We start from the raw sequence: 60948 nt of genomic DNA on the forward strand, positions 1-60948 counted from the left end.
CCTGCAGGACAACGATCCAAAACTGGAACGAGTGTTAATGACGCAGCACGTTTTTCACTTTTTAGAAACAAAATAACAGAAAATGGAGACAGTCGTGGATGAAGGGCTCTCCTTTCAGCATAGGAGGCTTAAACAAAGTGTTAAGGAGTGACTGTTGCTGTGATTTGACTTTAAAAACAAGGACTTCTTCACATTTTGTCAACTAAATAAAAGGTTTCCCCCCATTTTACAGTGTTATTATTATAAAGCCAGTATGTATGGAGGTGTCTGGATTTTGTCGGATAATCAATAACCTTGTGGTGATGCAACAGCCTCTAGAGCAGGGGTGTCAAACATACGGCCCGCGGGCCGAATCCGGCCCGCCGAACAATTTAGTCCGGCCCTGTGGCTAAATGCATTATCATTATTAAAAAAAATATATATATTTTTTTCAGTGTCCTGTCTGCCAATGTGGCAATAAGAATTGTTTTCTTAATGCCAAAAAGAGCTCATCAGATTTGACTTTCACAAGTGGAGCAGTACTGCTTTTGCCATAGTGCTCTGCTTGATTTATGAATGTGAATAGTTTTATTATGATTCATGTGGTGAATATCTCAAATGATATGGACACTACAATGGGAAAGTAGGAGAGGAAAGGAAGATCAAGAAGAAAAAAGAAAAGGTGCAAGAAAGAGGAGATAAAAGGAAGAGAATGATAAAAACAATTATTGAAAAAAACATGTACCTCGTTTAATTGACAATATGCAGTTCCTATATTGTCCACGAGGGGCGCTGTGTTTTAATCAGCAGATGGTAGCACTGAGCTTGAGATGTGGAAAACTGATTTTAAATTATTTCTTAATTTTTATTTGTTTGATGTATTTTGTCATGCAGGACAGTGTTTTTAAGTTCCAAAAAATGTGAATAAATGTTTTTCAACATTGTACAATCACTGTGATCAGTTCTTATGCATAATGCACAAGTAAATGTTTAACTGAGTAAAAGTATTGTTGAAATTGCACATACTTTTCTTAAAAACGCTGAGGTTATATATAATATATTGTGTAAAAGTGAAATTCATTTAATATAAAAATCAACAACAAGTCCACATTTATTAGTTCTATTTAATCTTGCAATGAGTTTACTCGTGTGGCCCTCTTGAGATCAGATTAAGCTGAATGCGGCCCCTAAACCAAAATTAGTTTGACACCCCTGCTCTAGAGGTAATAAAGACACGCAGCGTAAGAAAGGTTGCAAACACAACCTTTCTAGATGTGACATTTGTTCTCATTTTCTCTCTCTCTTTGGTGCTCGCTGCGTTGCGTTGAGATTGTCTCCGTCTTTGTGAATTAAGCGGGGATGTGTCACAGAAACGGGGCGCAGGAAGAGACACCTACTGTTGATGAGGATGTCCAGATGGCCAAACTCTCGGAGCGTCTCATCTACAGCCGCCATGATGCTCGCTGGCTGCCGGACGTCGATAGGCAGCGGGAGGCAGCGTCGCCCCGACGCAGACGACAGCTTCAGCGCCGCCTGCAGAGACGTTTTCATACGTTTGACACAACGCTTTGCCACATGGGTGATACTCAGGCAGAACTGCGTGAGTAAAAAAGAAAAAAAGACCTCTTTGAGCTTCTCCAAATTCCTGCTGGCTATCACAGTATCACAGCCGTGTCTGTGAGAAGAAAGAAAATAACACATTAACGAGACAATGAAGCATTAGTTAAAATTCTCCTTCTAACGAATAAAGCCCTTAATAATCAAGCTCCATCATATATCAGAGCTCTGATTACCCCGTATGTTCCTAACAGAGCACTTCGCTCTCAGACTGCAGGTCTGCTGGTGGTTCCTAGAGTCTCTAAAAGTAGAATGGGAGGCAGATCCTTTAGCTATCAGGCTCCTCTCCTGTGGAACCAACTCCCAGTTTTGGTCCGTGAGGCAGACACCCCGTCTACTTTTAAGACTAATCTTAAAACTTTCCTTTGTGACAAAGCTTCTAGTCAGAGTGGCTCATGTTACCCTGAGCTACCTCTATAGTTATGCTGCTATAGGCTTAGGCTGCTGGAGGACATCAGGGTCTATTTCTCTCACTCTGCTGAGTTCTCCTACTGCTTCTCAATTATGCATTATGTGTTGTCATTTCTGCTTTAACTTTCTGCTTCTCTCTCTTTTTCTTCATAGTAGGTACACCTGGTCTGGCGTTCTGTTAACTGTGACATCATCCAGAGAAGACGGCTCACCCGCTACTACCATCTAACGTAGAACAGATTACTGGATCAATGTGAGCTTCTGTGCTTTTTTGTCTCTCTTGTTGTGTCTCTGTTCTGTCTTCTGTAACCCCAGTCGGTCGAGGCAGATGACCGTTCATACTGAGCCCGGTTCTGCCGGAGGTTATCCTTCCTGTTAATGGAGAGTTTTTCTTCCCACTGTCGCTTCATGCTTGCTCAGTATGAGGGATTGCAGCAAAGCCATGTACAATGCAGACGACTCTCCCTGTGGCTCTACGGTTCCCCAGGAGTGAATGCTGCTTGTTGGGACTTTGATGCAATCAACTGGTTTCCTTATATAGGACATTTTTTACCAATATGTATAATCTGACCCAATCTGTATAATATGATTGAACTTGACTTTGTAAAGTGCCTTGAGATGACATGTTTCATGATTTGGCGCTATATAAATAAAATTTAATTGAATTTAATTGAATTGAAGCAACAAATAGGAGAAGATGACGTACTGGGGGAGTTGGGGGGGTTATGCAGCAATAAGGTCCTGGGTTCTAATCCTGGCTCTGGGGTCTTTCTGCATGGAGTATGCATGTTCTCCCTGTGCATGTATGGGTTCTCTCAGGGTACGCCAGCGGTCCAAAAACACGACTGTTAGGTTAATTGGTCTCCCTAAACTCTCCTTAGGTATGAATGTGATAGACTGGCGTCCTCCCCCATGTAAGGACGAGCTGGAGTAGACGATGGATGGATGTACTGTGAGTTTAAGAATGCAGTAAAACAAAAACGTTGGCATTTGTCAAAGCGTTCAGCGTGTCGCCAGCAGACGTTCACCTCATGAAGATCTCGGCTATACGAAGTCCAATTCCAGACCCGCCTCCTGTGATGAAAGCCACTTGATCTCTGAAACAAAAAGCAACGTCCCGTCTCCTTTAGGCAGGGTGATGGAAACACAGAGTCGGTCTGAGTGACGCGAGGGAAATCTCGACTAAAGATCCGAACGTCACGTTCCTGACGCCCACCTCAGTAAGTCTGGACTGTAGATGTGTGTGTATGAAGCCAGGCAGTCGTCTGAGCCGACATCCTCAGGCAGCTCCTCTCTTTTCCTGACCTCCGCCATCCTGATGGAAACGAGCGAAAACAATCACATTCACCTCGTTAGATGCTAAATCCAGGCGATTCAGTGGCTTTCAAAGTATTCACACCCCTCTGAACCACAAACTCTGCATCATGATGCAGCAACACATCGTAGCACACAATTTTTTAGCAGAAATCAAACTACGTAGTTTAAATGATCTCCATGGTGAAGCACGGTGGTGGCACCATCATGCTGTGGGGGATCAGAGGTGTCCAGGTCCAGTCCAGGGAGCTACCGTCCTGCAACACTTCCACGCATCCCTGCTCCATCACACCTGCACCCAGTGGCTGAAATCCCTCATCAGCGTTCAGCTCTGCAGAGTCAATCATCTGATTCAGGTGAAGCATCCAAATGTTGCAGGGCAGTGGTTCTCCGGGACTGGACCTGAGGGACCCACAAAGTACCAGCAGCCAGAAAATGTGCTGATTAAGCACGCTGACCTTTGATTTAGACACTTATCAAAAGTGCAACAGTGAAAAGTTGAAGAACTCCCAGTTTTATCTACAGAGACATGTTAATATGTTTCATTTGTCTCTGCAGGCAGAGCTTTAACCTGGAAATATTTTAATGAGAAACATTGTATTTCTCAGCCACAGGATAACAAGAAAAACACTGATTTTCCATGAAATTCCAGCTTTAAGTTACATTTCAGCTAAACAGACTTTAAACTAGAAATGTCCGTCTTCACACCTTGTACAAATATAAAAAAGCATTACTACAGTGCATTATTCTAGCAATCATAAAGTCTTATGAATAAGGATTTTATTTTTTATGGTGTAATAAAAACAAAACTGGAGATTCTGGTGTTTGCTAAGGTGGTAACTTGTTTAAAAAGGTTTAGGAAGCTCTGGTTTGAAACGGCCCAGTCAAAGTCCAGACCTAAACTAGGGCCGGACGATATGTCCAAAACTTATATCACCATATCTTTCTAAGTTTCTGTCAATATGATATTATTATGATATCGATATAAACAAAATAAAAGCCTCAGAAAGATGGCAAAGAATGCCCACAACAGATGCCTGTAAAAAAGTATGACAATTATTTTTTCCATGTTTCTAAAACTCCTACACTATAACCTTTTAGAAATATTTGCTTAAAAAAACCCCGCATAAAATTACATAAAACCCGGAACATCAGTCAGTGACAAATGCTGTAATCATAGACTGTGATTGAGTAAAGTTATACCGCGATATATATTGATATTGAATTATTACCACCCCTAACCTAAACCCAGCTGGGAATCTGTGCTAAGATTTGAAAACTGAAAATTGGGGGAAAGGAATCAGGAAGAAAAGATTTGAAAGCTAAAAATGATTAATCCTTTTCCTTCCACAAACATAACTTTGTGTTGGTGAATCACATAAAATCAGCATAAAATCCAGGTTTCTGTGACAAAATGTGAAAAAAAGGGTGTCAATCCTTTTTCCAAAGGCCTGTCAGTGTTTGGACATGCCTGCTATAAATTAGTGAAACTTAAGCACAGCAGCAAAATGCCATCTGTGCCCCCCCCCCCCCCCAGCACAGGTGATGCAGATGGAAGATTTGAGTTTTTAATTATTGCTAAATTATTACAGGAAAGTAAAAATCCTACAATTGAAAATGTTAAGTACAATACAAAGTATTAATCTTTTACCACTTCTAACACTTTTAACATCATCTTTAATTTCATACTAACATTATCCTTTGGTGCATTAAAATCTGCTTTGAATTCAATTATTAAACCGACCCAAATACTGTTCTTATCTTATACTGCTAGACCAAAAAGAGTAAAGTTTATTATTCTGAAAGAGTCAAATAAAATTATTTAAATAATATGCAAACTGGATGACCACCTTTTAATACAACAAATGAGCAAAACCCTTTTTTTAAATTTTGGATCTACAATGATTTACACATTAATTTCCTACAGAAAATCTGACAAATTTATTTAAAATGATCATATTTTGTAGAGCAGGTGAAAAAATTACATAAATTGTTTTGGCTTATGTTAATTTTTTTGGTCCTCGAGTTCCTTTGACTATTGACAATTTTGGCCCATAAACAAAAAAGTTTGGACACCCCTGATCTTAAAGTAAAGCTGGGAAACCCAGATTAGTCACTATAAACCCATTTCTGGCACCGATCTGCTGTCAGAGGATTAAAAACAGGCTGACGTCACCAAAAATCTGAGTTTATTTCTGCTAAAGTTCATCAGAATAAATCTAAAAGTTTAAAACTCACTCTAGGTCCAGTCGCTTCTGTTGGTTTAGTTGCTGAAGGAAAAAAAAGAAAAAGCTCGTTTCGGTTCCTCAGCTTCCTAACAAACTCGGTTCCGCTTCACCGAACCGAACCAAAAAACCCAACCGGGTCACACAGAACCGGCTCCGAGCTTCTCCAGGCCAGTCCCCTGGTTCTGCAGGAGCTCCTGCAACAACATGGACCTTTGGACGTTGAATGCTGTCGCCGTCTTTTCCACTGGTGCATTCTGGGTAATGTAGTTTTCCGAGCCTTCGCCGCTCAGGGAGATCCAGGGGAGAAAAAAAGCCGAACGTGCAGTGAATAAAAAGCAGCAATGCTATAAGAAAAGCCCCTAAAACTCGTTAGTGAGACATTATACAACAACCCAGCAGAGATTTATTCATGTTTAGCTGCGTCTCAGTGAATTAGAATATTATTAAGATAAGATAGTCTTTATTGATCTCACATTGGAGAAATTCACTCGTCACATCGGCTCAATAGTAAGGAGTAGGAAAGGGTGCATCAATTATATACAGTAGATCAAAAAGAAAATGAGAAAAACATAAGAATATATCAAAAACCTTATTTCAGTAATCCAATTTAAAAGCCAAATTTAATATATTATGACTATTATCTTAAGAAAACTAAATCAGCTTCTCAGAAATTTGGAATGCTATATATGACCAATATTTTTTTTATTACCCGCCGTTTGGTCTGGGCTCCTTGTGCATGAATTACTGCATTAATGCAGCTTGGCATGGATGCAGTCCACCCTTGGTTCTGTTGAGGTGTTCAGGAAGGCCAGGCTGCTTTGACAGGGACCTTCAGCTCGTCTGCACCGTTGGTTCTGGTGTCTCAGTTTCCTCTTTACAACATCCCATAGATTTTTCTGCGGGGTTTCGGACAGGGCCGTTCGCTAGTGGTGATTAAAGCTCTAATTGGCACCTTTGGCAATTTAGGCCAGTGCCTTGTCCTGCTGGAAAATGAAAACCAGCTTCTCCATAAAGTTTGCCAGCAGATGGAAGCATGAAGTACTCAGAGTTTTCTTGAAGGGCTGCTGTGCTGACTTTGGACTTGATAAGATGCATCTGAGGACTAAAGATCCTCACAAGTCTTCACTGACTGTGGAAACATCCCACCGGACCTGAGGCAGTTGTTGATCATGTCTCGGATCAGTCTGCGTGTTCTGGCTCTTGAAGCGCCGGTTCCAACTCTATTCAACTCCTTAGGAATCTCCCTGAAGCTCTTGGATGGGATTTGCTTCTCAAACCTCTCAATGATGCAGGTATGTTTTTTCTTCCTTCCACTCAACTTTCCATTGATATGCTTTAATACATCATTTTATCAACAAGCAGCAAAGTAGAAAGCTAAAAATTAATAGTTTTGTCTTTAAGCATCAACGGTGCGTTCTGCATACGTCTAATTGAACCAGACAGCAGCTTTATTGGAGGAAAATAAGTTAAGAAATGTAAAAAAAAAAATGAGTCTGACAGAAACAAATGTGTGCAGAGGACGGCTGACAATGGGAATCATTTTGAGAAAAGCTTCAAGCTAAAACGGGGAAAACACGTCAACATGTGGGATCCTAGCAAAGAAAGCAGAGGGGCGCAAAACCACTTTTGGACAGTCAAGTTTCTCAGTGATAGGGATCCGTCTTTGGAATGATTTACCAACGGAAATAAAAATAGAAACTGACCTGAAAACAAATATGTGAACATTGAGTCATTATGATTATGTTGGATGTGAGGTGTTGTTTTGTGTGATGTTGTTAGGATTGTGTAAAATATTAATGGTTGTCTTTTATAATGTATTTTATATATGATTGTGCAATGTGAGCTATGTTTTAGGAAATGTATTTTATAAAGGCCTGACTGGGGTTGCAAATTAGCCTATAGGCTAGAAACCTTTTATGCAACACATCTACACATTTTGTTATGGCTCTGCCTATTACAATTATGAATGTAATAATGTGCGCTGCATTGTCCCTGACAAATAAACTAAAAAAAAAAAAAAAAAAAAAAAAAACTAGAACTAGAGCTGAAAATGAATCAAGTATTAGTTTAAGGGTGTGCACTTATTTAGCCAGGTCGTTTAAAAAGTTTCCTGTTTGTCGTTTGAATTACACAGGATCAATTTAAAGGTGTGTAATTTATTTAAAACGGTCTCATCTTTTAAAAATCACTTTATCCTCTTATTTGAAGAGGCCTGTGAGCACCTGAGATCCTCATCACATCACAGCAGCTTTTCTCTTCTGCTGAGGTTCGTAGACAAAACTGAAACGAGTTAATTGTTAAAGATGTTGGGAATGAAAATGCATCTTGATGATCAGGCGCTACGTCACCCGACTCTGGGCCGACAGAGGAAAGTAAAGTTGGTGTCCACCGTCTCCGGTAACAATCAGGCTCCATCACGGCACCAGAGAGGGTCTCCGCCTGTAAGCCGACACCGAACCGAACGATCCGGGGCGTCCGGTTACAGACCCGACGCTCATCAGTCTGCATTACTGCAGAGCGACCCGCATTGATCCCAGCTCTGGGAGTTACCACTGGGAGAGGGAGAAAAAAAAATAGCTCCATGCAATGGATATGTGGGATAAATGGTTCTCGGATGTGTGCAGCGGCACGTCTGAGAAGATGAGGGATGGAAGAGGAGTGCTTCTCTAACTGGATTTGTGCTTTTGAATTTCATCCAGAGCAGAAGCGCTCGTCCACTCCTGCACTTTAAAGGCCTTAAACCCAGACAGACTTATTGGTCGGGCTCTCTCTCCTCCTTTTCTCTGGACCTTTTAAGCCTCCTTTGGCTTCCTGTTTGCCAGGATGGAGCCAAACACCAGCAGTTAAAGTTTAAAATTAACTGAAATAAAGATTAATACAAGTATGCGTTCACTTGTAAAGAAAATGCTGCTGCAGTCCAGGGTTTCATGCCATTATTTCCCAGGACGTGTGTTTAAATGTTTGGCAGACAGGTGGCGCTGTAAGTCAACGTTATTTCACAGAATCTGTCCAGAAACTCATTTTGTAAACACAAGTAGGGCAGCATGAGTCTGTTAAAGTGGTTGGAACACATTTTCACTCTTTTTAAGCTTTTCCTAGCTGTTGCACTGCAACACTTATTTAAAGACTTATTTAACCTTTGCACTTATTTAAATTACCCAAACGGAATGGTTAATTGCATTATGGCAATAAAAAAGTTTAAAACTATAATTGATTAAATGTAGTACAGGCTTTGAAATATCAATCAGTGAAGTGATTTGATTGAATTTGACTTTGTAAAGTGCCTTATTTCTTGTTCCTGTGTTGTGAATTGGCGCTATATAAATACAATTGAAGCCAACTACCTGCAGAAAAGGACTAACTGCGTTCAATGAAGCCCACCTGTGTGCAGTTAAGGCAACATAAAAAAAGGAAAAACCTCTTAGCAAGTAGAAAAATATATAACCAGGGTCTCTACTGGTCTCTGCTGTATAACCCAATACATAATGTATATAATAAGATATAATGAGCCCAGAAATACCAGTAAACAGAACCACCTGAAGCATTTTCTACTCCTGAGGTTAGATTAGATTCTTTTAGAGCCCAGTAAAGACCAGGGGTCTCATTTATAACGCTTGCGTAGGCACAAAATGGGGCATGAAACGTGCGTACGCCACTTTCAACACGAAAGTTGGGATCTATAAAAAAAAAAAAGAAAACCTTGATGGGAAAATGTTGGGTCCTCACGGCAGCTCTGACCCAGCCGTACGCTCATTTTAGAGACGACGTTAAAGTTAAAGTGTTAAAGTGGTGAATTACATCCAGACTGCATGAGGATTCCTCTCAGGCGTCCAATTTCCCTCCATATCACAAGCATTCAAAACTGCAGAGGTATTAATTCTTGTGCTGGTGACACATAACTATACATAAGGACCTTTTCATAAAATAAAAAAGTCCCCTAAACCAACTTAATTCCTAAATAAAAGTCTCTCACTCCCTTCTCTGAATGCACAGCCTCAGAGGAATCCGGCCATCTTCCGACATTTAAAACTGCGATCAGCTTTAATTCCTAACGACTTATTTTCATGTGGGTAATATCTGTGCTTTTACCTCTGATTTACAGATTTGCTAAAGGCCTCTGTGTGAACTTTTTTTTTTCAGAGGTTCTCTGCTTTTTCTCCCTGGTTGCCACTTCATCATGATGAAAAAAAAAAAACATGAGCTGACCCATTTTTAACACACATTAACATTCATGAGGTGCATCGACCATTTATGGTTGAGTCTGGGCGTGCAGAGGGCAGAACCTGAGGAAGAACCTGAGACAGAACCTGGTACCAGGTACGCAGAGGTTCAGGTACAGCTGTGATCTATAAAAGGGAAAAAAGTCCAGATCACTGATACGTTTTAACCCTGGAGCTGACAGAAGGTGTACTTTCTACTTTCTGCACGTGTCATCAGCTCTTAGCACAAACTTTCACCAGCCTCATGATTTTATCCAAACTGATCGTTTACTGGTCAACTGTCTGCGACAAATCAGAGTTACACGTAGGGCTGGGCGATATGGATTAAAAAATAAACCTCCGATTTTATCATACCAAATCCGATTAATCGATTTTTCCCTCCTTTTTGTTTCATAAAAAAAAAATTTAAGAAAATATTTTAAAACATTGCTTTTGTGTCAAGCATTTCGTCAGGGAGTTGACCTGAATTCAAAGTGCAACTAAAAACAAGCTGTGAAACATGCTTGTAAAACAAGATGGCAGCCGTGCCATTATAAACAATGAAAATATAACAAAACATTTGCTGCTAGTGGTATTACACATTGAGCTAAGAACAGGCTTCACTGCACTTGTGAACTTCAAACTAAGTTTAAAAAAGTAAATAAGTAAATAAAGCACCTCGTATTATGGTAAAAAAAAAAAGTTTCCACTTAACAATATTTTGACAATATATTTGCCTAAACATATATTCAGCATCACATGCTGTTCTCTTCATGGAAACCCAATGAGTGTATTGGCAAAATAAAATCCAGATTTTCCAAAAATGAAATCTTAAAGAATTGTAAATTCGAATTAATCGATGAAATCGATTTATCGCCCAGCCCTAGTTACACGTGTAGATTTGAATCCCAGAGTGCACGGCTGCAGTCAGTGGTGCTTTGGCTCTAAACATTTAATGAGTTCAGGGACAGAAAACGTTCCAATCCTGAAACCAGGACGCAGCAAAAGGCAGCGATCGTACAGACGTCCATATCTTCAGACATTAAGTCGGGAACATCTCCAGATCAGTGGCTCCCTGTGGCCCCAGCAGCTGAAGCAGAACTAAGCTCCAACAGCACCGGCGCCCTGTTCTGGGTTTGGCACCGGCGTCTCTGCACGATCTGTCGGTCCTGCTTTGCTTCGCCCGTCCGCCACCGCCGTTGGCTGGCCTCCTTCCTCCAGACCCACCAGCCTGCTGCTGGCCTCCCACAACCTGCGGGCTGCCTCGTCATCCAGGGCCTGCGGCGCCGGCTCCTTTTCAGTCATGACATCATAGTAGCGCCCCGTCACGCCCTCCATTTCCTCCGCCACGGCCAGGAAGACGCTGGGCTGGGCGCCCAGCTTCGGACTCTTTACCAGCAGGGAGAAGAAGGGACCTGTGAAGGAGGAGGAGGTTTACACGGCTTCCAATTAGGGCTGAACAATTTTGGAAAATAATCTAATTGCAATTTTTTATGTTAATATTGCAATTTATTGCAATTTTTTAACTTATGTCTTTTTAAACATATACAAACAACAAATCAATCTGTTTCGTCGCTGTGCAGACTAGGTGCTAAAAGAGCCGCTGCGTCTCGACTCGGAGCAGAAATGATTGCGTTCTGACTACGATATATTTCAACCAAAAATGCGATTTGATTTTGACTTTTCTCTCTATTAACCACAAGCAACAAATATGGCTTCTAGATAAAGATGTTTGTAAACATGGACTATTTAAATCAAGAACTAAATTTCTTTTATAATTAATCAGAAAATTATTCAGTAGAACAGCTTTTAATTGAGTTGGACATCAATCCTTGTTGAACATAAAGTGCAACCAACAAACCGGTCTATGTAGTAAACTAATTGAGAAGAACTTAATGCTCTGGTGAGATTCCTGAAAGTTTCTGGTAAAAACTATGATTATACAAACTCTAAAACAAGTAATAAAATTAGATTATCTCACTGCTGCAGCTCTCTTCCCTTCCATGTGTAGCAAACCCACTTTAGACATAATTACTGACACTAAAGGACGTTTCTGATCCACTAATTGTTGCATAGGCAAAAATTGCAGATCTCTGCCATTTGGAAAATACATTTTTTTTAAATTATGATTATATTGAAAATGCGATTAATTGTGCAGCCCTACTTCCAACGGTGCCGACTTTTGACGGTTTCAGCTGGTAACCACAAATGTCAGCAGTTTTTATCTGGGTTTCAGACGACAGCACCTCAGAGGTTTTAGTTTCACAAATCCGATTCTGAAAAGTGTGGCATGCTTTTTTCTAATCTGCTCCCATCACTCAGATACACAAACATCAAACCGGGTGAAACAAACAGCCTCGCAATCACAAAGCAGAACAAGAGACCCTCAGTAACTCTGGAGGAGCTGCAGACATCCCCAGCTCGGGTGGGACGATTAACTGACAGGAAAACTTAGAGATGCACGAATGCGGTCTTTAAGGAGGAGTGTCAAGAAGAAAGCCAGAAGAAATCCCTTTTTTTATTTAGTTTACTGTAGCCGTGTAGGGAGCGCAGCAGACATGTGGTCTCACCAAAACTGAAGCTTTAGGTCTGAAGCTAAGGTGGAAAACTAACACTGCACCATAGTGGTGGCAGCATCATGCTGTGGGAAACTGCTCAGAGCTGATGGAGGATGGATGGAGCTGAACCAGGACCATCCTGGAGGAGAACCTGAGACAGAACCAGCCTGAACATGCAGCCTGAGATGTTATGGGATGGTTTAGATCAGAACATAGTTGCATGCTAGAATGGCCTAGTCAAAGTCCAGAACTAAATCAAATTGAGAAGTTGTGGCACGACTTGAAAATGTTCTGCTTACAGATCTCTGTCCATCTAATCTGAGTGAGCTGGAGTTACTTTTGGTAAGAAAAGTCAAATATTTTCTGTCTACATGCGCAAAACAGAGAAGAGACATCCCAACAGACTGAGGAAGAGGTCTCTAATTACTCAGAGGGGCTGAATAAAAAGCACACCACACTTTTCAGATCTTTTTCTTATAATTTCTGAGGTTTCTAAATTAATTATGATTGGAGGCAGAATACAGAGGTCTTAAAACAAATGCATGGCACACTTAGATAAAGATAAACTATATATATATATATATATATATATATATATATATATATATATATATATATATATATATATATATATATATATATATATATAGCTTGTTTTCCTTTACCAAAATGTTTTTTTCACTAAAGAACAGGAGATTTGTTAGTTGTAAATGTGTGTTTTTTTTACATTTATGCTTTTGCATTCCCAAACATTAACAGAAAATATCTGTCAGACCTGCATCTGAGAGTCTGCGCAGCTCCAGGCAGCTGATAAATATGCATAAGGTGAACATTTACCAGCTCGTCCAGATAAATAGTTCACTAGTGACTCACTGAGCACTGAGCTGGAGAACTGGGACTGGTGCAGACCGGTGTGTCTCCCCAGCTCCGTGGCCACGACCCCCGGGTGCACGGCGTTCACCGTCACGCCGCTGCCTGTTACAGAGACACGTGTAGAAGGTAAACCACTGCTGGAAACGACGCATTCAGCTGATCGCAGGCGGGCCGAGCTCCCTCCCACACGCGCTCACATGAAGGCAGCAGCCAGCGGACTCGCCTTCTAAGCGCTTGGCGAGCTCCCTGGTGAACAGAACATTGGCCAGCTTGCTCTGACAGTACGCCTGCTTCGTGTCGAACTTCCTCCTCTCCCAGTTCAGGTCCTCGAAGTCGATCTGTCCGATGATGTGGGCGAGGGAGGCCAGGTTGATCACCCTGCTGGGCGCCGACTCCTTCAGCTTCTCCAGCAGGAGGTTAGTCAACAAGAAGTGGCCTGGAGGAAAGATTAGAGTTTAAGAGTAGAAGTGAAGTTTCTCTGGCTCTGGTTCAGCTAACCAGGCCTGCAGCCGTTTGCAGAACTATTCGTACCACATACACACACTTCTGTTAGTTTTATGGGGATTTTATGTAACAAACCAACAAGCTATAGTATAAATCTGCACAGGGTGGCACGCTTTTATAGTCGATCCGCTTTACAACGATAGCCATCAATAAAATTAATACGAATTTCTGCCTTCAGACGTCACCGACAGGAGAACCTGGTATGTCTGCAGGTGGAGGTTCACCTTCACAGCCAGAATGTGGGATCATTCGTTCTCAGACGTTTTATAACAAGTACAGCCTCACGAAACTTTAACTTCCTAAATACCAACATTTTGTCCCGATACGTCAGAACAAAGCTAAAACAGGAGTTTGGCTTTTTCTGTTGTTGTTTTTAATAATGGAAAACAAGAAGACACCCCACCTGAGGTCAGAAATCCAGGTTCCTGAAATATTCTCCGGTGCAATTCCCCTTTGAGTCGTTTGAAGCAAAGATCTGGACTGTTTGGGCTTAACGGCTGAATGTTAAAGCTAATTTAATTAATATTTACCTAGTAAGTACTTGATATACTAACATTTCCTCTGCGTACCACTAGAAGTACTCCGGGGACAAAAGGTGGTGCTTGCACCAGCGGGTTGAGAACCTTTAAATTTAGATAAAAGCATGTCCATGCAGTAGAACGGCCTAGTCAAAGTCCAGACCTACATCCAACTGAGAATTTCTGGTAAATTTGAACATTAACTGTCTGGAGCTCCTCTCTATTCACACCTGCAGGATGGAGAAAAACTCCAGACTTCTAATGTGTGAACAAAAAAGGCAGAGTTCGATTCTACTGCGGGGAGGCTCAGTTCAAATGCATGCCGCACTTTTCAGATTTCTATTTGGGGGGGGGGAAAAAACAACATTTCTCCTTTTCTAACCACTTAAGAATCACATTTTATGTGACAGAATTGGTCTGTCTCATAAAACACGGTGATCTACGTGCCTTTAGCGTACCTAAATGATTAACCCCAAACTGCATGTCGAAGCCGTCCTCCGTCCTCCACGCTGGACACCTCATCACTCCGGCGTTGTTTATCAGTATGTCCACACGCTTCTCCTCTGCCATCAAAAGAGACATTTCAGAATTTGTTGCAAAGCTTATATTTCCAGCCCTGAACGCGGGGAAAAACTCGACGGCGTGGCGCCGGCACCTCGATTGATCCGCTCTGCAAACTCTCGGATAGATCTGGTGGAGGCCAGGTCCAGGCGGCAGGCGTAAACCTGAGGGTTCAGCGTTTCTCCGCGTATCTCCTTCGCCGCTGTTTCACACTTCTCCATGTCGCGGCATCCCATAATGATCCGACCCCCTAGAGACGCAGGATACAGTGTGTCACAGAGAGCGGGAGGAAGCCACAATAAGCACAGGAGAACCGGCACGGCCTGCAGACCTCTTGTGGCGAGTTCTCGAGCCGTCTCCTTCCCGATGCCTGTGTTAGCGCCTGTTATCACTACGGTTTTCCCTTTGATCGTGGCCTTACTGGGACACCGGCCTCCAGTCACATGGTTTCTGTAAAAGGAATCAAAATTCACACAAAAATCCATGGTTTTCCAAATATTTTTACTATTAAAAATCTCAAAAGTTTGTGGTGTTTCTCTACTCAGACCCTTCTACTCAAATAAAATCCAGTGCAACCAGTTGCCTTCAGTTGTCAACTACTTAGGGACTCTGGAGGAGCTGCAGACACCCACAGCTCAGGTAGGTAAATCATTTGACAAGGAAACTATCAATAAATCAGTTTTTTATGGAAGGGCGGAAAGAAAGAAGCCGCTGTGGTAACTACCAATCCCAGCAGATTTATATGGTGGTGGCAGCATCATGCTGTGGGAATGCTGTTTCCTCAGTAGTCATAGTGAAGCTGGTCAGAGCTGATGGAAGATGGATGGAACTAAATCCAGAACCTTCCTGGAAGAAAACCTGCTAGAGGCTGCAGGAGAACCTGAGACTGAGGTGGAGGTTCTCCTTCCAGCATGAGAACCAGCCTAAACATGCAGCCTGATATATTATGGGATGGTTCAGATCAAATCACATTAGTCTTTATTGTTATGATGCATCCACAGGAGCATAAACATAAGGACACATATGTTTGATGCTTCCACAGCACCAATCATATGCATGTGTTAGAATGGCCTAGTCAAAGTTCAAACACGAATTTCAGTAAGAATTTGTGGCCAGACGTAGCGATTTTCCAGCTGCTCTAACTGAACTGGAGCTACATTTCATCGCAGCGCTGTGTGTCTCGAGCCCGTAACATCATCAGGGACCCCTCACACCCCCACCATAGACTGTTCTCCCTGCTTCCCTCTGGGAAGAGGTTCAACAGCATCCGCTGCAGGTCCACCAGGTTCTGCAAAAGCTTTTTCCCTGCTGCCATCAGACTGTTGAACTGCTAAACTGCTGAAGTATAAAGACGGACTGTGTACCACACTCGACTCGCTGATTTGCACATTTGTATCGTATCCTGCAAAATTGCTGCTGCACCTTACCCAGAAACGTACTGCAAAACTGTTTACAACGCAACTGTCTACTTTTAAATCACTGCTGCACCTTACTGCATATTTGTTTACATTTGTTTTACATTGTTTACATTTTCATCTGCCTACTGTTCACTGCTGCACTTTATCCGGAAGTCAATTGAAACTTATCCTGTAAGCGACTGCGATTTATCACTGCACTTTATCCTGTACTGTAATTCACTGTCAGGTATCCTGTAGAGTTACTGCAATATTTCTGAGCTGTGTGAAAACGAAATTTCGTTCTGTATGCACTCTGTGTATACAAAATGACAATAAAGAAAGTCTAAGTCTAAGTCTAAGTCTATTTTGGGAAAGGAAAAATGGGCAAATGAAATAAATAAAAAAATCTGATCTGGGAAATTTAAAACAGGCAGAGCCAAAAACAGCTGCAGATGAAAGGTGGGAAAGTGGCAGCGAAACCAAACCTGAATACATCATTTATTTTCCTTCCTAACTTCCCTTTTGCTCTGCTATGTGTTGTTCTGTCACATTCAGTCCAAATAAACTACCTTCCTCTGTCTGTAATGTGGAAAAATGTTTATCGCTGGTGCAGAAATGACTTTTCAAACTTAGTTTCTCCACTGTTCTTTAATTTCTTCCATCATGTGTAGCTTTCTGAGCTGTTTTAGTCCCCAGGCTGTCAGAAAGGTGCTATTAAAATATTTATCACAGGACAGCAGCTTTAAAACATTTTAACGCTGTTAATCTCTGGTGTTCTTAATTAAAATGTGCATTCCAAAGTTGCGGCTACCTATTATTGGAGGATGTGGAGCTGATGTTCAAAACTAGGGAGACCGGAATAGAACAGAAATAAGTTTTTTGTCCCACAGGGTGGTGTGACAGTGGCTAAAATCAGAATAATTACTATGAAAAATAACACTCACTTGATTAAAACAGCGCATCCTGCCACGGTTCCGAACACAGAAACCGGTAAAATGTATCTGCTCATCGCTGCGGGGGAAAAAACGCCGAAAATTAAAATAAATATACGCCGGAATCACATCTTACAACAGCAGACACACAGCAAGGTTACAGCCGCACCATTTCCGCGTCACCGCCCAGCCTCGCCTGTGGCATTATGGGAAACGTAGTCCCGATGATCCTGAAAAACTGAAGCTGCTTCTCTCTACTGCTGTGACTTTAGATTAGAGGTGTTACGGGAAGGAGATGAGACAGAGGATTACTGCGTAAAACTTTTAGAAACCAGGAAGTTCTTCCCTGGTTTCCAGAAACATCTCTGTGTCAGAAAAAAACAGGAATATCGGAAGCAGACGACGGCGGGCATGGCTGAATGGTGCCACGCTGCCAAAGGAAGCAGCACGACGCAGTCAACAACAGGATAAACTGTACGCTTCGGTTAAATCATGGAATAATAAATGTATCGCACACTTAATAGTAAACACCTTTTTATTGTTTTGGCAACAGGAGGACTGCTGCTTCAGCAGCTGCTTGGAGCGAGGATCTGTGATAACGCTCCTGTGTGCACCTTGGATGCAGTCGGTCCCTGAAGGAGCTTTCCAGCTCTGCAACAGCTCCTTGCGTTGGGACGGAGACACGTTCTCTCCAACAGCGGTGTTGTTTTTTGCTCCATCTGAATACCCTTAGTAAAAAGCTTCTAGGTCGAGTTCCTTGAACTTTTCAGTCAGAACTCTATTGTGAAGAGGAAAGGAGCTCCGGGCTGCTGTGCCGATTCCGGACAGGCTTTGACTCTGATGTCATTACGCTACGCACATGGATGATTCTAGTCAAATCCGGGCCTTCAGCCTTCTGAAAACAAACGACAAAGTGTGCGTTCTCTTCTGACATTTCCGTTGATTTCCGTGCTGATACGTCATGTCCCGCAATGGATTATGGGATACCTAAAGGATTTATACTCATAAAGAGACTTTATGAGTATAAATCCTCCCTTGATGATTTATGTTGTTGCTATTTAGGTATTATGTGCAAATTGATTCCCAACCAGATGGGTGGAAAGGGCACAACAAGGACGGAGGAAAATAAAAAAGAAGGCAGAGACACAGAGAAAATATATAGGAAATAAAATTAAACGACAAAACTCGACAACCAGCTGCTACAAATAAGGAAACCGTGGAAAAACAACCACGAACACCTGCAAAAGACAAACCTAACGGGGAAGCGAAACCAAAAAAAACAACAAGAACACCAGCAGCAGCGGCACGGATATGAAACAAAACTGTTGATACTGATGGAGAGAACTACAGAGCAGCACAGTTACTGCACTATATGTGCATAAGAGGATCCAAAGACCCAGGAAAGCAGCAGCATCAGGCATCCACCCAGAAAACCCAGGACAGAGCACCACAGCTGGGCAGAGGCCCCCAGGAACCACCAACCCCGGCAGGCCCCGGTCACTCCAGGGCCCTGCACTCTTTGCCATGTCATTATTTCACAATATAAATTCTTCTTTCTGATTCTGCTTGTAATTACATAATTTTTCGCTACAGAGTTTTCTCAGAACAAAGCAGAAATTCAAATTGAAATGAAATTACAACATAAAACCCTGAGCAGTTTCATGGTGCACAGAAAAACAAACGTGTGTAAATCCTTAAGTCTTAATAGTTTCCGATGCAACCAGGACACAAACAACCTGGAGATAATGCAGCTAAAACGAGACTGAAATGAGACCATCCGTTACATGCAAGAGGTGGAGGAAGTTGAAAAAAGTAAAAACTGGGACATGGAGGGTTGGCTGCCTGAGAAAAAGGAGAAGAGGAAAGTAAAGCGTCACTTTCTGCAGCTCATGCAGGTGTGTTTGTGCTCGACCCTTTGAGTTAAAGCACAGAGCTCAGCCTTCAGAATGATTTATGACTCTCCTGTTTGCACCGTAACCTGCAGGAAACTATTCTGCCATCGTCACACGTTGGTGCCCCACCATGGAGGACCTGAAGGCAGCGGAACAAAGTCCACCAACCCATTATGTCTCACGAGGATAGAAACACCAGCAGAAATAATTTGGTTTCAGGAACCGAGCGATCACGTTCCTCCTGTTCTCATTCTTTCTGTCCCCCTAACCTTGAGCCGCTCTTTATTAGGCTTTAGGAAATGGACTTGACCCGGTTCTGTTCCGACGCTTTCTTGGTCCAGATCAGGGGTCACCAAGTCCAGTCCTCCAAAGCTGGTCATGATTCTAAAAGTGCTTTTTGCTCAACCAAAAATAAACTTTGTCCAAGTGTTGTCCCAAGAGTAAACAAATATAATAATTTATCAAAGTTTTTCCCACTCTTACCTCTTGTTTTTCAGCCCAGTTAATCTCAGTGAGACAAATCGTGTTATTTCCTCGACAGATCTGTTTTAAATAAATTGTCCCAAACAGATCAGGTGAAACAGAAGAAATCCTCTGGGTTATATGTGATATTCAGGAAAGTCGAACATAAGACTAAAAGTTCTGCTGGAATTATATTACAATTAATGTAGATTTAAAAAAAAAAAAAAAAAAAAAACATTTGAAGCCCAAGCAGTCAGTCACAAATACAATTTTATAAATTATGTAAACAACTGCATGGCAAGCTTTATTTACATTTGATCGTAGATTGTTTTATGAAAGAACAATTATTGCTTCTTTATTAGTGAAAAGGAAAAATAATACATTTATTTTTCATCTTGACACAAAAGACAACATAAAACAAAAAACGGGAAAGTAAAATTCACATTTTGTACTTAATTCAAATAAATTCCATTTTATTTATATCCACAATATTTCAAGGCACTTTAAAAAGTAAATTCAATCAAATCATAAATTGATCTGTCAAATGCATTTTTTTTAAATGACTGTTGACAAAAAGTCAGTACATGAAAAGGAAAGAAATATGCAAAAAAGAGGAGCAGCTTGAGTCTAGAACCCAAAATCTGGACGGACGGACAGACGGACGGACGCGTCTCGGCGCTAGGACCCAGGACACGTGAGCGCATGCGAGCCAGAGGGTGGAGACGGTGAACAATGAGGGAGCTGACTGGTAGGACCAGCAGAGGTAGAACATCCGAATCACTCCGCTCCCCTCCTCTGGAGTCCTGCCGGACGGACGAACCGAACCGGGCGGACCGACGGTGCCAGATGAGCTGGGCTCGGTCCGAGCAGGAAAGCATGAGGATTTGTTTACGCACGCTGCAGAGATCCGAGCTGCGCCGCTGTCTCCGCGTCTCTGCGCGTTGGTGCTGCTGAAGTGGAAGTGGGTCATGCGGACCCGCTGGAGGAGCGGAAGATAAACACGCAGCGTCCCCCCGGTGCTGCCTGGCAGGTTGAAGCGGTGGGCGCCGCTCACAGAACCGGCTCCCCGTCCCGCGTCTCTGCGTCAGGCTCCACGCGTGGCTTTGATTCATCCCGAGAAAGTGCCAAACGGAAGGGACGCAAGTGGGCAAGACAGTGACTGCAACCTCTAGCCTCTTTCTTTTTTCTTTTTTTTATTCCTAAGAAATAAATCGCTGTTTGAAAGCGAAGGTCCAACTGTCGGTTCGGAGCAGGAGCGCGTTTATCCAAGCGCAGCGGCTCTGCTCACCGAGCGGATGCAGGACCATGGAGGAGAGCGACAGGTCGCCAGCAGGTGAGCAACACCCCGATGCGCCCTCAGGTGCCTTAAAACTGGGTCAGAGGAAAAGAAAAGGTGGCTCACCTCACATTTAACACACCACAGAGCCTCCTGTTAGGGATTCAGAGCCGCTGAACTCTGACCCACCAACAACGGCTTTAAATGTGAACCTGCGAGAAATGCAGCGATCAGGCTTCTTCTGGCCGATACCGATTTTAATGGGTTCAGATTTTCTTGTTCTTCACTAGAATGATGATAATAAAAACTATTCAGCATTGTAAGATAAAGTTTAATAAAATGTGTTCTGTGTATTTAACCTTTTGGACTAAGGGTCTTGCTCAGGAACCCAATAACAGCCTGTGGGATTCAAACCAGGGAACTTGTCTCCTTCCCAGGAGGCCAGATCCCTGCTCTGACTACCAGACCACCAGTCTTATAAGAGTCATAATGCATCAAACCATATCCCCCGACTCTTATCAGACTTGTGTTAAACTAACAGAAATGCATCAAAATGCCCAGAATTATGAGAAATCATAATTTTGATGCTTTCTAAGAACAGAAAAGCCAAAATCAGTTTTTTTGAGGATCACTGGACATTTGGTCGGTTCTGGGTGCATCTCTACAAATTCAGCACAGACATGATTCTGGCCTCAGCAACTGCCCCTGTTTGCTCCCCGTTCTTTTATTCCTCACGTCTGTTCTTAACTGATGAGGATGAATGGACTCGAAGAATAATGGACCTGTGATACTTCAATCCGGGCCAGAAAGGGGGCAATCTCACGTCTAATGCATTTAAATGACTTGCAAATCCCTTAAAAGCGAAACCTGGAGGCCGGTAATGGGTCGGCACACTCGCAAACATGGCGGAGGGAGCAGATGCATAATGTCTCATGTTTGCTTTGCTTCTGCAGACCTGCTTTTATTAAATGAAAGAAAAAAAGTTCTGTCAAATACATCTGAAAGTAAAAGTTTCTCTCGCTGAGCAGCGTCTGCCTAATGCTGCATAAATAACTCACATTTATGAATGCGTTTGATTTCCCAGTAACAATCGACACATTACTGTTGACGAGCAGCGAGTAAATCTCCCGTTGCTCGTAAAGACACGGGCACATATTACCTGAAATTGTCCTCGCTGAATGTAGCGGGAGCAAATGTTCCAGACAGACGGTAAATATAGCAACAAAAATGACTTTTCTGACTAATAAAGAGGAAACGATATCGACCCGCTCCAGCTGGAATAAACGAACCCTTTCCCTCTAAACCAAATGGCCCGAGGAAATGAACATGCATAGTTAAAATGTTCATGATTATTGCTTAAAAATAAAAGGTAATGGTTGCATTTTTTTGTTGGAGAGAGAGAGGAAGTGAGGATTTTGGCTGTAGGTTGTTTTATTGCAGTGTCTGACTCACGTTGCAGGGTGGAAATAAACAAACCCTGGAAACAAATGGGAATAAGTTCTAATCAGTGAGAACAAGTGTTTCTGCTCTACATCAGCGAGGGTCGCCCTCTTCCTCCCCATAAATATGGAACTTTCTTAGCATTTCTTTTGCTTTTACATTATCAGGGCTGTTTTTTAAAAGCTAAACTTCTGTCGTCTTTCTGTAAATTCTGCGATGCGATGCGACTGGCCGGGCTTGTTGGGATAGAAGTGGCATTATGGGATTAGGCTTGGACCGCTAGGAGATCATTATGGTATGAAAACCTCAAGTTAAAAATACCAGATTTTAACGTTATTGCTGTATTTGTGCAGCGATTTGAACAAGACCTTCTGTCATCGTCTGTGAGCTTTTAAAACAGCGCTGCCTTAGGACAGGGCTTCTCAAATGTTTTCTGTTGTGTCCCCTCTTTGAAGAAGTATACATTAAGTTTTTGTACTTTTTTAGGAGTTTATTAATAGTATTTATTATACTACTGACCGCGGGTACAGACCAAACAGCAGGGGGTTGTCACATTTAGAAAGCCTGGACTTTCTGGACAGAAGGCAAGGCTTTTCTGCGGCCCCTCCTGCAGTACCTCATACCTCCATAGGGGGCGCCCCACTTTTTAAGAAGCGCTGCCTAGGAGTGGTTTCCACACCATGGGTGGGGATGGTTACCTCAGGGATTCCCAAACTTTACCATGCCAAGGCCCCCCTACACCAGTACATTTTCAGCTGAGGCCCCCCCTCATACGAAACATGCGTAAACACTCATGTGTAGGCTACCTTTAATTTATTAATTTAATGAATAACATATAACAATAACATGCAGGTCCACCATTTTAATTTTAATAACCTTTTTTTAAACGATGAACCTCTTTAAACCTTGCAAAAACAGAAACATTTGTGAACAAAATAAAAGTTTGTCCCAAATGAAACATGCAGGCATTTTATATAATGCAGGCCTAACAACAAATGTAGGCTACATGAGAAAGAGAGACAGAGACATAACATGCTAATGGGAGCAGTGGGCCTGATGGCTTCTACACAGTTTGTCCAGTCTGGGCTTGATGTTTGTCAGAGCAACACGCATGTCATTCTCCACATTCAAACGTGATCTGTGTTTAGTTTTCAGTACTTTTAAAGTTGAAAAGCCAGACTCACACAAGTAAGTGGTTGCAAATGGAAGGAGACATTTCAGAGCCCTTTCAGCTAGGGTGGGAAACTCTTGTCTTACATACAGCCAGAAGTTTGGGAGAGAAAAGGTTTCAAATTTGACTTTTAAGTCCCATGAGGTAGACATCTCAATCAGTTCCTCCTGGGCTTTTAAGTCCAGAGAAAAGCCAACATCATTGGCAAAGGGGGTCCTGACCCAGTTTAGCTGAGAGTTGTCAAGGTCAGGGAAATAGTCTCTGAAATATCCCTGGAGGTGTTCCAAGTGTGACTGTATCAAAGGGGAAATGGTGTCCAAATCACCACCAGATGACAACTCTTGGTGTAGTTGTGGGAACATTTCTGTAGTCCCCTCTTGCACCTTGCTTGCCCATAGGGCGACTTTCATGGAAAACGCACGTACTTTGTCTTGCAGATGCAGTGTGTATGTTTCACGTCCTTGCATGCTTTGGTTCAGTACATTTAGATGGTGAAATATGTCTGCCAAATATGCAAGCTTGAGAAGCCATGGTGCATCTGTGAAACAGCTTGCCAGCTGATGTTTTTCAGACGCAAGGAATTCAGCGATCTCTGTCCGCATCTCGTATACACGGTTCAAAACTGCCCCTCGAGAAAGCCAACGTACATTTGAATGAAGCAGCAATCCTTTAAACGGAGCTCCCATTTCGTCACACAGAATGCCAAAGAGTCGGTTCTTCACGGGGCGACTTTTAATAAAGTTAACCACCTGCACGGTCTCCTGCAGTACTTGGTTAAGCTGGTCATCGATGCGTTTAGCCACAAGGGCTTCGCGATGGAGCATACAGTGTGTAAAAATGACGTGTGGGGCTTTCTGTTTTATCAGCGCAGTCACTCCGCTGTGTCTCCCTGTCATAGCTGCAGCCCCATCCGAACATACTCCAACACAACGGGACCAATCAAGTCTATTTGTCCTCATATAGTCGTCCAAGACACCAAAAATCTCCCTTCCCGTGGCCCTACATTCAAGCGCTTTGCAGAACAGTATTTCCTCTGCAAACTTTTCTCCTTGAAGGTACCTAACATAGACGAGCAGTTGCGCGGCATTGGCCACATCAGTGCTTTCGTCCAGTTGCAATGCGAAATAGTCACTTGCTCTTACCTGGTCCAAAAGTTGATTAGAAACGTCCCCTGCCATGTCACTTATTCGCCGACACACCGTGTTGTCCGAAAGTGGTATAGCATCCATTTTCTTTGCCGCGTCCTCACCAAGCATTTCCCGAACCATGTCTTTGCTTGCTGGAAGTAAGAAACCTTCTCCGTCGGTGTGGGGCTTCTTTGCCCGCGCTATGTGGTACGATGCCGCATAGGATGCTCTCAGTGCTCTGTCGGGGACGTTAGCTTGCTGCACAAATGTTGTCGTCTGCTTCGTTATTTGTTCCTCCTTGCGTTTGAAATATTCCACTGACTTTTTAGCCTCCGCTGGATGTTTCTGTTGCAAATGCCGTTTAAGTTTGGATGGTTTTAAGCACTCGTTTGAAAGAATTTCGAGGCATAGCACACATGTAGGGCACTCCTGTCCATTTTTGTTTGTGACTGTAAATCCATAGTTAATATAGTCCTTTTCATACTTCCTCAGCTTTTTTGGCCAGTTGCAGCTCCTCTGTGTTTGATCAGATGTTTGTGGATTGGTAGGGTCTTCGCCAGGTCCTTTTCTTTTCAAAAACTTGTCCATGTTAACACGTTTGCCTGCTATCTGTTTAGCACTATTATTTTCAAGAAGGTAATGTCGGCGCAAGGCTAGTCAAGTTTGTTTACGAGTGCGTCATGGTCATGGCTACGCCAACCAATTAGAAAGAGATGCGTTATTTAAAAATATTATTTGTAAGCTTTATGTGAATTATTGTCATAATGCAGTTATACCCAGACAGGAATGTTTTAATTATTTTTATTCAATAAAATTATTTCATGTATAATTTTTATTTTTTTTATTTTTCTGCATCTTCCCGCGGCCCCCCTGGCGCCCCCTTGCGGCCCCCCGGGGGGCCGCGGCCCCCACTTTGAAAAATGCTGGGTTACCTTTCACATTTGAGCCGGTGTAGGTACCAGATCATCTCGGGCTGCCAGATCAACTCGGGGCGGGGTCTGCGCTTCTCGAAGACGTCAACATATCATATGGCAACTCATCTCAAACACACTACATTGCGCCCGCAGTCTCCATTTACAAATCAATTTTATTTTGTTAATTTATGGTTATTTATTTTCCCGTAAATTAGTCAAGGCATGAAAACTTTTAACATCATTTTGCAATGTAATTTTGCAGGATCAAAGTTACAACCTTAGAGAGATTTCATTCCTCCAATTTTTTTTAAGTTGTGAAGGGAAACTAAACCATAAACTCATTTCATTTTTAATAAAAGTCAGCAGCCAAATTAAATTTTATCACGGCATTCATCACTTTAAAATCAAAACGTTCATTCCTCCTTTTTGTACTGATGTTGTTCTTTCTGATCACGTTTTTTTTTATTATTCCAGATGAGATTGTGATGAATTTGATTATTTTTTTATTGTGGTATTTGGTACATTGTTCAAGCTTTTGAGAAAAAAGAAACCGCTAAATTAACTTAACAAAACTGATTTGTTACAAATGCAGACCGCGGGCTCTATGTAGTTTGTTTGACTGGCGTTGCCATAATGTGACATCATCAGGAGGCGCAGGGACCATGGAGAATTTCTTCGTAAAATTGTCCGTTTACAAACGCAATCCCGCTCTCGAATAAAACCTACACCCCGCTATAATTACTTTAGTAAGTTGTCCAGACCAATTTCAATATTTTGCGCAATTGAGCAAATGTTAAACCAACTATGTATAGTGACGTCATCAGAAGGGGCAGAACCCGAGTCGATCTGGTACCTACACCGGTACCTGGGAATCGATACCGGTACTTAACGTTACCTGTTTTTGGTTCTTTTGTGTGTTTATGTAGTAATACATGTTAGTTTAATTATAAAATAATGTCTGTTTAACACATTAATTTCTCAATATATAAACATTTTTAGAACTACAAATCAACCTTGTGAAATAATGTATGAATTTTGATAGTGAATCCACGGCATTTAAATCTTTTTTTAAATTTAATCAGAGACACAGAGAGTGAACGAGGTGAACACGGGATTGAAGCTGTGTGTGAATGAAATTCAGGGAATTGTTTTAGTGCAACAGTTTCAGAGAAGAAAACAAACTGTATTAAAAACATTATATTTTATCCCGCTTTGTAGTCCAGGGTGGGATGCTCTCTTTGCTGTGACTGCAGGTGAGTTTCAGGACGAGGCAGCAGCTGCTGTCTGTCTGGGATTCAGCGCTAAGAGAAGCTTGGAGAACAGCTTAACTCTCTAAAGACAATAACTGCAGAACGATTGTTACTTTCACAGGAAGTCACCAATAACAGAAGAAAGCCGCTAGATGTTTCGTTAGTCACTTTTTTGAAAAAAGGTCTCTGGTTGGGTGTTAAAAGTGGTTAATTATAGCGAGAAATCAGCTAAATTAGCAGCAGTGACCAGATGCTTCCTCAGGTTAGACGTATTCCTGCCGCTGGTCTTCAACTTCGCCTCACAAACATTAAAGCGAGACGAATCTATAATCTATTTTCTATCAGCCGGGCTTTGACTGGACCAGTAGCTGCTGTTGTGTGTTAGATGATGTGTTCATGTTCATCATGGAAAATTGGCCACTCTTCCACTCCCTCAGTGTCACAGTGATGCGTTCAGGTACCGAAACATTGTACCGTTTGATTGTAAGTGAATCGGTACCCGGTAGTACCGACGGGATTCGATCGGTACCGATAAAAGTACAGAATTCTGTTCCCATCCTTAACTGTGGCTGTCCTCGTTTTCCACCACCGACCAGAAACGTTTCCAAGGAAAGCGTAGCAGCTGTCGTTAAGCCAGCTGACTGGCAATGCACAGCCACAAAGTGGGGGGTGGAGAGGGGGGGGGGGGGCAGCACTGTGGAGTTGACCGTAGCATGTTCTGTTATTAGAAGTAGTTTGAATCAGAGGTTGAATTCAGATGTTTTGACAGAAATGTGCAGAAAAGTCTGCAACAAAATTACAGTTTGACCGTCTTTATTTAAAACAGGCGAACAGCTGTCATTGCTACTGATGCCTAAATAATATAATAAAACCTTTTTCAGGTTAAACACCTGCTAAAGAGCCAAATGTTGTTGCTACAGAGGGAACAGTCCAGCAGCCCTGTTTCAGCCAGCTTACAGGCTGTGCACAGCCGTAGGTAGTCGCTCTGTGCAGCTGGAGAGCCTCATGTAAAGGACTCAGAATCGACGTCCAGATGTTAGCCGTATGTAAATCTTTACATATGGCGTCTAAACGGGCACAAACTTTAGTTTCTTACCGTCTGAGATGATAATCAGGAGAAATGGGGTTCCTTCCTTAAGCGTTTCCCAAACGTAGGAGCCGTCCTCCGGACAGAGCCGCTGTAACTGGGTCAGGTTCCGTCACCGCCTTGCCTCAGCTCTGGCCAGAATTGGTTTCCTGTTTCTGAGTTCAGAGTTTTGTGGTTAAACCTTTGACCTTTTTCCTTTAAGCCACCGTGCAGCTAAGTTGGAGGTATGCTTGGAGTCTTTTGGACGACCCGTTTGGGCCTGAACTTCAACTTCCAGGCTGTTGCCTCAGCATTTCCCCACAATGTTCATTCATTCCTCATGTTGTCGTCTATTTCGTGAAGAGCACCAGTCCCGTCATGCCTAAAAACACCAAACAGCTGACCACTGGACGTGTCTTTAGAAAGAAAACCGGCTGCTTCATGCTTGCTCAGTATGAGGGATTGCTGCAAAGCCATCAACAATGCAGACGACTGTCCACTGTGGCTCTACGCTCTTTCAGGAGGAGTGAATGCTGCTTGTCGGGACTTTGAAGCAATAAACTGGTTCCCTTATATTGGACATTTTTGACCAATCTGTATAATATGATTGATTCTGACTTTGTAAAGTGCCTCGAGATGAAATGATGCATGTTTCATGAATTGGCGCTATATAAATAAAACTGAATTGAATTGAATTGAATTAAATTCTCCAGCCTTCGGGTGGATTCTTCCTCTCTGAGTGGCTGTTTGGACCACGTCCGCTCTGGACTCTTTCCACCGTAGATAGCAACGCTCTCTCGCCAGCATCAACCATCACAAGGTTTCTCCTGGGGCGGATTCATCTCAGATGCTGAGAATTAACCAATCAGAAGCCTGCAAAGCCGCGGCGTCATTCAAACTCCGCAAAGGCATGAAAATCGTCTCTTATTGTTGCCGTTTTTAGCAAACCGACCTAAGAAGCTGGGTGGGAAATTGTCCCTTTTTCATACAGTGTGTGTAAATATCTGGTTTAAAGCACCTGGATTTGACCGTACTGTCAAATATGAATATTAACCTAATTAAATCTGGATCTGTCCATGTGTAGTCGGACGGTATCACTATGAACTGATGGATGGCGATAAGATCAGAACTGGTGATTTGTTATTATTGTTATTATTTTTCTTTTTGTGAGCTGGTGCTGCGTGAATAGATTGTCTTGGATTGTTGTGAGCCTACAGAGCGCCACAGCTGAGACAGTTTCAGAGTTAATCCATATCTGGTTTTCAGTTTCAAAGAGAAGGAGAGAGCAGCTTTACTAATCAACATTAGCCACTTTATCTCTGGAGCCCACTGTGTACGAGCAGCATAGCTAATCACCTTATACTGCCCTTGCATCATTTAGCGACACCCCCATATTACTGAGCTCATATTAGCATCAGGACCCCCCCCCCCCACACATGCATTCAACATCAAAGGGACCAACTCCATGTGCTATAAGGACTGAAAGCTTCTCTTCTCGTCTCGCTGGATTTCCACACTTCCTTGCCTTCGTCTCATCTTCCTCGGACGAAGGTTCCCTATTATAAGCGGAGGTTGCTGGTGTGTGTGAATATAAGGGTTGTGATGGTGGGGGGGGGGGGGGGAGTGTGTTCTGCAGATAGCTGATGTCAGTGCAGCACAACAAACTGAAGATGATTGGCGTCGGTAATCAGGTGCCTAAGGGGGAACTTTTGCAGCCGAAGCTTTAATCTTTAAATCTGACGACGATAGAAGCTGCCAGAGGAAATACGTTCGGATGCAAATCACTGAAAACCGCTTTCATGATGTCTCCTAATCACAACGGATCAGATTGTTAAAGATGACCTAATTTCCAAAAAGCAGGAAGTTGAGTTGTTGCAGTTTTGTGGATTTTTGCACCACTTCTCTGGCAAAGTCCTTCCTGCTGTTTGATTTTTTTGTCTTTTAGAGAAATTCTACCCAACACCGTGTTTTGTCATAATTTATTGTATTTTATTGGGTTTCGGGCTGTTAAAGGAAAATAAAATTATACATGGCTTATCAAAATGCTTTACTAACAAAAATCAGGAAAACTGAATCACCTTGACTGTGATGCATCTAATTAAAGTCCTCAGTATAAATACAGATGTTCTGTTTCTGACTGCTGAGGTTCTTCAGAACCGTGATTCTTAACCCAGGTCCTCGGGGTGCTGCATGTTTTAGGCGTTTCTCTGCTGACTCGATTTAAATTAAAGATTAGCCGACCTCTCCAGTCCAGATAGAGTTACCTGAATCAGGTGGAGGACAGGGGGTCCACAGGACCAGGGTTAATAAACATCGATGTTAGGAAACGGAGAATCTCCAGCATCATGGAGACCAGAGAACCCACCAGACTGGTCAGGGAGGAGGTTCTGGTCCAGTTTCCAGCAGGATCAGGTTCTATAGAACCTCCCAGAGTTCTGATCATCATGTGGACCTGGAGAGAGGATGGACCACCTGCAGACCTACCAGGACATGGACGTCCACCTGGACTGACAGGCTGGACCAGGAGAGCATTGATCAGAGAAGCAGGAGGACCATGGTGGCTCTGGAGGAGCTGCAGAGATCCACAGCTCAGGAGGGAGAGTCTGATGACGGGACAACGGCACAAACCCGGCCCATTTGGAAGAAACGCAACACCAGATCATCTTTAAAACACGGTGGTGGCAGCATTATGCTGTGGGGATGTTTCTCATCATTAGGGACGGTAGAAGCTTGTTAAAGCTCCAGAAAGACGACATTAACGGTTTCGGGGCGGAGGTTCACCGTCGGGCAGGACAACGACCCAAAGCATCTTAACGGGAAAGAACGTGTGAAATCCTGTCAGAATCTGTGGCTTTGCTGTTAATGGATGCTCTCCGTCCAGCCTGACTGAGCTGGAAACATTTTAGACTGCAGTGTGCAGAGCTGGCAGACGCAGGCGGAGGTCTGTCTCCAGCTGCTTGTTTCACACTTTTCATCGTTCTATCACGTAAAATCCCGACAAAACACCAGGAAATCTGTCCTATTTAAATGTGACTATATGTCAGTAAAAGTCCAAGGAATACTTTTACAAGGCGCTACATGTTAAGGTCGGCCCGTCGTTCTCAAACTCAGATGCTTCCTGCGGGATCGGAGCGACACAAACCAAAAGCGGTTACCACTTTTACGTCTTAAATCTCCGTTTTTTCCGACGGCTCTCCTGCAAAGGTCCCGTTAATGCAAATGTAGCTGCACAACATAATGACGCACAACCGCTGCAGATCCCCGTCGTTCTGCGGGGCCGGTCGGCTCCAGGCTGATTGCACTTCTTGAGACGTCACCTCAGAAAGTTTTCTGCCAAATCTCAGCTTGACCTTTGCGGTTTCCGGTGAAGGCCGTTGACTAATTGCTTTGCAAACGGAGGGAATAGCACCGTGGCCAATTAAAGCGCCGCGGTAACCACCGGGAAAGCGCAGATGCTCGTAGTTTAAGACTGCGGACACGTCTGTGCATCACAAACGCCTGCCTCGCACCCTGGACGTTGGACAGGAGGACATGGTTGGTCTCTTGGTGCGTCGGGTACCCAGTGTCCTTCGTAGGGAACCTGTCAGCTCTGGCATTCATTCACTGGATTCACAGATTTGCAAATCCTGCTGGAGCAAAGAGCCGCTTACAGGACTGTCTCAGAAAATTACAATATTGTGATAAAGTTCTTTATTTTCTGTAATGCAATTAAAAAACATGAAATGTCATACATTCTGGATTCATTACAAATCAACTGAAATATGGCAAGCCTTTTATTGTTTTAATATCGCTGATTATGGCGTACAGCTTAAGAAACCCAAATATCCTATCTCAAAATATTAGAATATGGTGAAAAAGTATACTAGTAGGCTATTCAACTAATCACTTGAATCGTCTAATTAACTGGAAACACTGCAGGGTTTCCTGAGCCTTGAAAAACACTCAGCTTGGTTCAGTAAACTAAATCACAAGTATGGTAGTGGTTAAGAGACGACATCAGATTCTCACAGTAACTGGTGTACTGACCATGGCATTACTGTCCTTGATTGGCCTGCCAATTCCCCTGACCTGAACCCCATAGAGAATTTGTGGGCTATTGTGAAGAAGAAGCTGAAAGACACCAGAGCCAACAATGCAAATGAGCTAAAGGCCGCTATTGAAGCATCCTGGGCATCCATAACACCTCAGCAATGCCACAGGCTGATTGCCTCCATGCCACGCCGCATTGATGCACTAATCTGTGCAAAACGATTCCCAACCAAGTACTGAGTGCATTAATGCACATTTTCAAATGTTATAAAAATTTTTTTACTTGGTCTGAGGAAATATTCTAATATTTTGAGATAGGATTTTTGAGTTTTCTTCATCTGTACGCCATAATCAGCGATATTAAAACAATAAAAGGCTTGCGATATTTCAGTTGATTTGTAATGAATCCAGAATGTATGACATTTCATGTTTTTTTAATTGCATTACAGAAAATAAAGAATTTTCTGAGACAGTCCTGTATATAGTGAAAGTAAAGACAAACACGCTGTCCAGTCAGAGTCACCTGGGTCTTTTTTTACAGTTTGTCCTCCAGCTGTCCCTGCACGCTTTCACTGTTTGGGAACGTTTCACCTTGAGTGCCGTCCTTCCCGGATCATCGGTCATCCCAGCAGGAGGCGCGCAGCAGAGAGGGGGGGGGGGGGTGAATCTGGGGCGCTCCGTACCAGCAGGGGTCCATCTGGAAGCCGGGCAGAGCTACGAACAGCTGATTTGTCAAAGTGAGCGTCTGCGGCTCGTCCAGAGACAGGAGAACCGCCAGAGTTTGACGTTCTCTGCAGAAAACCTTTGATTTTTTTATTAAAAGGGAGAAACGGATTGTTTTGGTTCCAGCCGGCTGCTTCAGGGAAGCCCATTTATTTGTGACTGACGTGCTTTTATTCTAACCAAACGCGTAAAAAACGAGCTGGCAGAAAATAGCATCCAGTTATTTTATTTACAGACAGACGGGGGAGAGAGAGAAACGGCTTTAGTCACGTCGGGTTTTTCTCTTTGACCCCGAGGCAAAGCATGTTGGCCGTTTTGACAGCAAATTGAGAAATGGGTCCTCATCCATAATGACTCTGCTGCCGAGAGCAAAGCGGCTAGTCTATTAGCGAGGAGGGGCTCTGCAGTCTGTTTATTTCTTTCATTAGCCCCGTGTTTGTGTTTGCAGAAGCAGACAGAAGAGCGAAGGGAGGGAGAGAGAGAGAGCCGAGGGAGTGGACAGTAGCTGCTGATTTCTGCTCTGCCCCACATTAAAATGCATTTTTCTCAAGCTTTATTCTTCCTAACCTTGAGATTTTAATTTATTTTCATGGATCTCGGTCTCAGCGCGTCTGAAGCTGCATCATTTCCAGTTCTTTTTCATTTTTCATTTTTTTTTTTTGGCCAACATCAAACTGGCTCTAGACTTCTCTGAGCAGTTTGGAGATTTTAAGCTAAAATTAAACTTGCTGGGAGACGGAGACGGTGGTTTTCAGGGCTTAGTGAGCAACTGCAGCGGTTCCTCTGGAAATAAAAAGTTACTTTATGAAAGTTGGAGCGCTTTCAATTTCTTTAAAGCTGTGGCTTTAAAGAAATGTTACTTTAAATAAAGCGAACCACTTGACTCCAGCGGACAGATCCTTCTTATTCTTCTTTGTGAATCTCAGCTGCACCATTTACTCTCTTCTCTTGGGGGGGTTAGCAGTTTGGGTTTTTTTTCCAGCTAAGAATAAACTTGGTGGGAAACAGGAATGATGGTTTCTAGCAGTCGCCATGAATACTATAAGTTCCAGCTGTGGCTATAACAGTTCCTTTAAAATGTAAACTTTAATAAAATACCCAACCAGTGCTACTTTAGGAAGAAAGAGCTGATCTGGACGTCGACACATTTTTACCTCTGATCATCTTTGAGATGTGGATTTATCATCACGCTCCCCGGCCACCATCACAGCTCCCAGCATGCTTTGCTCTGTGAGAACAGCATGTAGGCCAGGGGTCTGCAACCTGTGGCTCTTTGGACCTTCCACAGCGGCTCTTAATGACTTTGACTACAAATTATGTTTTTATTATGGTGTTTAAATGTAATAAATTTCTTGGAATAATTGCTTTCAGCATAACAGAATTATGCTAAAAGTGCCAGTAATATTTAATTTTAAATCAATAATTTTTCATTATGTTAGAAACTATGATTTTTGTTTTTTTTATATTATTATCCACAAATATCAACATCCTGTCCATCCTCTTTTTTAAACCTCAAAGTAGACAGAAAAGGGCGTTTCTTTAATGATGACAGTAGATCTTTATCACAAATAAGGAGGATGTTGCTGGGGAGAGGGATGTCTGGGCTTCCCTTTCTGGACAACAATGAATGTCTGGAAGCTCGTTAATGGCTAATTGTTTTTGGTTGCTTCATTAAATGAGCTGTCAGTGTTTATTACAGTTGGTCTTTCCGAAGAGTTTCTGGACATGCTAGCATCCCTGTGTAGTTTGAAACAGGCACCAAGCTGCTTTTAACCCTTCGACTCCAGGGGACACATTTTTAAATGTTTAAATGATGTAATTTAAGCACCCCTGTAACCCCATCCTGGGCGCTTATCTTTTCTATGTGTTCACAGAGACACTAGAATGACCAAATGCTTGATTCAAATCATCTTTATAGTAGAGACAAAGGTCTGTGAAAAAAATATTTCTGTTATTTTATCATATTTTTTGGCAGATTCAATGTTTTATCTGGCAAAAATAAACCAGTAACCACATCTTTTGCTGAATTTGACTGACCAAACAGGCTGGATTATTGTCCGAACCGTAAAATCGGGAGAGATCACTTAAACGGAACCGGACTGACAACACAAAGTCAGCTAAAGGATGTCAAAAAGCAACAATCTACAGAAGTCCTTTGTGATTGTGACGTTGCACACTATAAAGATTTTTGTTCCAATATATCGCGCAGCTCTAATGAAGATTTTGGAGTGGCCTAGTCAAAGTCTGGGCCTAAATCTGATGGAGATGCTGAGACATGACCCTAAAAAGGCTGCTCATTATTGATCTGGTTCAATTAAAACAATTCAGCAAAGCAGAGTGGGTCTAAATGTCTCCACAGTGATGGGAACCATTCAGGATCAGTTGTTGCTCAAAGGGTGGATCTCCGTTAGCTTTAGGGGGGTTAAAGCTCTGTTAGGCGGGTCCATGTTGGTTTTTCCTCTGCTGCTACACATTAAAACTGTCGGTTGAAAATTGAAAGTTTTTATCCAGATACGCTTTGTCAGATATAAGAAATAGTTATACTGTGTGCAAAAAACCTTCCCCGTTTTAACCTGAATGATTTAAAAAAAATTGTATTTGGCCAGATTTTTATAATCGGTTTATGTTTAATAATTTCTTTTGGCCTTTCATCCTGAGGGGAACCTTGAAACTAAACAGCAGACTGATTTTTTTTTCTGGAGTCCTGGATAATTGCTAAATTGGAGTTAGGGCTGAACAATTAATCGCATTTTCAATATAATCGCGATTTAAAACAACACAATTTCCAAATCGCAGAGTCTGCAATTTTTGGCTATGTAACAATCAGGGAATTAGACGCGTCCATTAGGTGTTGGTAAAATGTTTAAAGTGGGTTTGCCTCCACATGGAAGGGAAGACAGTTGCAGCAGTGAGATAATCTAACTGTTTTTTACTTGTTTTAGAGTTTATATAATCATACATAGCATTAAGTACAGGTCAATCAGTTTAATACATAAACTTGATTGTTGGTTGCACTTTATGTTCAACAAGGATTGATGTCCAAATCAACTAAAAGCTGTTCTCTTGAATAATATTCTGATTAATAGAAACATTAAAAGTTCTTGTTTTAAATAGCCCTTGTTTACAAACATCTTTATTTAGAGGCCATTTTTGTTGCTTGGTTGATGCAGAGAAAAGTCAAAATTGCAATTTTGGTTGAAATATATTGTAGGCAGAACGCAATCATTTCTGCTCTGAGTTTAGATGCTGTGGGTCTTTTAGCAACTAATCTGCACAGCGAGGGAACAAAATGATTTGTTGTTTGTATATGTTTAAAAAGACATGATAAATTAAACTGGGGAAAAAAATCGCATTAAATCGCAATATTAAGAAAAAAAAATCGCAATTAGATTATTTTCCAAAATCGTTCAGCCCTAATTGGAGTGAAAATTTCCGCCTGTATTTCTAGGAAAATTCCTGCCTGATTGTCGGTTTGACTGAAAACATTTTCTCTTCCCTCTTAATCAGGAATTAAGAGAACAAACATTTTTTCCCTCCTCTGCCTATCAAAGGCAGCTTTGTTGGTATTGTCAGGTTATGCTGCAGCACAAACGGTCCCGGTGCGAGGAGGGGGGGCGGTCCAGATCATAAACGGCGAGCGAGACGGACGCACGGCCCCAGGTATTTAACGAGGCGGGGACCCGTGCGTATGTGGAGCGTGAGATCGCTTCCTTTGCTGCGGCGCCTGGGAGGACAGCGTTGCAGAGCGGCGGGGCGTGAAGCAGCAGCAGCTTTAGGCACAAATGCTGCAGTTGTGCTGCAGCCCACAGCTGCTTCCCCTGAGAGGTGGCAGCACAAAGGGCCTTCGATAGAGCGTCTCTGTGCGGCTAATACTCCAGACCCCCCCACCCCCCCACCCCGCCCCGGCTCTCCTGCCAAGTGCTTCCACACAATCATCCCTTAGATCCCACGTAACTTCGTTGGCACGCCTCGCAGGCACTGTGCTCTGTTTTCTGGGCCACCAACCTTCTCATCGCATTTTAGGACTCCTAATCCAGTTTTTCTGAGGAAACAGAGGATGGTTGGGGGGGTGGGGGGGTTGTCTTTGTCAGAGCCCGGTAATGTGATTACGCTGCACAAAGTGGAGGCTGCCAGTAACAAAGCAGTCCCTCGGGTCCCTATGATGGAGGCTACGGGGCCACGGCGGGCGAACATGCCTCCACTCTGCCTGTTTTAAATGTTTGATCGCCCGGCAGCGATCACGTTTTGGTGACTGGCAGAAGGCCCCGAATCCTGGGAGAAACTGAAATATTCATTACATAATCACCTTAAAGCTATTTTTACAGATTCCTCCTTTCAGACCAGAACACAGGGTGAAGAACACAAAGCTGCGAAGGACTGGATCTGCTTTTAGATTTGGTCCGATCACTATATTTATTCCAAAAAAAAAGGTAAAAAAAAAACAAAGCAACTGGACTTGTTTTCCGTAGTTGAAGACGTTTCGCTTCCTCTCCCTTTTTGAATTGAGAAAGCTTCCTGCACTGCAAAAACAAAACTTAAAATAAGTAAAATGTTCTCAACATTTGTGTATTTGTCCTTGATTTGAGCAGGTAAATAAGATGATTTGCCAATGGAATGTTTGCACTTAAAATAGGAACAACTCATCTCCATCATCTTATTTCAAGTGCAGGATGTCTAATTATCTTATTTTAGGGGTCAAATCAAATCAAGGACAAATACACTAACTTTAAGAACATTTTACTTATTTCTAGATCAGTTTTTGCAGTGTGGAGAGGAAGCGAAACGTCTTCAACTACGGAAAACAAGTCCAGTTGCTTTGTTTTTTACCTTTTTTTTTGAATGACCATGACCTGGATGACTGAGAATCTTCACCAGCACTATATTTATCTCCCACCACATCCTTAGTCTGCAGATACCTCAATCAAACCTTAACGTCCGTGTTTTATCGTCAACGTTCCCCTCCAAAGCGCGTCGTTAAGTCAACTTTTTCCACCAGAGGTACCCGGTGAGTGGCAGACACATTTTTTTTTTTTTTAGGAGCTTTGAACCTGGTTTAAAGCGGCGCTGCTGAGAAATTGGCTGCAGGGAAAGTGGAGGAACAAAGGCGAAGCTTTCAGCTTTGAATGATGGATGAAAAAAAGGCCATCAGCGGAATGGCTTGTGTTGATTTGGGGCCTATTAGTGTTGTATGAGCGGACGCTGCGTCTGATTGGATGATTGAATTTGACTGGGTGTGCGGGGAGGTCGTTAGTGGGACGTGTGCCACTTTGTTTTTAGTTGAGTTATTCTAGCCGTCGTTCAAACAGTAACTGAGACAGAAGCAATTACACGTCTGACTTGGTGTGACGGAGGCCGATTTTATTTCTCTGCTTCGGTAATTTCAGGTAAAAAAACAAAAATGAAGAGACCAAGAAGTCCAGAGCAGCTAACCGGCTCCTCCGTTTCTACGGTTATGACAGGAAATGCATGTGAAGGTGTTGCTCTTGCAGGCATGCACCAAGCGGTTATTTGTTCGACTTTCTGCCTATTGATTTTTCCACAGCCGCCTGCCAGTAAGTGCTGTCTGAGGTCTGGGCCCATCTGAAAGCCGAGCCGAGACATCTGGACGCAGCAGGAAGTCGTTTTACTGAAAGTCCTCCTCATGTTGACGCTCAGCCCCGATCGATGGCATGAAAGCTGAAGTCCGTCATGTCGGACTTAAATTGTTATTTTCTCTCTTTGCAGCGTGCCGCAGACGGTCAAGGCGAGCCTGTCCCTTTCTCCGTCCGGGCCGGGGCGGGCGGGCAGCGGCGGGGGGTCCCCCACGTCCAAAACGGCCTTCTGCGGGGGGGTGCCGGTGGAGGACATGCAGGCGCTGGCCATCACCTCGCTGTCCGCAGCAGATGTAGCCAAACAGTACGAGCACATCCGGGAGCTGGGGAAGGGCACGTACGGCAAGGTGGACCTGGTGGCGCACAGGAGCCAGGGTGAGTCGGGTCAACGCGCAGAAGGCGGGAGATCTAACCGCGGCTTCCCAGACAGCGCCCTATGACAGATAAATGTCCCAAAGAGCATCTGTTGGTGTTTCTGAGGGCAGAAGTATTCACGTCTGTTGTTACAACCACAAACCTTCATGCATCTTCCTGGGATTTTTAGTGACACACGAACACAAAGTGATTTCCAGCTTGCTGTGTTTCCTTTAGAAAGTGTGGCCCGGGCGCCATTTGTGCTAGCCTGGTGAGACCATCCTGATCTCGCGAGCCTTCAAGGTTTCACTCGCAGATCAGTCTGGCTACTCTCCGTTAAAGAAAATTTGGAGCCGTTCACCAAACGAACGTCCAATCAGCGTTGGCTTTGAGGCGGGTTGAGGTGTGACGCAACGGGAAGCGCGACAGTTTAGTCTAAAGAACATGGCGGCTTCAGCCGATGAAACTAGCGTTAGCGTGGCTATCGAGCAAGTTTTATGGGAATTACAGAGTATTTCTCTGCTGAGCTAACGAGCCTTTACCTGCAGCAGCAAGAGTAGCTTGGCTTGTGGTTGTGTTTTCGTCGTCGCTCGTAACAGAGTGACGACGAATCTGATTGGTTCATTTGGCCCGTCTATCACCAACATAGGCCAATCAGCTAACCAGTATTTTCGCCCCTTCACAAAATTACTTCAACGCAAGGTTTCCAGATGGATATGCGGAGCAAATCCATCTGGCGGCGTCAGGTTACATTTGTGGCCCCTGTGCTGATTTTGGGTGGCCCTCTAACTGCATTTCAAGCAAGATTTGGTCCACCAGCACAGGCTGATGCAGATGGAAGATTTTAGTTTTTAATTACGGCAAAATTATTCTAGTAAAGTCAGAATCCTACAATTGAAAATGTTAAAGTTTTCATCTTTTAATAAACACCCTTCTGTCATTCTCTTTAATTTCATAGTAACATCTATCCAATGACGTTTAATGACTCAAATTCAGACTTTGATGCATTAAAATCTGCTTTGAACTAAAGTATTAAAAGTGTTTTCAAAGAACAACCGACCGACCCAAACGCTGTTCTGATATTGCTTGACCAAAAAGAGTTCATTATTGTTAAAGAGTCAAATTAAATTACTCTAAATAATTTGCAAACTGGACGACCATCTTTTAATACGACAAATAAGCAAAACTCTTTTTTTAAACTTTGGATATACAGTGATTTACACATTCATTTCCTACAACGGACTAATTTATGTATTTAGAATTATCATATTTTGTAGCGCAAGCAAATTAACATATTTTTTTTGGTTTAAAAATGTTTTTATTAATTTTTTGGCCCTTGAGTTCCTTTGACTTGACAATTTCGGCCCACGTACCGAAAAGTTTGGACACCCCTGCTTTAGAGGCTGCAATCAGGTTGGAGGGAGAACAGCACTTTTCAATTCTTAGCACAGGTTATCAGTTAGACTCAGGCTGGACTTTGACTAGGCCGTGAATCATCATTGATTTAAACCTATATTTCTAGGGTTGTTTAGTGTGTTCCTGGTTTAACGCACCTGAATCATGTGGATGGCTCATTGCCGGGACGATGCAGAACATAATCCCATCCTGACGGGGGATTTCCACCATTCCCTCATATGCGTTGCACCAGGAGCTCATCTAAAACACGCAGGATGCTGACATTAAATCCCCCAAAATACAACAAAGTTTGTGGTTCTAATGTGACCAATTTTACTAATGTTTATAATTCAATTTAATTTTATTCATATAGTGCCAATTCATAACATGTCATCTCAAGTCACTTTCCAAAGTCAGACTCCATCAGATCCTCCAGGTTGGTGAGAAAGTTTCCTCTCTAAGGAAACCCAGCAGGTTGCATCAAGTCTCTCCAAGCAGCATTCACTCCTCCTGAAAGAGCGTAGAGCCACAGTGGACAGTCGTCTGCATTGTTGATGGCTTTGCAGCAATCCCTCATACTGAGCACACTGCAAAAACGGTACTTAAAATAAGTAAAATGTTCTTGAAATTATTGTATTTTTCCTAGATTTGAGCAGGTAAATAAGATGATCTGCCAATAGAATAGGATTTTTGCACTTAAAATAGGAACAATTCATCTCCATCGTCTTATTTCAAGTGCAAGATATCTAATTATCTTATTTTAGGGGTAAAAATACTCGTTCCATTGGCAGATAATCTTATTTACCTGCTTAAATCTAGGACAAAAACAGTAATTTTAAGAAAATTTTTACTTATTTTTAGATCCGATTTTGCAGTGCATGCATGAAGCGACAGTGGAGAGGAAAACTCTCCTTTAACAGGGAGGAGAACCTCCAGCAGAACCAGAACCAGGCTCAGTTTGAACGCTCATCTGCCTCCACCCACTGGGGCTTAGAGAAGACAGAGCAGAGACACAGAAAGCTCAGAAGCTCACATTGACCCAGGAGTACTTTCTATGTTAGAGAAGACAGAGCAGAGACACAGAAAGCTCAGAAGCTCACATTGACCCAGGAGTACTTTCTATGGTAGATGGTAATAGAGGATGATCTGCCTCCCCTGATGATGTCACAGCTAACAGAACGCCAGACCAGGTGTACCTTCTATGAAGAGAAAAGTGACAGAGAACAAAAAGTTAAAAGCTGAAATAACGACAAACAATGCAGAATGGAGAGCAGTAGGAGAACTCAGCAGAGAGAGAGAAATAGACCCTGATGTCCTCCAGCAGCCTAAGCCTATAGCAGCATAACTATAGAGGTAGCTCAGGGTTAAGGGCTCTGTAAGGTACAAAGCGTGCATCTCAAAGAAAATATAACAGGAACCCATCCTCTGCAGAGATTCAATGTGGGAATCTAAAATGTCTTCTGCTTGTCGGTTTCTTCTGTCTTCAGGCACCAAAATAGCGCTGAAGTTTGTCACCAAGAGCAAGACGAAGCTGAAGAGTTTCCTGCGGGAGTACAGTTTAACGGGTTCCCTCAGCTGCAGCCCCTTCATCATCAAAGTCCTCGACGTGCTGTTTGAGACGGAGGACAGCTACGTGTTTGGACAGGAGTACGCGCCCGCCGGGGACCTTTTCGACATCATACCGCCGCAGGTAACGCCACCAGACCTCCCTCCACCTGGGCCCTTTTTTTTTTGGCTTAAATAAAGCGCTGCAGTCAGTCCTAATGTTCACACAGAAGCTTTAACAAGCTCTCGTGGGGCTGGCTTTCTGTCTGCACCCGGCTCTGGCTGTGTTTGAGTCACACTCCAGGTGATGCTCGACTTCAAGGGCGTTTTAAAGAGTCGTTAAAACTGATTGCAGTGAAGTTTACAGAGGAGTTTTCCAGTTTGTGCTCTCAAAACTCCTCTTCATGTAACTTCTCCCACTTTTCCACAACGGTCCTTTCACCTGGTCTCCACCAAGCTCGTTACCTTTGTCAGCTTCTCACAGCGTGAAGGAGTGATTCATGTTACATCTGATGTAAAGGTAACGGCGTTCCAGAGAAATACCATCATGCCTAAAGCATGTGACGGTCTGGAGCTGCTTTATTACCATTAGTTGCATTAATCCTGCTTTCTGTGTGAAAATCCAGAGATCAGTTCATCACCTGAAAGCTCAACTCACTTAGACTAGGCAGCCAAGAAAAAAAGAGAAAACAATAATAATAATAAGAAAAAATTACACCTAAACCTTGGGTCTTAAAAACTTTGGTCAATGTTTCTAAATGTAAAGGTAATTTAAAATTGCTAGCTTTAAGATGCATTTAGTTCTGCAATAAATGCAGAACATTTCCAGAAAGAAAGAAACTAATGGTGTATAGAATGTTTTACTATAGATAAATGAAGCATCGTTTAGTCAATAGGTTGCAAACGACTTGCTTTTTCATTATTTTGATGCCATTTGCTATAAAAAACAAATGTCCAATTGAAGAAAATGTATTAAACCTAAATATATAAAAATGCTGTTGGTTAAATAATAAAAAACTGTTGATCTTTAATTTAAAAAAGTGTAAACAAATTTCCTATAGTATACTATAAAAACAAGCTCTTGTTTCAAAGAAAGGTGTAACTTTTGTGGCTCTGAACAAAATTTGTTGTCTGTGGGTTGTAAAGGTTGCTGAGCCCTGAGATATATATATATATATATATATATATATATATATATATATATATATATATATATGCAAATATATATATATATATATATATATATATATATATGCAAATATATATATATATATATATGCAAATATATATATGTATGGATAATAAAAAAAAGATGCAGCTGCAGCACAATGAAGGAAAGCACACCAGAGAGGTCACCTCAAAGTGATTACAACAACAAAAATTTGATTAGGCCAATTTAAAACCTTAACAAAAATATAAAGTTAAGGTTTTAAATTGGCCTAATCAAAGCCCGGACCCAGATCCAGCTGAGGTGCATTGGTGCAACCGGTCGTTCATGCTGGGAAACCATCCAATGGGAACGGATTACACCATTTCTGTACAGAAAAAGTCCAAATTCTTCCACATGGATGCATAAATTCATCTATTGAAAAGTTATTTTGATGAACTTTGGGAATCCCAGAGGTAACCTGAGTGTCTCATTGTGTGTCTCCTCCAGGTGGGTCTGCCGGAGGAGATGGTGAAGCGCTGCATGCAGCAGCTCGGTCTGGCTCTGGACTTCATGCACAGCAAGAACCTGGTGCACCGCGACGTCAAGCCCGAGAACGTGCTCCTGTTCGACCGGGAATGTCGGCGCATCAAGCTGGCCGACTTCGGCATGACGCGACGCGTGGGCTGCCGCGTGAAGCGGGTGAGCGGCACCATCCCCTACACGGCGCCGGAGGTGTGCCGCGCCAACCGGGCCGAGGGTTTCCTGGTGACCACCAGCATGGACGTGTGGGCGTTCGGCGTGCTGGTCTTCTGCATGCTCACGGGCAACTTCCCCTGGGAGGCGGCCATGGCGGCCGACGCCTTCTACGAGGAGTTCCGCCGCTGGCAGAAGGCCGGCTGCCCCGTGGGGACGTACCCGTCTCAGTGGCGCCGCTTCACCGACGACGCCCTGCGCATGTTTCAGAGGCTGCTGGCCGCCGAGCCGGAGAAACGCTGCGGCGTCAAGGACGTCTTCTGCTTCATCAAGTACGAGCTGGTGAGCGAGCTGCGGCGCCGGGCGTCCTACAGAGCCAAGCGAGGCGAGAGGTCCAGCTCCGGCGTGTGCACCGGCAGCTGCACCTCCCGGTCCTCCTTCAGACACCAGGAGCCGTCCACCCCGCCGGGAACCTCCTGCCTCCGCCCGGCGCCGCTGAAACGCAGCGTCCTCTCCGACCCGCTCTCTCCCAGAGAGGAGTCCGGACAGCACCAGACTCCGGGCCGGGACAAGAACAAAAGCCAGATGGTGATGGCGACGGCCATAGAAATCTGTGTTTGAGCACGCCGGTGTGAGCGGACGGCGTTAAGGACTTCCACAGAGACACGGTGAAACCTGAAGAGAGAAGCTCAGGGTCCGGCCCCCATGCGGGGGGGGTAATGGACACCATCAATCAGTGGCACGCACTCCGACTGCCTGTCAATGAAATTCAATTCCCTTTAGGATTTGATTTGTGACCAAAGACTGCTTGGCGAGCAGAGAAGCCCTGCAGGCAGCAGCGTTTAGGTTCTGGGTCTCTGTGGTGCTGCTGATTGCTCTGAAGTCAGATCGGCCCCAGGAACCTCGCCCTTTACTCGTCCACAGCAACTTTTCTCACACTGTGTCACGTCACGGCCACAGAGCTTAGCGTAGTTAGCGTAGCATCCCCACACCATGATGCCGCCACCACCGTGTGGACGTGTGCGCTCTGTCGCCCTGGTGAAGACACGCTGTGGTCTGGACGTGACACGATGTGAAGAAGAGCTGCGGGTGTGAATATTTCTGCAGGGCAACATTCAGCTGGAGTAAATTGGGTAAATGGGTCAGGGTTGCCTTTTGCACGCCATTTCTGAGACTTCCTGTTGACTTCCAGTGCAGAAACAAAACCCAGACTTTCTCAAGAGACAGAATTATAAAAACTAATATATATATATATGAATGACAAATTAAACCCTTGATGTAGCAGTTGGGACGAGGCGGGTCTTTATGACGGCGTTTAGACTCGAGAGACGGATTCTCAGTGATAAGAATCAACTCAGGACACTTCAGCGGAAAACTTCCTGTTTAATTCACGGAGACGCATCTGGCGCCTTTGAGACGCTGGAAACCGCGCGGATGTTGCTCTCTCCGGATGAAAGGCGTGAACAAGAGGAAGGTGGAGACATTTTCTTCAGCGTGTGTGTGTGTGTGTGTGTGTGTGTGTGTCTAAGTTTGAAAAGCACAAGATCTTTTTTATTATTATTATTATTATTATTTGTAAAGGTTAATTGCTATTAGAGAAATCTCTGACTCTGAAGTTGTACATAAGTGGATGTTTGCAGGAGTGCACCATATAATCAGGTAGTTCCATGTAGCCGGACTCTTTTTCTACAGCAGTGAAGGCTTTCTCCAGTCCATGGTGTCTATGTAGCAACAAAACGATGGCGTTAAACCGACCGTCGTCTATAAAAATATGTAGAAGCGTGATCTAGAGCCAGCCGCGTAGAACAGGGCAGCGTCTTCCGTTACTTTTACCGGTTTCCTTTTTACACGGATGTGACTCCAGCTCAGGAGCGCTGTTGAAACCAGATATTTACCGGTACCAAAGTATCACTGTTTGATATTAAATCAGGCTAAAGGCTTGATTATTATCTGATATCATTATTATTATTATTATTATTATTATTATTATTATTAGGGTCAGGGTTTTTAATTGGTATTTTCTTCAAATTCATACATTTATATACTTTTTGGGTTTTTTTTTCCGGCCATTTTGCACAATTGGGTCAAGTTTTTAGGTCGTCTCACTGACGCACATCTGTTTTCGCTCTGGCAGCAAATGGGACGGAGATCAGGGCTTTGGACTTTGTTGCTTCTCTGTAACCAACATGGTGTTCCTGGCTGATTTCTTGAGAAGTTGCTCCAGCGTAATGTCCGTTCCTCATGTTGATCTATTTGGTGAAGCGCACCAGTCCCTCCTGAAGCGAACCCACATCATGATGCGGCCACCACCGTGCTTCCATTCTCACTCTTTCTCCTCCAGATGATGGTCATCATGACCGAATGCTTCCATGTTGGTTTCCTCAGACCACAGGACGTGTCTCCAGAAGTTAAGGTCTTTGCACAAGCTGTACTCTCTCTGAGTGGCGATGCTCTCATTTGCATCTTCAGAAGGTCTCTAGTTGTGTTTTGGAGAACATTCTGCAGCAGAACCCATTCCTTTCTGGGACGTAGAACCCGTGTGTGACGGCTGGACATTCCCACGCCGTTCATACGTATAATTGTTTAACCAGGCGTCTGGAAATTGGACCAAAGGATGAACCAAACTTACTGAGGTCCACGATTCTGTTCCAGAAATCTGGTTTCTCTTTATTTTCCAACCGTGTCACAGGATGAAGACGCGTTGCTTTAAAATACCTCCACAGGAGACCAGTTTAGTGAACCGCCGTGTTGTGAGTGGACCTTCCAGGATCATCATCATCATCAGGCTTGCTTAAAGCTGCAGTATTTTCATCTGAACTTTTGAATTTCAAGACAAATTTAAAAAAAAAAGTAAGTAATTGTGGCGTTTATCAAACAGAAGTGACTTTAGTCCCGTTTAACATCAGACGGTGAGAATAAATGGGTCCTTTTTTATAGGGTGTGTGTAAATATCTGGTTTTAACTAGATTCCTGCAACCGTGACCTCATCCGTTCGTCTTCTAAATCTCCTCTAAGTTGTTCAGCCTCTGCTCTTAGGTAAAGCCAATCAGCTTCATCACCGGTTGACACCTGGCTGCCCTGAACGCCGCGTCTCTGGTTAAAACGGCGCCTAACGTCGACCAGCAGGACGACCTCCGTCTGATAGACGGAGCACTAACGCTGTAGGTACCAGATTGACTCGGGTCCTGCGCCTTCTGATGACGTCACTATACATGGTTGGTTTAACGTTTGTTCAATTGCGCAAAATATTGTAATTGGTCTGGACAACTTACTAAAGTAATTATAGCGGGGTGTAGGTTTTATTCGAGAGCGGGATTGCGGTTTGTAAACGGACAATTTTACGAAGAAAATCGCCACGGTCCCTGCGCCTCCTGATGACGTCACATTATGGCAACGCCACTCAAACAAACTACATAGAGCCCGCGGTCTGCATTTGTAACGAATCAATTTTATTAAGTTAATTTAGCGGTTTCTTTTTTCAAGGCTAGCCCTTGAAAAAATTCAAGGGCTAGCCAGACTAATTTATCCAGCATATATCTTAAATGTACCAAATACCACAATAAAAAAATAATCACATTCATCACAATTTCATCTGGAATAATAAAAAAACATGTGATCAGAAAGAACAACATCAGTACAAAAAGGAGGAATGAACGTTATTGATTTTAAAGTGATGAATGCCGTGATAAAATTAAATTTGGCTGCTGACTTTTATTAAAAATGAAATTAGTTTATGGTTTAGTTTCCCTTCACAACTAAAAAAAAAAATTGGAGGAATTAAATTTCTCTAAGGTTGTAACTTTGATCCTGCTAAATTACCGATTTAAATTGTCAGACTACCACACAAGTATTCCAAAATGATGTTAAAAGTTTTCATGCCTCGACTAATTTACAGGAAAATAACCATAAATTAACAAAATAAAATTGATTTGTAACAAATGGAGACCGCGGGCATAATGTAGTTTGTTTGAGTTGAGTTGCCGTATGATGACGTCATCGGGTAGCGCCCGAGACGATCTGGTACCTACACCGGCCAATCATGAAAGCATCTTAAAGGTGCAGGCCGTTATTCCTCGCTCAGTCGGTGTGTTTCCTGCGTCAACCCGTGACGGCTCATCCCCCCTCCCTCCCCCCCCCCCCCCCCCCCCCCCCCCCCCCCCCCCGTCGCTTAAGTGACAGGAACAGGAGCTCCTCTGGTTAAGCGGCTGTCCTCATCTTGAGCATCGGGTCTAATTGAACACTAATGAGTCTACTCGTTGCACCCCCATCCCTCCCAGCCACGCTCAGCGTCTCATTACAGTTAATCCTAACTCCGTATACTAGGTGACACATTTCATCAAAACATGCTCTTCTGAGCCGCTTTAATTCCATCATCCAGAGTTTGACGGCGTTTCCTGTCGTCTCGTCTTTAGCGGCGGAGCTTAAAGCCACGGGGGACGTGTTGTGTGCCGAGAGATCGGCGCATTGTTGCATTTCCTTCAGTAGTTTGCCACGAGAATCCACATTGTGTTGCCCTATATAAAAACCTAGGACAGACGTTGGCATGAAGGCGTGGATTAAAAGGACTTTATGCCATAAAACAGAGTGCTGCACGGAGTATTTCACTTAAGGGAAGACACGGCAGCTTGATGGGGAGAAAATAGAGACGCATGTTCCTGGCTGAAGTCTGTTTCCATATTCTTTAAAGGTCTGAGATCCCACACTGCAATAACAGAGCTAAAAATAAGTAAAATTGTCTTGAAATTAGTGCATTTATCCTTGATTTAAGCAGCTAAATAATATTATCTGCCAATGGAATGAGTATTTTGACCCCCAAACTAAGATAATTACATATACTGCACCTGAAATAAGATGATAGAGATGAGTTGTTCCTATTTTAAGTGCAAAAAATCTCATTCCATTGGCAAACCATCTTAATTACCTGCTCAAATCAAGCATAAATACACTAATTTCAAGAATATTTGACTTATTTTTAGTTTTCTTTTTGCAGTGCAGCTCTAATTTTAACTAGTCATTGTTTTACTGTAATGACTATAAACACAAAAAAAGAAACTAGAGCTGCAGGTTCTTTAATGGAGAAAGTAGCTTTTAATCCAGCAGAAGACGAGAGAGACGTCAAAGTTTACGTCTCTAACCAGGGACGCATCGATGTGGACGTTTGGGTTTGCACGAGATTTTGCACTGAACACCTGGAGGCATGCTAGCTAGTGTACACTCCTTTAATGCCCACGCAGTGACGTGTAAAGGTGGGTAATCATGCAACACTCCCCCGGTCTGAGGGTGGAGTCACACTGCGAAACTAATTCAGATAAACAGAAACTTTATTTTAGACTCAGGGTCCAGCTGAAAAAAAAAAAAACCAGACTGAAGGTGGTCAGAGGAACCGTGTTTCAAATGTTTTCGCCAGGTCTGGACTTAATGCTGCGCTCAGTTTGTCTCGGAGGTCAGAGCAGAATGTCGCAATCCGGGGAAAAAAAAAAAGTGGGATTTGAAAATTAACATTGCAACAACAATAGCTATTTAGTAGTCTCTAATTTATACTTTCAAACTTTAAGGAGTTTATTCATAAAAAATGTGGGAAAGTAAAATACAGACCCTTAGAAGCGGCAGCCATGTTGGATATCACCTTTGCGCTATTTTCCCCGGCATTACTCTATCTTCTTGTAGCGCTTTCGACTGGTCCACAACGATAAAACGCATTTCATTGGCTGTGGTAAGGGAGGGGGGGAGAAGTAAACATCCCAAAATTTTGAGCCTCTAATAAAATACGATTTTTACCTGTAGTGTCTTACCTAAGTGCAACATTATATACAGAAACAGACAAATCCAAACGTATTTGACCTGATGCAGAACGACATGAAACATTTCATCCCGTTTGAACACAAAAGGCTGTTTGGGTTCCATTCTGCTTTGTTTGGCACCATTTTGTAACAGACGACTATCTGAACTATTGTTTCTCATGTACCGTTGTTGCAGGAAATTGTAATAAAAATTAAAATAGGTGTCAAATTATTTCACTTAAGATCCAATTAGCCTAGCCTTCCCTTTTAGCCCCTGTACCCCAAATCCAGTGGCGGACGGTTTTACTGCCCTCGAATCTCGATTTAGAATCTATTTGTATAAAAATGTACAGCCTGTGTCCCTAAGACTAAAGAGGTATAAAACAAAATGTTAATATATGTTGAAATAAATTTATGCACCACATCCCATTGCTCCTGGGTATTTGTGAGGCATGTTTGAAAATACTGTGATTTTTTTTTTTTTTTTCTGCAAAGTCTCAGCCAGGCTTTGTGAACTCCCCATCCCATTAGATGAAGGTCAGCTTGAATCACACATGATTTCCCGAGGCTGCTACGCCACCGCGCCTCCAGACCGGTTTAATAGAGCCCACTTCCATCTGCAAAAAAACCACAACAGAAAAGCCCAATTAACACATCTGTAGATAGGCGCTATCTGCTGTCCTCCAAGAGCCAGGCGGGTCAAGGACGAAGAGAATATGGCGCCGGGGATGGGAGCCGTCATCATCGTCGCTAGCTCTTTTTTTTTCTTTGCTTCCCGATCGGCTGATGTGCCAGAAAGAAGGAGTTAGCAGAAAGTTATCACGGCGAGTTTAGACAGCAGGAGAGCGAGCGCTGGTGTATCTGCCACCGAGGAAAGCTAATTGGTTCCGACGGTGGCAGGGAGAGGAAAGGTCATCCATGTCGCAGCGTGTTTGTGTGGGGAGCCTGTCCTCCGTCACACGCCGGCCCTCAGCGAGCTCCAGCAGCCTGGCGGCAACGTCACGGGACCACAGCCCAAATATGAGGCCTCACAACTCATATTCATTTTATTCTACAGCAAATTATCTGTCAGGATTTCCACCGGCGACAGCAGGATCTGCTATTTATTTGCACAAACTCTCTGTCAGGTGACACCAGCAGGTTTTTTTTTATCTGACTGGGCTGGACTGACCTGCTAAGGTCCGACGCTGCCGCCGCCGGATTATTTTCCCAGCCTCAGCTTTTTAAAAGACTGCCAGCTAAACCTAATTGCTTCCCAGCGCGGCAGAAAGCTGGACGCTAAGCCTGCGGTCGGCGGTCCATGAGAGCGCGCAGCAAGGAGAGGGATCTGTGTGGATGCAGCTGTCTCTGTGAGATCGGCTGTTAAATCCTCCTCACTTATGCTCTCTCAGCGGCCGCTGATGAGGGCGACACGAGGTGACCGGGAGGCCGCTCGCCGTCCTGGTTTGGTCTCCGGATGTGTTAAACAGGAAAAACAACTTTCTGGCCCGCGTGAAATGTGTTGCAGGAGAAAATATGGATTAATTCCTTGTTGTCAACGTGCAGGTTTAGCAGGAAAACCATGAAACTTGTAAAAAAACAACAACATAAAACGTGTAAAACTCAACTAGATGCTTCTACAGCTGTATGAGGAAATGGTTCAAGTCACGTTTATTTGTGTCACATTCCAGCAGCAAGAAAACATAAAAACATCATAAACACATGGAAACAGTCTCTGGTTGTGAGTCCAGTAACATTATCAGGTGAAAACATCAACATGTTGGTCAGAGTTCCTGTTATTATGGCTGAAAGCTGCTCTGAACAGAAGGTTTTTTTTTCAGTCTAGATTTAAAGGAACTCAGAATTTCTGCTGATTTCCAGTTTTCTGGGAGTTTGTTCCAGATCAGTGGAGCATAGGAACTAAATGCTGCTTCTCCATGTTTAGTTCTGGTTCTGGTTCTGGTTCTGCAGAGCAGGCTGGAGCCAGAAGACCTGAGTGGTCTGGATGGTTGATGCCCTGATAACAAGTCTGTGATGGATTTAGGTGCTAATTCAGGGATTTATAGACTAACAGAAGGATTTTAAAGTCTATTCTCTGAGATAGTAAAATGAAAGTCTTTTCACGGACACGATTAATTCAGAGGCTGCGACTGATGAGTGCGTTTAGTGGGAAGGGATCCTGAATGTTAACTATTTTGTAGGCGAGTAAAACACTTTTAAAAAGGTTTCGATTATAAAAAGACTTTTAAAATTAACCTTAAACTCTGCTGAATGAAAGAAACAGGAACAACGCACAGTATTTGTGAACTGAACTCCAAATAAGAATCCAATATTACAAGCTGGACTTAAATAGTGAAGGAAAGAAGATAAGAGCCTGCCTGGAAATGATTTAGATGGAGCTATGACCATGGTTTCAGTGTTTCTGGCATTTAAGACAATGTAACACGCTAGTTACCTGTAGGATTTCACTAATCCTTATAATGATGAGCCTATCCAACTGGTTAGGTTTAAAAAACAAAAGCTGAAGGCCAGCGGCATAGACGTGACATGAAATGTCAGAAAAGTATCAGTTATTCCAGCTAATAAGTAATTATGGAAGGAAAATAACAATGGACCCAACACTGAACCTTGTGGAACTCCACAGAGCAGAAATACTTGTTTTTTCTTGGGAGGAAAAACTTCTTTACACAAAGAGAAACTCTTATGTGAGAACTGCAGAAAAATTTTGACCAATTAACATTAGTGACCACCCGTCCATAATCCTAATCTCAGAATCGTTGGCAATTAAAGATACGATTGTTGTCAGAGAGCAAGTCACCGATGTTGGATAAAAAAATTAAAATGAAATAAAATAAAGGAATAATGGACCCCACAGGTTAACGAGGTGAAGGTACAGAAAAACCTTTTCACACTGATGGAGAAAAGCTTTTTCTAACTGGGTGGAGGAGAACATTTGTCACGGTTTAGCACCGTTCCATAAAAGAAAAGAAACATGATTTTTACATGTGAAGCAAGGCCCAAAGACTAATGAAAATCTAAACAAATGCTGGTCTGGGCCAATGAGGAAAATAGAGCAGGTTAGCCAATTTACCATTAATCCAAGACAAGGCCAATTTATTTACACTTTATAGCACTTTTCTGTAACAAGACAATTCAAAGTGCTGTTAAATGTCTTTTAAATCAGAACTCATGTCTTATTGAGAGCACCTGTATAAAAGTTTAATAATAATGATCAAACTGGCAAGACTTGAAAAAAAGCAACACATGGTTCAATGTAAATGGGATAACTGTCATAACAAATGTGATAAAAAAAGATGATTTACAATCTGAGCTAATGGAAAATTGCTGAAACAGAATATTAAAGGACCCAGGACTGAGTTTAGTGGAACTCCACAGGTTAGAGTAGAAGAGTTAGAGGAACGCTTCGCTGAAGTCTGGTCAGAATTAAAGGTTATCAGTCACTTTGCAGTCAGATCGTCACATTGAACAACGAGTCTTTGACCAAAATACGTAGCTGGTCACATGTTTGCAGTAAAGCTGTCAGAAATACCGCACCGCGGTTCCAAAACTCTACCTCAGATGAAGATGAGGACCCGTTACTCCCAGCAGGGGCTACAGGCATAGAATTAGCAAAGTGTTTTTTGTCTTACTTATTACTTATTTAAACGGCACATTTTTTTTCCAGCATCATTTGCAGAGAGTTAAAAAAAAAATACAACTTTAGATATCGGGTGACAAAGTGCAGGACGATGACAGGAAAAATCAGCGTTTAATTAATTAATTAGCCGTGGCAAAGGCCAATCAGGAGTGCAAGCAAGACGGAGCAGAAAGGGAGACAAATGAAAGGCTGGAGTGAAACACAGGGAGCGTTTATATCCAGGGGAGAGTCCGTTAAACTGAACACAGCTACAAGGAGTCTACACAATAAAAAAAACAATTACATTTTGAAAGATATGTAAGAAACAAAATCCTCTAAAACACAAGGGAGAAAAACATTAATTATACAGTCACTTAAATGAGATAAAGAGCACAAAGCGTCCCGTGATAATGCAGAAATTATTATTTTTTTTTAAATGACACCGATTTGGAAAGTGTGACAGTTTCCAAGCTTGTCTAACTTCTGGTTAAAAGGCATTTAAATACACAATTATTGTAAAGCAACAACACATTACCAGTAATCCATGACTCCCTGTTTGCAGATATAATGGTCACAAGGCGTCTGTGGAAACTGTACGCAGGGTCAGGGTGGAAAGGGGGATAAAAAAACTCAACGTTAGATGTGTTTGTGTAGAAGACTTTAAACTATCCTGTCTGGATGATTAGATTGAATTGACTTTGCCTTGAGATGACGTATTGTGAACTGGTGCTATATAAATAAACTGGATTGAATTAAATCCTAAAGGGGTTTGTACAAAACACAGGTGGCAGAAAGGCTGGCAGATGAGATTTTGAGAAAAACAAGTATTTCCAAGTGCTTGTTCCCCCCCCCCCCCCCCCAACACACACACATAATAACGATCAATTTAAATATTTTTTTGTGTGTTGTTTTTCAACAGTTTTAGTGTGATTATATTCTTTCAATAGACCATTATTTGTTTTAAAGGCTTCTTGCACATCGTTACGAGGTCTGCCTCATTTCCTTTCGGAGGAAGCATTGTGTTTCTCGTTTGAGGAGATCTTTAAGGTCTTTTTCATGCATTTCCTGTTTAATGTCAGCATCTTGTTGATAACCTTAAAGCTCAAGGATTATTTGTGAAGCATTGCATTGTGTGCAGCTTTTCCCCTTTTTAGGGTTTTGTGGATTTTGAGGTGAGGCTAAGATTATTTATCTCTTAAAAAAAGCCATCCTCTTCATTCCTTTAGAGGGAAAGTGATGCTTTCTGGCCACATTTACATGATTTTAATCCATTCTTTTGTCCTTGTCTTAGTCTTTATTCCCCCTCGTTACTGGTTGCAGCAGAGAAGACTTCTATTTTAAAGTCATTATTTCTCCAGACTTTCTAAAAACGCACGGAGCGTGTGTAGACGTTTATAGAAACAGAAGTTTTGATCAGCAGCGCCCACACTTTGCACATCTTCTCTGCCTATTTTAACACCGCAGGGAGCGCGCAGTCCAATATTAAACCTCCTGCGTCACCCCAGTTTCCTGCCTCTGCAACCTAAAGATGAATCACCCCATCCACGTTATTTGAGCCTTGGACTTTTATTTCTTCTCTTGAAGCTTTTTGCAAAAAAAAAAAGCAAAATAATAATAAAAAAAAAACAGTATAAAAGTTGTAACATCAGAGCAAGGGTTGAATGAGAAAGGAGGTTTCCTGCACTCCCAGAAATGTCAGAGCAGCAGATGTGTAACGAGGGAGCAGCGTGTTTGTGGGCCACATAAGGACGACGCAGACCCAATCATCTTCCCGTTAACGCAGCTATGTTTAGACTACATTTGCGTTGGCGGCTTTTAGGCCGCTGCGAGCCTATCGGCGGGCAGGTTTTCTTGTGGCATGTAGAAGAAAAATGTTGTTGAGACGCGAAACTCTCAGACGGAGCGTGGTCGTCTGCCACCACTGCCATGGCAACGGAGATGATCCCAATTTACAGGAGCTGTGAGATTCTCCTTTTAGAAAGCAGTCCCACGTGTTCTCTGGCGAGGAGGCGCTGGGCGAGGACTCGATGTTTCATTGTGTGTTTTCGTTTTTGTTTATAGCACAGAAATATGCTTCTCTTTGTGCCGGAGTGGGTGTGTTGTCCTCGGCACAAAAGGGCTCATCGAGCAGGAAGACGCCTGCTTGTGCACAACTATCCTCCTTTGCAGAGCCCAGCATTAAGCAGTCTTTGTGCGCCACGCTGTAATTCACATTACACTGAGTTATGCATCAGAAACTACCAACAGATTCTACACACAAAGTCAACTCTGCACCCTTAACGAACCCATTAGATCACATTTTGCTTTAGGGTTGATTTCAAGATGATCTACACTGCAAAAATGGAGCTAAAAATAAGTCAAATTTTCTTGAAATTAGTGCATTTATCCTTGATTTGAGCAACTAAATAAGATTATCTGCCAATGGAGTGAGTATTTTGACCCCTAAACTAAGATAATTAGATATACTGCACATGAAATAAGATGATAAAGATGAGTTGTTGCTATTTTAAGTGCAAAAAATCTCATTCCATTGGCAAATCATCTTATTTACCTGCTCAAATCAATGACAAATGCACTAATTTCAAGAAAATTTGACTTATTTTTAGTTCAGTTTTTGCAGTGTAATCCAGCTAAGATTTTGTCATTTACCACTTTATTATCATTCCTTCCTTTGCTCTACACATAGACATAAATTGTCGCAGCATGGATGTTTAATTGTTTCCATCTGGCAGGGAGCAAAATACAACGTATTCCAAAATTATTCTCAACCTTTAAGCGTTTTTTTTACATTTTGTTCCGTTGCAACGACAACCTTCAATGTGTTTTCTGGTGGATATTTTGTGATATTCCGACACAAAGAAGTGCAAACTATAAAGCAGAAAGGTTTATAGATTAAAAACCTGTTTTTTTTTTATTGAACCAGGAAGAAAATCCCATTGAGATTAAAAACCTCTTTTTCCAAGGGAGTCCTTGCCAAGAGGCTGCATTGAACAGAGATGCATTAAATTAAATGACAGGCACATAAAAACATAAAGTAAAACAATTATAGTTACTGAGACAGTCTCAAATTGTCTAATTTTCAACTTAAAAGCATTTAAGGATAAAAACCTCAGTCAACTTCAAGTCTCTTTGTAAAAAAAATTCACACAAAAGGAGCTGCGTAGCTAAAGGCTTTCTTCCCTAGCTCTGCGTGGGCAAAAGGAACAGTTTGAAAACCTGTGCAAGTAAGGTACAAATGTAAGAGGGCAGTAATCCAAGAAAGGCCCTGTAAATAAAAGTGTACCAATGACACTGCCTCCTCGTTGGGAGGGAAGTTTGTGATGAACCTTAATGAAGCATGGTAAACAAAGTCTAACATTTGAAGACGTGAAGAAGTAGCATTCTTATAAAAAAGGTCACCATAATCTAAGACCGATTAAAAAGGTGGCAGAGACAAGGCGCGTTTTTACGCCAAAAGAAAAACTTATTACGTAAGAAGAAACCCAAGTTTTAATTTCTTCACAAGTTTATCAATAAAAGATTTGAGGGTGAGTGTTACGTCATTAAATCATTAAGTTGTTTTTTCTTTAAACATCCCGGACGAACCCCCATTTAAATGTTACGTCCCAACTCATCTAGGGAGAAGTAACATTTAAATCAAACATGGAAAAGGTTTGAATGAAACATAATGATTTATTGTTCAGTTTGGCTTATGAACAAAAGTGGTAGAAACAATAGAGACACCCCCAAGGGACAAAACACAATCTAATAAAAGAAAAACTCAGAATGACTTTAGGCCACAAAAACCTAGTCCTGAAGCTGCAGACAGTATCAACACTTAAGCAAACCAAAATGGCAAAAAGCCAAATAAACAAAACATAAACCACTTCAGAAAACTATACCTTGAACAGGACATAGTAACACAACCAGCATTTATCAGGTTTATAAAGTGTCACAGCTAAACTACAATGTTTTAAGGATCAACAAGCTAAACCACCCAGTAGAGAGGCGAGCTGCTCTAAAACACAGCTGCCCTGTATGTGTGGGAGAGCAGGGTTTAGATGAGAAGGGCTCTCCACAGATTGGTGGGGCAATTACGTCAGTATGCAATCCAGATGAGGATAATTGCAACAGGAAGTGGCTGAAGGCAAACCAGGAAGAGACACAGGAGGGCTGCAAGTTCCCACAGTGGCGCCAGCTGGCAGGAAGCTGCAACTGCACTCGCAAATATACACTAAGAAAAAAAAAAAAAACAGACAAAGGCCACTGGCCGTAACAGTGGGGAGGGAGTCATCAATTACAGTTGCCAAGTATTTATATTCATGTACCAATTCAATTCAATTGAAATAAATACAATTTTATTTATAGCGCCAATTCATGAATCTGTCATCTCAAGGCTCTTTCCAAAGTCAGATTAAATCAGATTATACAGATTGGTCAAAGAATTTCCTATATAAGGGAACCCAGTTGATTGCCACGGTGAGTTTAACACAGTATTTGATGACGTGGGGAAGCGAGCTGGGGGAAAACTGGCTGTGTTGTCGGCCTCCATGCTTAGTTAGAAAGAGACGAAAATTCATGCGTCCAACAGCAGGCGATCAACACGAAAAATCCACCTTGTTTGCGTTCGATGTGAACGTACCTGAACAACTCCAAGCGTCCTGATGAGAAGGTGGACAGCAGGGGAGAAGTCTGGGGCTGGCGGCCAAACTCCCCAACAAAGATCCTCTATTAAGCGAAGATGTAATGCTGGCACTCATACTCACGTTGGATCGTGACAGCAATTGTCTGCACTGGATTTATTTTTCTAAGGGACAAAGGGAAACAAATACAAAAGCAAGCCACACTTTTCAGATATCTGGTCAAAAACATTTAATCATGAATTACAGGTGAAGTCTTTTTGTCTAGTTAGGTGACATCTGGAGGTATTTAATGGTGCTAGAGTTTATTTAAGGTATCAGAGTAGAGGAGCTGAATCCAAACACATTTATTTCTATTTCTATATGCAAAATAAAACAAAATACAATGAAAACAATATTATCCCCCTCCCTAAATCACAACATGGCCCGTCACATAATACACGTAGAAGTTTATTGTAATGTGACATCGTGAGAAAAAGCTCAATAAGCATGATTAGTTTGAGCTGTAGTCGTATGGACTGCTCTGTTTAATAAAATCATCCTGCGACACGTCCGCGGTTCCACGTCTAATTGCTGCTAATTGGCTCTGCAGTCTGTTTCGCAGCTTGAATCCCAATATTTCCCATCATTAAGGATTATTCTGTTCCAGCCATTGAATCTTCCTGATGTTCTCAAGAAGCTCCTTCCCCCCCAACCCAACATGATTCGATTCGTCGTGAAGACAGAAGTGACACTCTCCCTGCATTTTTGAACATGTGCTGTCATGAGACATGCGTGTGCCACCCACCAACATCTGTCATCTTCAACGCTTCAGCACTCCAGTCTCTTCACGCCCCAAGCCTGAAGAGCGATTCCTCTACCTCAGTGCGTATCAGCAATCTGTGGCGTTCTGCTCACTTCAGAGCATTTCTTTCCTCAGGCTTCTGAAAGGGAAACTTCAGACTGAACAACCACCAAAACGATGCGTGCGTCTAAAAAGGAGCTCCTGTGTTCATCTGGCAACTTGATGTCACTTAATAAACGGTACAAACACTTCAATAAGTGCTTTAATGTTGTTCTAAATTAATGTGAGGATGAATAATCAGTACAGGGATGGCAAAAGGAAATGATGAGAAACAGCCAGTCCATCGCAGGGCAACATGGAGACAAGCAACCACACTCACACCTAAGGGAAGTTTCTCTGACTGTCATGTTTTTGGAAATAAGGCCAACTTTGTGTACCCAGGTGTTTGGGTTTTCAGTATCTTCCTTTTTGTTCATTTACATTCCTTTATTTTGCCATACAGGTTCAGGCTTTTAGTTTATCCTTTTTTCTGCATTTTTGTTGTTGTATTTGTTTCTCTTAGCTTCAGTTAATCTTTTCCTCTTGGTTTGCAGCTCTTAAGTCAGTTTCCTCTGTTAATTACTCTCCTTCCCTCAGCTGTCCTGCCTATATTCTGCTTCAGCTGCTCCACATTTCCTCTGATTAGCTCATCTGGTCCATCTGCCATTTCTCCACTCCTACATCAGAATTTAGGCTCACTGCTGCATTCTGCCATTGACTGCCTGTTTCATTTCCTGTCCTTCGTGACTCATTCTCTCTGTGCAAAACCTACCTGTAGGTTTTCCTTTTTATTTTCATTATTGAAAACTCTTTTTTTTAAAAGCTGCATTTTCCAAAATTTTAGCGACTTATTGCAGATGCATACTTCACAAAGCAGCATGGATGACAGCATTGGGGTGCAGGTAAAGCACAGAACCAGCTTCTTGTCCTAAATATCAAATATATCCAAGACAAGAGACGGTCCGATCTGATACGTGGTGCTGGTCCACTGTGATTATTGCAGCAGCACCAAGGTTCAGATCTGACTGTCTTTTGGGCTGCTTAATTTATTATGATGGACTGTTTTTAAGTGCACAGATCTCAGTATTGCATTAAAGCCGAGAATCTAATTATTTTAATCTAGCAAGCATGGATGAGCATGACTGCTCACCCTTTACAGTGATGTTCAATTCAATTTTATTTATATAGCGCCAATTAACAACATATACCCAGAAATATCAGGGTAAAACGATTTTAGTTGAGAATAAAATGGGACTTTTCGATTCAATCTAATTTCTATAGCGCCAATTCATGAGACATTATCATCTCAAGGTTCTTTCCAAAGTCAGACTCCATCAGATCCTCCAGGTTGGTGAGAAAGTTTCCTCTCTAAGGAAACCCAGCAGGTTGCATCAAGTCTCTCCAAGCAGCATTCACTCCTCCTGAAAGAGCGTAGAGCCACAGTGGACAGTCGTCTGCATTGCTGATGGCTTTGCAGCAATCCCTCATACTGAGCATGCATGAAGCGACAGTGGAGAGGAAAACTCCCCTTTAACAGGGAGGAGAACCTCCAGCAGAACCAGAACCAGGCTCAGTGTGAACGCTCATCTGCCTCGACCCACTGGGGCTTAGAGAAGACAGAGCAGAGACACAGGAACCACAGAAGCTCACATTGACCCAGGAGTACTTTCTATGTTAGAGAAGACAGAGCAGAGACACAGAAAGCTCAGAAGCTCACATTGACCCAGGAGTACTTTCTATGGTAGAGAAGACAGAGCAGAGACACAGAAAGCACAGAAGCTCACATTGACCCAGGAGTACTTTCTATGTTCAGAGTTAAAGAGAGACTGTATTGGCTGCTGCGGCTTCCTCTCAGTGCTTCCCAGGTTTTTCTGTGTAGACGGGGAGGTCTACGGAGAGCAGCTGGAATTTAAGTCATTCCCTTTTATCATGTTTAAGGTTTATGAAACAGGAGCTCGCGCTGAAACTCAGCATGGAGCAACACGAAACAGTTAAAACACCAAGAAAGCAGAACCCTAAAGACACATATTAAAAGCCTGGCAATAGAGAAAGGCATGGCAAACATCAGGGCAACACAGCTACACTTAATAATAAGGAGCGAGAACATTACACAGTATTTAAAACCAATTATAATCTCGTATTGCTAAGCAGCAAGGCTCCCTGCTGGATTGTTGTAAAGACCATCATCCAGATACCACTGTCCGCTTGTGAAAATCGCAAAGACCCCTGGGATCCTACTCAAGCATTTCTCATAATCAGGCTCTGTATTTTCAATTATGCAGTAATGAGTTTCTATAACAAGCAAAGGAACACGATGTGCAGCTGTGACAAAGAGCCTGTGGTTTTCTAGCGATAAGGGATGTCCACCGAGGCTCTGACAGAGAGAAAACAGACCTCTGATCAGTTTTCTGATAGGATGGACAGGAAGCTGTTTTCCCTCACCGTCCTGTCTGCATAATTTACACGGTTCCTCGTTTGGCTGGGAGACGCAGAAATGAATCATTTTGAGATTACAAATAGAAGCGAAACAGGTAAGATTTCCTTTCTGCGAGGCATCCCGGGCGCAGGCTGCCTTCCCTAATAGCTTTGACATTTAACAACTGGCCGTGTGGTCTGAAACAGGCCCAATCGATGCTTCCATTTGCGGCCATGTTCGGTGACCACCCTCCAGTCAGTTTTCTGATTAGTGTGAGGGTGCATTTAAGGCGCCTGCTGGGTCATATAGATTTTATGTTATTGAGAAAACAGTCAGTTGGGGATGGCTAACCCCTTTAGTGGAGTTCCTTCAGCTTGTTGGGATGAAAAGCAGCTTCGGGTATTTTCTTCCCTGCTGTTCTTTCCATTTTACCTCAGCTGAATCTGAAATCGTATCTCTGCATTCTGTAGCAATGTGTCTACCACAGTTAGGGGATCCCATTAAAACGCTATTCTGAACTGCACA

General features: G+C 42.7%; 3 protein-coding genes across 6 annotated transcripts in view; 1 reads left to right on the top strand and 2 right to left on the bottom strand.

The window, feature by feature from the left end:
• decr2 (2,4-dienoyl CoA reductase 2, peroxisomal) overlaps nt 1-3354 on the bottom strand; it is a 9569-nt gene extending 6215 nt beyond the window's left edge. For all 3 annotated transcript variants that reach the window (XM_036132113.1, XM_036132114.1, XM_036132115.1), the window contains exons 1-4: nt 3224-3354; nt 3036-3104; nt 1603-1654; nt 1377-1512 (exon numbers count right to left, since the gene is read on the bottom strand). In XM_036132113.1, coding sequence (XP_035988006.1) covers nt 1377-1512; nt 1603-1654; nt 3036-3104; nt 3224-3321 — 355 coding nt within the window. In that variant the 5' untranslated portion in view covers nt 3322-3354. The remainder of the gene's footprint in view (nt 1-1376; nt 1513-1602; nt 1655-3035; nt 3105-3223) is intronic.
• Nucleotides 3355-10682: 7328 nt separating this feature from the next.
• On the bottom strand, nt 10683-17287 carry LOC105926676 (retinol dehydrogenase 13). 2 transcript variants are annotated; one of them, XM_021316736.2, is made up of 8 exons: nt 17104-17269; nt 16971-17004; nt 15094-15212; nt 14857-15012; nt 14660-14764; nt 13403-13615; nt 13180-13281; nt 10683-11163 (listed from the first exon to the last, which is right to left on the bottom strand). In XM_021316736.2, the coding sequence occupies exons 4-8, from the start codon at nt 14996-14998 to the stop codon at nt 10850-10852; spliced, it is 876 nt and encodes a 291-aa protein (XP_021172411.2). In that variant the 5' UTR covers nt 14999-15012; nt 15094-15212; nt 16971-17004; nt 17104-17269; the 3' UTR covers nt 10683-10849. The 2 variants fall into 2 exon arrangements, with proteins under 2 accessions (XP_021172411.2, XP_012718532.2); XM_012863078.3 differs by lacking the exon at nt 16971-17004 and having other exon boundaries at nt 17104-17287.
• Nucleotides 17288-20189: 2902 nt separating this feature from the next.
• si:ch211-183d21.3 (serine/threonine-protein kinase SBK1) lies at nt 20190-45120 on the top strand. Its single transcript, XM_012863077.3, has 4 exons — nt 20190-20778; nt 38166-38407; nt 41269-41471; nt 42984-45120. Exons 1-4 carry the CDS (start codon nt 20741-20743, stop codon nt 43788-43790), a joined length of 1290 nt encoding a protein of 429 aa, XP_012718531.1. The 5' UTR covers nt 20190-20740; the 3' UTR covers nt 43791-45120.
• Nucleotides 45121-60948: the final 15828 nt, after the last annotated feature.

The sequence above is a fragment of the Fundulus heteroclitus genome, unplaced genomic scaffold (genome assembly GCF_011125445.2).
Source record: "Fundulus heteroclitus isolate FHET01 unplaced genomic scaffold, MU-UCD_Fhet_4.1 scaffold_47, whole genome shotgun sequence".
Taxonomy (NCBI): Eukaryota; Metazoa; Chordata; class Actinopteri; order Cyprinodontiformes; family Fundulidae; genus Fundulus; species Fundulus heteroclitus.

Excerpts from the sequence above, each read along its gene's own strand:
- LOC105926676 (XM_012863078.3), bottom strand. The coding sequence starts at position 17,168 with ATGAGCAGATACATTTTACCGGTTTCTGTGTTCGGAACCGTGGCAGGA. Across the intron at positions 15,213-17,103 it reads GGATGCGCTGTTTTAATCAA|AAACCATGTGACTGGAGGCC; the intron begins GTGAGTGTTATT and ends TTCCTTTTACAG. Across the intron at positions 13,282-13,402 it reads GCTCGCCAAGCGCTTAGAAG|GCAGCGGCGTGACGGTGAAC; the intron begins GCGAGTCCGCTG and ends TCTCTGTAACAG.
- si:ch211-183d21.3 (XM_012863077.3), top strand. The coding sequence starts at position 20,741 with ATGCAGGACCATGGAGGAGAGCGACAGGTCGCCAGCAG. Across the intron at positions 20,779-38,165 it reads GAGCGACAGGTCGCCAGCAG|CGTGCCGCAGACGGTCAAGG; the intron begins GTGAGCAACACC and ends CTCTCTTTGCAG. Across the intron at positions 38,408-41,268 it reads GGTGGCGCACAGGAGCCAGG|GCACCAAAATAGCGCTGAAG; the intron begins GTGAGTCGGGTC and ends TTCTGTCTTCAG.